We start from the raw sequence: 72,089 nt of genomic DNA, 5'->3' as shown, positions 1-72,089 counted from the left end.
AACTTGAAGAGTACCGGAGCATTTCTCCCAGAAAAAAAAACAACAACACTGAATACATATATACAGGGTGTCTCATGTAACATTGCGACCTGAAATATTTCGTGAACAACAACAAATATTGAAAAACTGCTTTCGCAGATACATAGGTATGAGAGGGGCTCATGAAATTAGTGGACGCAATACGTTCAACTACGTAAGGAAGTACGATTTTCAACACAAACTTAGGTTTTTCTAATGGAAACCCCATTTTATTTTCAGCTCATTTGAAAGTATTGCGCAATTGTTGGTAACGTAATAACTTTCCTAAGGACAACGCATAGTATGCAGAAGAGTAACGTGTTTGTTACGATACACGAATGGCGTCAAAAGGGGGATATGTATGTTACGACACACGAATCAACTTGTGAGAATGTTTGTTTCAAGCGTCAACTTCAGGTTACATTTACTTGAGAACTACTTGACGTGTTACAATGTAACAATCGCCATTCTTAATGATTTTTTCCGTACTTTCAAATGAGCTGAAAATATAATGGGGTTTCCATTAAAAAAGACTAAGTTTGTGTTAAAAATCATACTTCCTTACGTAGTTGAACGTATTGTGTCCACTAATTTCATGAGCCCCTCTCATACCTATATATCTGAGATAGCAGTTTTTCAATATTTGTTGTTGTTCACGAAATGTTTCAGGTCGCAATGTTAGATGAGACACGCTGTATAACGTACATACAATTACCAGAAACTCCCGCAAAGCAAGCAAGAAAACATTTAGATAGGTTTTTGCCAACTGAGAATAATATTAATTTATGAGGCCGCTAGTACTTTAACGGATCCTCGCGACACTTGTTCTTTTCCAAATTTATCTGTTTTTGCTCATTCGGCTCCCCCTTTGCCTTGGCGCCCTGGATAGGGCTTCAATAGAGAGAGAGAGAGAAAGACGTAACATACTGTCTGATGTAAGAAGCATAACTGCACGTTTACTTTCAACAACAAATATGATGCGCAAATTTATAACTGCTATAATAAGAGGAAGAAGAAGAAGATAATAATTTTAGATATGACTGGTGTATCAAGTTATGCCAGGTAGCTGGCTATTTGTGTCTTACATCTTTGTTCACATCAAGTATCTTATTTTCTTATTCTTCGGCACTTTCAAAACAGAAGGAGGCCCCTTTATAGATGGAAGCCCGGGACTGAAGCCCCTCCAACCAACCCCTAAATCCGGACCTGACAGAAATAAAATACAGGGTGGCGCAAAAGTCCCGTACCATAGGCTGGATCACATTTGTTCAATGTGTTGGCCACGATCGTCAAAACACAATTGTAGGAGGCCACCTATCGCTCACAGGATGTGAGTCAAGTCCAGCAAACAGAAGCAATTCGCTCACACAGATGTTTGTCCTTGATTCTCACACTGTACACCTTTGCTTTTAGGTAGCCCCACATCTCAATATCCATTGGATTCAAATTCGGGGATCGGGGAGCCCATTCCAAGTATCCGCTACGTACAATCCATAGATGGAGATTCTCGTGCCTGCGTACCATAATGGTGCATGAAACACTGTGGACGCGACCCAATTAAGTCCAAGTCGGGAAGTAATGAGTCGCTGGTGAGAATGTCTTTAAAAAAAGTAGTAGTCCACGATGCGGTCTTTCCACAGACCACGACATACCATAATGCGACATGGTTCAGGACTTTTGGGCTACCCTGTGTAACAGTATTAATAATAATTTTCAAATCAGTGCATTGAATCCCACCACATATCGTATTGTCTGTCCTTATCCAAGAATTCACTGATGTAGAAGGAGGGGGCACCTGAAAATTTTACGAACGTTGCTTAGAGCACATATTAAGCTCCAAGTTAAAGTCACTCCGTAATAAAACCCTGAGTATGCTACCGACTTGGGATGAAAGTTCATGTAATGGCCAGGTTCTGTTGGAACCAATAAGGAGGCGTACACCCACGTGCGCCCTTCGATATTTTCTTCTTGTGGCATGGTTTGTGGATATTTACATCCCACAAATTTTGAAATGAGGAAACAAAGGAAACCCCATTAAAAATGATAAGGCTATATTTTAAGATTTGAATTTCTGATTTTTAGACAAAGGTTGATATGAACCTCACGGCTCATATCCATGTGCCGTTAATTATTCTTGGATATTTTATATTAGTTGGTTCTTATTACTTGATTGTTAATATTCCGTATTTGTAATCTTTTATATTTCATAATTTTTGATAAATAGAAAGATTATTACTAGACTTATATAATCCACTAATATTTCCTTTATCGTAACAAAAGTGTAAACGCGGCCTAATGTAATAATCTATATGTTAATTTTCTGACCTAATCTTTAGTATTGCATATGTAAATCTGTGTTCTTTCACGGCAGAAAATGTTTATGATTTAGATTGACATAGATTTCGTTTAGCAACAATGGGAAGATCGAATCTGTTCTTTTAAGTTTAATGTATTCAATAAGGTTCAAGTTGCAACCGGGAATGATTCGAGTTTAGTCTTTATTAACAGAGATGAATCGTTCCCCTTATACAATTTTATTTGGTTTTGCTGCAACGTGGAAATTAGTTAAACTTTGATATTGAGATTGTGAATATAGACATTGATGAGTATTTAGTTTTTGGAAATGTCGCAAGTCGCGCTGTGCAAATTACGTAATGCTTAACAAGTGAGCATCGATTGGAAAGGTATATAAGTAAATGCGGAGCTTAGTTTGCACGCATTCCATCAGCGTCGGCTCTACGATATAAACATCTAATGACACTTGGGAATAAAGATACCTGTATTTCGCCAAGCACAATTTATACTTCTAAATTTATAATGTTATGGGACGACAGGTTACGATCGACCGAAATCCTTTGAGGTTAATGACGCCTGCCTATTGGACATGTATTTGTCACTGTTGACCCATATATTCTCATTCTTACGGATAAATGATAGAATTTCAGATCTTCGAACTTTATTTTGGCCTTCTTCAAAATTTATTCACCGTAGACTTATTTGGGCAAGGAAGCAAAACTAGACATGTAATGCAATATGTCTCGTTTTTCAATGGAAATGTCATCATTGGCGTGTATCTTGATGCAAGCTCTGCCTATTAACGTTTCTCGATCCCAAGTACTCAGTGGAGCCCGTAGATTAAATCCTGCCCGTATTAACATCGATACTCGTGACAGATTTTGGTCGCAATACTGTAGGAAGGGGCACGTACGAAAGTTTTTGTCTGCTACTGAATGGTAGGCCGTAAGCTTCGTCTACGGTTGCAAAAACGACAGGGTTCTCTTCCCTGGTACGGCTTCCTCCTAGCGACACACATACACACGTAACTATTCCCTTCACATATACATATTTGGATTTTTCCCGTGGAGACATGCAGCAAATTAGAATTCTGGATTCATCGAATCAAATATTAACGAACTGGGGATTCTGTATTTCTTTTAAATTTAAGGATAGTCATGGATTGTAAATTGTAACTTGAGTGTAATGTAAGCTTTCGTATGTATTGGAAATAAACCATCTCCTGGATAAAAATGAATGAAAAGAAAGGTCAAAGTAACCTCCCAGAAGATGCAATTGCCAATCTTAAAATTTGAGAAGAGTCGTTTATTTATTTTATGGTTCACCATCTACACCCTTAAGTTCTCGATGCTTTAATTCACCAAGCCCGTACCTGAGAGGGGTCAGAGTATCCCATTTAGCCGTCTGAGTTTTAGCCGAGGTGAAATTAGAACATAAGATATTTGGAAGATTGAGGCAGGCTAGGATTACCATAAATTGCAGCTCTCTGTGTGTGTGAAAGGCTATCTATAGTGGAGAGTGAAATAACACACAGTTATAGTTATATGAACATACATATATATATTACGCAGATGAATTGCGTCTTACATAAAGCTAAGGTCAACCCTCATGCGTGAATAAGCGCGCGTAACGGCCATAGTAAGTCTCGCAGGTAGGTAAGACGAGCAGAGCCGCGCTCGCTGTGAAAGAGGTTGAGTTGACAGTAGCGTCGAGACGTTCGTCGCGTCCAGTTAAGCAGCTGCCGTGCGACCGATCAGTGGTTGTGCGTTTTTCTTCGCCTGTGCCTCATTTGTCTACAGTATATTTGGGTATAAAAACTTACGTCCGACCGGAAGTCACGTCGTCCTTGGCAATTGACACTGCCATTGCGTTCGTGACAATTTGCGATCATCGTCATTTTTTTCCGTTCGTGACAATTGGCGCCCAACGTGGGGCGCCAATTGTCACGGACGCAATGGCGAAACGATCGCAATGACAGGACCGCAAATTGTCAAAGATATACTAAAGATTCGGTCAGAAAATTAACATATAGATTATTACATTAGGCCGCGTTTACACTTTTGTTACAATAAAGGAAATATTAGTGGATTATATAAGTCTAGTAATAATCTTTCTATTTATCAAAAATTATGAAATATAAAAGATTACAAATACGGAATATTAACAATTAAGTAATAAGAACCAACTAATATAAAATATCCAAGAATAATTAACGGCACATGGATATGAGCCGTGAGGTTCATATCAAGGTTTAGCATATTTAGGAATAGTTCAGTTAAGTCTTGTGTCTACAAAACAAGTACTGTTACTACTACCTCGGGAAACAGAAAATTCCAGCAGTGTGTAACCAGAATATAAACCTACAAGTAAAAGAAGAAAGAGAGCTTCAGAATAATATTTCAAGTAATAAAATAACTTTGAATGGCATCAGACCATGAGCGTATATATAGTTCACGTAAGGGGGGGGGGGTTCAACTTTTGGTATGGTTAGGGTTGCTTTATTTTATATGTGGAGGGGGGGGTGTTGGACCCGACAAAGTTGTGTGTATATAGTTACAAAGTCACGCTACTTACTATTAATACTTATCAGGTCATCTTGTGTCAAACAACTTGAGAATGTTACGATGTTTCCCTGGTTTTCTTGCACTGCGTTTTAAAAACCAAATTCCTTTAAGAAGACTCGAAAGAAAAAAATATATAACTGATTTGACAGTCCCAATGCAGTTTCTTATCGCAGAAATTCCGAAACTATCAGGACATTTGGTCTGCAGTCCCATCTGGTGTCAGTTGTGTCGAATTACGTAATTTCCTTCCCATCCGTATCCCGTCCTATACGTTTCGAATTTAGGAGAATAAAATAAGTCCGAAGAAATGTTTATAAACAAGCGGATATAACAGGTAATTTGGTAATATTACTGAACTAAAAGGAGGGGTTTGGACCCATTGAATCCCCCCCTAAATACGCCCATTCTTCAGACCCTCTGGCCTCCTCCCGCTACGGGCCTGGCAGTCTGTTTTCCACAATATGAATATGTGATGATAAGGAATTGAAATAAAAACGTCAAAGAACAGAGGACAACATCCGCTTCGCATCATCAGAATTACATTGCTTTGAACATAGGATGGTAGCGATGGACTGTTGTTATCTGTGTCGTTGGCAGTACAAGCCTCTGGAGACGTATACTGTACTGAAATGTTATTATTATGATTCTTTTTGGTTCCTTCTCCTCTACATTCAGTAGTTTTCAATTACTGCAGAGCACTGCTATGACGTGAAGGATAAAAGCACCTTGAATTAACACGAAACCTAGATGACTGTCCTGTCTGTTCCGAAAATTTAGCATTTCAAACGAATATTTCGGCTACATTCAAATCGTTTTAGTGTACGACTGATTATGGTAGATCGACTTTTTTTCTTCGAATATCCACAACATGTAAGCCCTAAAAGTTACATTATGCTATAAAACATTGACATAAAAAAATCGAGTCTTAATTTTTTTTCGCCGGGTAGCACTGGCCTCCAAAATTTAAAAAAGGCTGATACTTTAGCTTTTTTTACTTCTCCTTGCAAGCACAATAAAACTGGTTTTGGTTTATTTTCATGTCTACGTGAAATTAAATATGTATAGAAAAGTGCAAAGATAGCAAAATTTGTCTGTTAGTCATGGAAGGTAAAAAGAGGGAGAACCTCCTTTTTGTGATGAGAATCGAAATTACCAAATGTTGTATCAAGTGTCTTCTACACTCTAAAAGATATACAAATATGACGAAAATATTATATTTTTTTCACATGATACAACTTCCTTTTTTACTTGTTGTGGCGAATATAGTTGATTTGGTGCTCCAAAAATGGCGTTATGGAGCTTCATGCAGATATGACGTCATCTGGAGTATCATGACGTGTTAATTTTAAATTCAAAATTTCAGTTCTTTGCTAACTCTTTAAAATAAGATTGTACACTCAAATAATGTTTTGAAAAACAGTATAATATCAAATGAAAGGTACTTATAATATATTCTCGTAATTCACAATTTACAGATACATTTTAGTGAGTTACTACACGTTTTGCTTTGAAAGTACTTGGCATAATTCCAAAGTTTCCCCCATAGAGTTTAAATGTTTGGGTTTTGTAGTGGTGTAAAAGAATGTAAGTGATTTATTTTCATTATAATGTAAGGAAAACATAATATAATCATCTGTTCGTTTCATAAAAAAAGAAATGTATTTACACATACAGGAGATGGGGTAAAAAAAACGTTCCGGGAGAATAGAAAGCAATTTGTGGGCATGAAACGAATTTTGTCTTCCGAGGAAACCGACTTATAAGTAGACATCGGATTTTAGGTTTTTAACCTAAGTTTTGTCAGCGTTTTGTTAAAAGATCGCAACAACTGACGAAGTTTTATAGTACCTAAAAAAACTATTTTGTTTGTTAGAACCTATTTTAGGTTTATGCGCCTAAATCAAGCCTTTTTTTTAGGTTTTTATATATTTTTAAAGGTTTTACAGGATTTTTATGTCGCACAGAGGAATTTGCTTTGTTTCGTCACGAAAAAATTCAATGGCGAACGTGTTTGAAACAAACTCTCTGGCGATTTCCCTTCCTCCAAGTCCTTGGTGATTTTTCAAAGCTCTAAACAAAGCAAAATGTCTGGTGCCACTGTTACCTGTACAATTCAAAGTGGTCTGATCTGTGTGGTCTTGCTCACTTTCCCGTCACTTCGGTGCTTTGTGGCATTCACGCCTTGCAAACTAACATTTCAGCATTGAAGTTTCACAACTGACTATGTTTTTATTGAAATATTATTTTCAGCATATAAGATGATCCTCACAGACAAAATTGCGGAGTTTGACCGTGGATACCATGAAAAAAGATTGTTGCGTCACTATACGGCGAAGAGTGGATTTTATTAGCAAGTTTTCAGTGGTAAGTTCTGCCATCGCCGCAGGGTTAGGCAACACACATAACGTTATGCAAAAGAGTGCGTATTTCAGGATATAGGTGTCCCATTTTCATTGCCGGTGACTATACCTAATCAGCATTTTTCAGGAATTTTTAACTATTTTAAGTTTTTTTTAACTTACTTCAGGATTTTTGGAGCCTAACTTAAGATTTTTAGGACCTATTTTAGGATTTTTAGAACCTGTTTTAAATTTTTTAGAACCTGTTTTAAATTTTTTCGAACCTATTTTAGGATTTTTAGAGCCTATTTTGGAAACCTAAAAGCATGCTTTTTAGAACCTAAAAATCCAAGGTCTAGTAATAACTATATTTTGCAGTGTTAAAGTGATGTATAAAATTAGTTGGATTCTGTAATGTTCAGTGTTCACAATCCAGGAAAGATGACTTGTTCAAGTGATATGATGCTTGTTCCAGTATTTCTCTTGTATGTTGATCGGCCATGAGGTAAGGCAAAAAAAAAGATTAGTTACTTTGAACCAGGGATGAAGTAACGGGATATTATATCTTGTCTACTGTAAGTGATACTATAGTGTTAAAATCATGCCAGTGGCATACTATTTTATTAAAAGAAGGTATTAATAAATTTAACTCCCTTATAGTAAAAATCCAACCGAATCTTATTCATGAAGACAGAGAAAGTAGATGGATGACGTGATGTATACTTTACATGAAAGTTATGATTATTTGTAAATTCTCAGATATTTCTAACACGAATAGTGAATATACAGAAATCTTGTGACTTATCAAGCTTGCGTCCTAATAATTGAAGACTCGACTATCAATTTTTTTGATCGAAAAAATGGAGCAGACATTAAAGATCTCGAATAAACAAATTTTGTGATTAATACTGTAAGACTTAATATTGATGTAAATTTGTTAGACTGAAATCCCGTAAAGTAGCTTATTTTAATATCATAAACATTTATTCGGATTGTAGCATTCGTGTTTAAATTGAATATTATAAATAAGCCTTGTTTGTTTAATTTTAAAATCTTAGGAATTATTTAAGATTTAAGTAGATCTGAAGTAGATTAGAGAGGGCTTATTTGCGCTGCGTGAGGGGGACGGTTAGTTAAATTGTAGTTCAAAGTTACATAGAGGTACAATAGAATTGAAATGTCCAAAAATATATTGTAATTAAACGTGTTGATAATCTTACTACCGTTTAGGCATCGAGGATGACTCCGTCTAGCCAGTGACGGCGATTAGGGCGGGGGCGAGGGGGCAGTTGCCCTCCCCCACTGTTTTGCAACTTTTGCTCCCACACTATGCTAAACCTTATCTACCAAGGGAAAATAAACTTTCCAGTTTTGGCACCTCACCCCCCCCCCCTCCCTCTAGTTTTGGGACCCAAACTACGTCTAGCAATCCCTTGTACAAATAAGTTGACGTGTGAAGTGATGGCAACAGAACACTCCTTTAGGAATTAATGTTAAAATGGTGTTGTTCAGCATCTTCTTTGGTGTGTTGTTACACCATTTTCCGTCAAACCATACCAAGTAAGGAGGCCTTACTTGGTATGGTTTTACAGAAGTTGTGTCTTACGAATTAGGATGTTACATCACTTTTGGTGGTACTCAGGTGTATTTTTTTAAGACTGTAGTTAAACATCATTCCGTACCTAAATAGGTTATACAGGGTTTGGGAAGTTTGTTCATGTAAAGAATGTCGGATACCTGAAAAGATGGTAATGCGTTGCAAAGAAACCAGAAACAAGATTTCGTATTTCACCTTTTACGGTCATATTTTCCCTTACTAAGAATCTTTGGCCACACAACTGGATCTCGATTTCGCGAATGTACAGTCACCCGCCATAAAAATGGGACACCTATATCGTGATATACTCACTTCCTTCATGGCGTTAGTAGGTTGACCAACTCAATTTTCATTGGCCGTGATTCATTCGTTTACAGATGGAATAAAACCTGAACAAAAAGTGAATTCTATGGCGGCTGCATCTCCACAATAACCTCCGAGTGATTTAACCTGAAGATTCATTCACTTCGTACTCTCCTGAGCTATTTTTTATCATATTTACATAAGGTGAATACTTGTAAGGATACTACTTCGTAACGATCTGTAGAATCTTTCAAATACGACGTACAACGAACTCTAAAATCCCAGACATTTAGCCATCACCTTTCCAATCAGGAAATTGCTAGAACCATCTAAGGAATGAATGTCTTGTCAGACATTGCCGAGCTTCCTTGATCGCCATCGCTGCAAACAGGTGTAAACGATCCCAATTAAGGAAGAAACTACAGGTCTGACTCTGCATTTGTTTAGTAAAACCAATCTGAATAAATATCTGGGGATAGAGAGGTCAGTGGTCAGTCCTAAGTCAGCGGTCAGTTCGAAATTATCGGTCAGAGAAGGAGAGAGGAGTCTGGAATTTCAGGCTCCCACGATAAACGGACACCTCGTTCAATTAAGCGGTCCGTGGTTCAACACTCGAAGGAGCACTTCCACCGCAAGAGACATGCTGATCCGGTCTGTAGGGGTTTGAACTCAAGTGTTGTGTATTGCCATTAAGTGTGTAGTTAGTACCTCTCGCACCTTACAATCAAGCTGACCATGAGTACCGAGTTGCTCTATAATCGAGGATGAATGATCAGTGAGCTACATCAACCCAGTTCAATCCCACATACCGAAGGGTATGTTACGACTTTGTGATGAGCTCCTTTACAGCGGAATATTTTGGAAACATTCATTATAAGTTAAAAGTATTTAAGGTTAATTTGATTTGGCTAAAACTAATTTAAAGAAAATTTTATATTTTTGTGAACGCACCTTCGCACAGTTGCTCTTCCGTGTGATAGTACGTGTAATAATTGAATAGATCGGGCAAGAATCACTTCAAGGAGGTTAAAATTACGCGTTTAACTGTGTCAGATAATGCACCAAAAATGACCCATTTTCGACCCCCCCCCCCCAAGAACTATCTTGTTCATCGAGACGATAGTGAGGCCTGAGTCTATTCATCATAACCAGACCGAGAACGAGACAGGCGTTGGTAACTTGAGACTACAAGTTTCGTCTAGGTTCATCTTCAATGAGGCTCAATATTCTAAACTCCCTTATATCTAACGCCTTGAGCTTCTAATCAGGGCATTACTGTTGCGATTCCTAGTGAAATTTCTCAGCCCATGTTCGTACAGATCAAGGTTATTCTTTTGGAGTCAACCTCCAGGAGTTTGTTCCTGATGATGTCACAGTTTCGTCGTTTGGATTACATGCTACTTTCTATTAGTGTTTGAGAAATTACTATTTAAAAGTAGAGGAAAAGGTCTAAATATGGGGCCCCCTTTTTATGTTGTCATTTTCGGAGGACAGAAAATATTATATCAAGCACTTGCCTTTAAAATGCATATCTATGAAATATATACTTAAATGCTAAAGTATAGAAGGTCTCATTTTTTTTTTAAAGAAAAGCAATTTCCAAAAAATGGTAAAATGATGTATTTCAAAATTGTGGTCCAAATATGGGCTACTAGTGGCAATATCACAAAAAGCCGTTAAAATTTAAAAAACAGTCATTTATCGCTAAAACATTATAAAATTCATATTTATGAATAATCTGTTGTTTTGTAAATAACGCGAAATGGCAAAAATCGAAATTAAGAAAAATATCCAAATTTTGTTGAAAATGATCTCAGCATTAGACCTAATGTCATAGCCCATATTTAGAGCATCACGTTATTTTTCTTCTTCAATTTATTTTCGCTCTCTATGGTACATATTTCACAAACATTTTATGGCATTATTAAAGCCCACATTTGTTTTATGTACCGCTAATACCATAACCTATACAAAGCAGATGAGAATTCAGAAAACACTGAGTTAAAACACACCTGCAAGAAGTTTTCGGAGGTCGCAATTCTATAACAGCGTCCAAGGCCGAAACTAACCACCACTTTCTCTTGCGAATTGACGCCGCAACCTTTGTCCTTGACAGATAACCATTTCCCTTAGCCTCTGCCAGGCTGCAGCACCCGGGATCGCAGATAACTCCAAAACCCATATTTAAACCTTCGCCCATATTTAGACCTTCTCATCTATCGTAGTTACAGTTAAAGTTCTTCCCTTTGGACGAATGAATGAGTTAAAATTTTTGGGTGCATCAGTACATACGCCCATTTTGCTCCCTTCAAAGTATACGAGGAAGAATCCTGTTATCTAAGACTCTTACCTCAAAGTCAGTGGCGGCGATTGGGATCCCAAACTGCGGGGGCAAGGTGCCAAAACTCGGAGGGCAAGGACAGTTTACTCTCCCTTGGTATATAAGGTTTGGCTAGTGCGCGGGGAAAAGTCGAAAAAGGGGGGCACGCCCCCCCCCTAATCGCCGCCACTGCTTAAGGTTAATCCTAGAGTACTAACCTTATTTTACCTATAGTGGTTACTAAACATGGGTAAAACTGCCTCATCTTCTATTAGTGACTTTTTTTTATCAAAGCATTTAATATAATTTTATTTTTTTGGTATGTTTATTTTTTATTTTTTTTTCAGGGTGTGCAAAGGAGGCATATTTTTCACCATAATAAAAAACACTGCTTCAGTATGAAATTATCATGTTTCATGGTATTTTCCCTTCATGTGTTAAATACCGAATTCTATTCAGCTATATTCTATTCGTTTTACATTCTCTGTTTATTTTAAATCTTGACAAAGGGAATTCATCTGTTATTCTAACATTATTTGCAAGAGTAGAGAATGCAGTGCTCTAGGTATCACTGTGAAATCCATTGCATATTTTAAAAAGGTCTATACTCCCATTACTTCATTGAACACAGTTTCAGCCAATATAAATCTGCCTTTAGGGACAACAGGAGGAGAGCCACCTTTCAGGACTTTAGAAGAAAGTTTGATAATGCATTGTCTTGGTAACCAAACATACAGCACATTTCGTATTTGATTTGGTTGGTTGATTTGGTATTTTAAGTCCACTCTGTGTACAGTAAAGCTAATCGGGACTTTACCTACAGTTTTAAGTGGGATCCGAACCACTATGTGTCTCCGCCGGCTATCGAACCCGGGACCCCTTGACTACAAGGCGACGACGCCACCACTGCGTCATCGGGGAGGCCTATTTCGTATTTGAATTTTGCATCACTTTCATAGCTTGTAAGAGCCGGTAGCTTAATGAAAATTGCAATTTTTCACAATTGTAAGTCCACATTTTGTTCCATATGTTGCTTTAATACTCCTCCTCCGTGACGGTGCGGTCTAAGGAGCTATGCTTTTGACTCCGACTGCATGAGTTCTAGTCCGCCTGGGTTCAGTCTCTGGGTTCTCGGTCTGTGTATAGGACCGGTGGCAACCCACCATCGCGAGGCAATTTGGGAGCTACGAGTGAGTATCGTAACCCGGTTACGGAAATCAGCTATAACGGCTGGGGGTTCGACGTGCTGACCCCACGTCACCCCATTACTGGTTGAAGATCTCCACACCTCTAGGTAGGATTGTGGGAGGGAGACTGACAGTCGGGAGATCGGCCTAGGTCCTTCAAGGGCTGTCGAGGCACGGATTATTATTATGTTGCTTTAATAACTTTCATATCTAACACTTTTTTAATACATACAAATCCGTTCCCTGCTCATGGGCAAAATAAAACCAGAAATAACACGTAGGAAAGAAACTATTTCTCGGAAGTCACGCGGTTTCCTTTACGTTAACTTCGATCTTAGATGGATGGAGAATAAATGAAATGAGGTTCATTTTGCGAATTCACAATTCCTGAGTAAATCATAACCTTAGTTTGTCTATCTCAAACCACTATATAATCATCAAATTGAAGCACGTTATCGATTCATTTGGCTTTCCCATTCTTTAGTTTCCAAATAAGCTGAAAACATATTTCTTGAAAATACGACTCTCTCTCTCTCTCTCTCTTTCTCTCTTATTCTAAATATGAATTGCGTGCTTAGAGAGCTAATGTGGATAAAAATAAAGTCTTATGTTACTAAAATATCTACTTCTAATATTACTAATACTTCAACCAACTGAAATATTTGCACTCCTCACATTTTCAGGGGGTATATTGTGCATCGACGACTTTAATGAGGGTACCCATTGGTGGATAGAGGTGTCGAATTTTTGTTGATTCTTAAATTATAATTTACTAATCTGAAAAGAAACAAAACTCTCTCGGATATGAAGACGACTTTCGTATCAATTTTACAGACCTCTGTCTCGTTCTCGGTCTGTTCTCGAGAAAAGAGATAAACTTCTCTCTTCTGGCGACCATCACTAATTTAGGAAATTCGTCAGTACAAATGGTGGCCGCCATCTTACAGAAAGAAGTCAACCGACTCGCAGTGACCGCGCGGAAGAAGGTTAATGAAATTACACCTCCCCTTCGCTTCCGACATAACTCTTCTTGTGTTTTGGCAAGCTTCGTAACCAGAGAACGCCCCTCGCAACCCACTAACCTTTCCCACTTATTACACCACCTGGCAAGAGTCGAAAGGGAAGCGTGCAGCGGGGCTTCACCCACCCCACGTTCCCGTAACACCAAAAGTTCAGTGTTCCGGCCGGGAATTTTCGGGAAATACATAGGATTTACCGATAAACATTTAAGAAAGTAGGTAAAATAAAATAAGGTGATAAGATGAAACGAGAGATACACAGGAATTCTTTATTTGTACTTGAATCCAAATTTAATGTGTTTCCTTGCATTTGTACGCTTCATGCTTTTCTGTTATTCTTAATATTATTCTTGTCAATTTGTTTATAAGAATGTTAAATAAAAGTTATCTCAAATAGAAATTTGAAAACGTTTAACATTTAATACGCTGTGCAAATATGTATAATTATTATTCTCCATTCCAAAAAATAAAGTGATTCAGTTTAGCCAATAGCAATCGAGACGAAAGCTCTTGAATAGTCCAATAAGACTAGAAGTTTAACTTTATTTTCATCTATCCCTTTATTTCTATTGTCTGCGATATCTACCAGCGCGGTACAAGTATTATGCATTTTTCTAAAACCAGATTGGAAGTATGGTAGGAAGTCTTGAATATTCGGAAGTATTTTTGCATACATTACTTTTTATATTATTTAATATTTAATACATTTTAGCCAGAACACATTTTTTTTCAATTGACAATATATAGCTACATATTGACCCCAGTAACACATTAAAGTTCATAAACTGACAATGATGCACTTTTGGTGCATCAAAATGAGCAGAAAAATCCATCAAAATGTTGTTCGGCGTGATGCATTAAAAACTCGTCACCTGAGAGAATCAGACGCGGTCATTTAAAAAAACAAAAACAAGATTACCCGTTTAACTATGTCAATTGATTCATCGAAAGTGAATCAACCTTGTTTTGGTGCATTTCTAGTTTTATGTGAAGATACATTTTAGTTCATATTCTCTATATAATTAATATATATTAATATCTAAGAAACTAAAAGTTAAAATATACAAAACAGTAATTTTGCCTGTAATATTATATGGATGCCAAACTTGATCCCTTACATTGAGAGAGGAACATACATTGAGAGTATTTGAAAATAAGATCCTTAGGAAAATATTTGGACCTAAAAGTGATGAGGAGACAGGTGAGTGGAGAAGGTTACATAATTTAGAACTACATAATTTGTATTCATGTCCAGATATTATTAGAATGATTAAATCAAGAAGACTTAGTTGGGCAGGACATGTGGCACGAATGGGAGAGGAAAGAAGAGTTTATAGGATTCTTGCTGGGAAACCTGATGGTAAGAGACCAGTAGGAAGACCAAGACGAGAATGGAGGGATAATGTTGAGATGGACCTAAAGGAAATTGTTATGCATGGAAAAGAATATATAGATTTTGCTCAGGATAAGGACAGATGGAAGTCTGTGTTGCTGCAGCCATGAACCTTCGGGTTCAAGAAGGCTAGAGAGTAATTTAGTTAGTTATTCTCTCTATATATGATACATTTATATGTTTGCTTGAAGCTGCAACGTTTATGCACTTTTTTGCATTAATTAATGAGTTTACTTTTTGTGCGTACTTATTTCCTATTTATTCCACTGTCACTTCCTCCAAACTCTTTCAATTTTTGTTTAAATTTTAATTCTAATTGCGACACTCTAATTATAACTTTTGAGATGCCCCATGATACGGGGCGCCAAATTATACCACTGGCTTTTCTCAGCAAATTATATTTGGAATGGATTGTTTTAAATTGAAACAAAGTCAGTAATTTTTATAGTTAATTTTTTGAAGTATCTAATTTCGAAAGTTCCTCAAACTACAATAATTACTGTGTTTTACATCAAGAACTCTATGATGTATAAAAGGTTCTCTTTCGATCTCGCCACGAAAGTTCCAGGGCATGGTCTTCTCGTCATCAATTCATTTAATCATAACTAATCCCCATCGTCACGATTTGCGAAGTGGAAGAAAAAAACATAAATAAATTGAAAATACAAATAAAAATAAAACAAGACGCTAAAAGTAGAAATACAAATGTTCAAAATTTAAGACTGTTGTTTTCCGCTTCTTTCCATGTGACAATCTTATTACAATCTAAGCAGTGTCCTTTGTAAAGAAAAGAAAAACATTTCGTAGTAATAAGCCTATTACTTTAAAGTTGTAGCCCGGATTTTAAGGGGCAAAATTTTACTCTAAAAAGGACAAGAAAAAAAGGGAAAATTATTGCCAAGAAAGGAAATGAAAAGGGACTATAGTTTATTTTTGCACTCCACTAAAAATACCATTCATGTGTAAAAAGGTAGCTATACATTAAATTTCATATGAAGTAATATGAAAACTCCAAGAAATTTAACGTATCTCTTTTTACACATGCATGGTATGTATTGTGCTTCCATTTAAAATAATATTTTTAGTGGAGTGCAAAAATAAGCTATAGTACTTTTTCATTTCCCTTTTTGAAAAGGTAAAGTACAGCGAATAATCTTACCGTCCGTTTCGATTAAATCTTCCTTGAAACAACTTACCGCTTACTGCCACTTGTACCTGGCTTCGCCATTTCACTGACGCTCAATACTGTCGTCACTGTCACGCAGTAAAGTGGAAACAATTCTAAAAACTTCACAATAAAAGTGTACATCTAGCAGATAAGTGCACTTGAACTCAACTGGCGTGTCGCTTAGTATGCGTTGGTTACTGCTTAAGCCAGTGGTTCCCAAAGTCTTTCTTTCTCGCGCCCTTAGTGTTTCTAGATTTTGCCGCGGCGCTCAAGTCGAAGTATGTAGACCTATCTTAACATTTGCAACACTCAGTTAGTGTGGTTAGGTTGCTTGCCTTATGTTTAAAAAATAAACACGTATTTCAAATTCACAAACAATTTACACGTGAAAAGTACTAAATAAGCACATATTTGGATTGATGCTATGGCCCGGTTCTAAAACCATGTGTAAACTAACAGTGAAAATATTGGAGCATTTCATGGCGCCCCATGGTGCCGAGGTGCACACAAGCCCATATCGCATTGTTGCATCATCGCTTCAACGTACTCCAAACAAGGTAAGGTATAGGTAGAAGGCGCTTGTTCTTTGTTTCCTCTAAGCTGCACAAAATAGACAATTGTAGAATGTTTTGTTTAGGAAAAATACAGTGGTACAAAATATTTGATATCTTGTCAATAAAGGGACCAACGAAGATGTGTTTTTTAAAAGGGAGAAAAAGGTAATGTAGGATGAAAAACTAGTCAATAATGGGACCAAAGGAAAATGTTCTTAAAAAAAGGGGAAAAAAGGGAAGTCAAAACCATGTAATTTTGTTTGTGGAAGATAAGTATGAACACTGTCGTTATTTATTCCATGATCCGTGTTGAAAAATAAAAAGATTAATTCCCTTTAAAATCAGGTCTCTAGTTATAGCTTTTTAGAATCCTGCACGACTTTTAAAACACACTGTAGTAGCGTTTTACGTAACAAACATGGTTATTTTGAGTTTGAAGTCCACTTTATGCACAGATAGACGAATCGGAATTGGACCTACAGCTTAAAGTGGGATCGGAGCTTCCACCGGGCATCGAATCCGGGACACCTTAATAACAATGCGATGGCGTAGCCACTTCGAATCGGAGATACCCTGGCTATTTTTTTTTTAAATTTAAACAGTGTCTTTACACACAATCAACTACGTATTTGCCCATTCACCTTTTACATTACCACAATAGGGATGGTACCGAAACGGCTTTATAAAAATAGAATAGAATTTATTTTCAAGTATGAGCCTTTACAGCTGTGCATACCATACAAGGATGAAAAAAAAATAGTGCATTTTTCCTACACCTTTCCTCCTCTCAGTTTACTTCCACATTCACACTGTTTGGGAGTTCACAAACACCGTCTTTCATTTCCATTACTTTCACTACACTTGCACTGTTTCACTACAGTTTTTCACTAAACTCTTACCTCAGTGATTCCTAAATGTTTCTCAGATTTATTTACTTATTTATTTATTTACTAGCCCCCTTTCACACATTTTCGCCATCCCCACTGAGCTTTGCAACAATCCAGTTAATTCAGCGTACAACAACAAAACCCAACCCACCGATATGGTCGCCATAATAACTGGTAACCAACAAACAGTTATGTTAGCACACGTTATGGATATTCACCGGCTGCGCAGAGCCGTTTACATCACTCTAACACTTTCACAAAGTGGGCGGCATTGCAAAGTTTACCCATGATTACTAGTTTAATCAGCCGGAGAACACAAGATTCTAAAATACCTCAGGGCTTGCGGGGTGTGTGTATAGGACCAACCAGGTGACCAGGATGCAGGTGACCCGTTACAAAGTGAGAAAAGGAAATTACAAGAGATGTTTATTACTTATTTAACACAAATTCTCGAAATTTAACAAAATAAATACAAAAGGGCTTTTCTTCCTTTCAGTGATATCCGGGTTCTTCACTAACCCGGTGACAACAATATGCATCTTTGTATAACAATTTTTAATGGGTTAGATCCTAAATAAACCTTTTTATCTCAGTTAGCCACCTAGATGAGCCAATCTCATATTAAATTAAAACATGTTTATTTCAGTTAGGTTTCCAGACTTACTTGAAACGTTTGCCGGTTAATAGAATGTCAAAACTTCATGTGCATATGCTTAAAAGCTAAAAAGGGAAAGGAAAGAAACCGACCGGGGACTTCCCGGGGTTTGAACCTGGGAGTCGGTTCCTGAACTAAATAAAACTAGGTTAAATTAAAAGTAAACCTTTTCCCCCCTCTTCTACCTTCCGAACATATGCTTATTTAAGGAAAGGAAAAAAAGGAGGGTTAAGGAAACCGACCAGGGGACTTCCCGGGGATTGAACCTGGAGTCGGTTCCATCACAAAATACAAAGCAACAAGAGGGGAGGAAAGAACCGGCCGGGGACTACCCTGGTGTTGAACCTGGGAACCGGAACTTTACTGGGCCACATCTATTACAGGTCTCTGGTCGGGGACCACCCGGGGTTTGAACCTGGGAACCAGAAACCTTGGGGGACCCAGCCGGGGGCTTCCCGAGGATTGCTCCTGGGAACCGGGTCATTAAGGGCTTCATCTTTTGAGGAGGGACCTGGCCGGGGGCTTCCCGGGTTTTGAACCTGGGAACCAAGTCCTCCATTGCTGCTATTGGGTTTCTCTGGCAAGTAGGCCGTTTCCTGGATGTCTGCCAGTTGACATCAGGGAGCCATAAAGAGACTGATTTTTCGGGCCGTGTGAGCTACTTATATAGGTAAAGCAGGTGGCGCTGATGTACCTAACTACGTCACACATTTACACGTAGCAAACCTCATATATTTACATATTGCAAACTGTGATAAACTAGATTACCCAAATCCTTACTGTTAAAAACCCTAAACGCCAGAAAATATACATGTTAATGAAACACAGCTGATATAAAGCATTTACCAAACTTTTTAGACAACAATGAGCATCGGCGGAGCGCAGAGCAGATAAGATAACACGACAATGAACGATTATGCAGCATTTCAACAATCAGAAAAAAGGAGTTATCAAATCTTCGCTGACAAAACCAAAACAGTGCGTTTAATGAAAAAGATCTTGTAACTGCGGGCACGTTACATACTCCCCCCTGCTCAGAGAAAAATCTTTTGGATGAATAATGTTTAATGGAAGACAAAAGATTTTTATATATATTTATATATATCACCCTAAAATACTCCTTACTTTACCTTATAGTTTATTACTAATTAACAGGTCAAACCAATGTATGTAATTAACAGGTCAAAGCAATCTATCACCCGGTACAGATTCTACTATCTTACATTCCTTTTATTACTTGGACAAACCGTTTACTTAATAACCGTCATACTCCTATATGTCCCAAGTGGGAGCTTCCATAGCTCCGAGAGCGCCACTGCTCTCAAGCACGCCCTATTCTCGGCCATTGTGCTTTTATAATAGAGGACACCTTTAAGTACACCAGTTCCTAGTTCTGGCTCATCTTAAGCTTTTAATTAGAACATAAACATCAGATTATACCTCAAATGACTAATGATCACCTGTTAAGAACAACTTCACAATCTCCAATTTCAAGGTTTCAGCAACAACTTGTGCTGGTTCAAAAATTTAAACAAAGGAAAAGTACGCGGTATTTTAATGTGATTGTCCTTCAAAACCCTTCTCACTTCTCGTAGGTTTCTTGGGTTATCTTTAAACAATCTTATCAGTTCTTGCTCAACTTCTTCACTATTCTTATCACGGGATAAAAACATTCTCTTACCTTCTGTAGAACTTCTCTGAGTAAGAGACAACTCCGTTTTTCCCTCGGGAGATGTGGGAGGTCGGCCGCATTCCTCTTCCTTCTCGGCATCGGGCACTATTTCTTCACTCACATCCTCTTTAAGGGTTTCCATTTCTTCTGGTTGACACTGCTCGGTTACTTCCCTAGGCACTCCCATTGCGTTTGGTTGGGACTCAATAGTTTCTTCCCTAGGCACTTCCATTCCTACAGGTCGTGGGACATCGTCAAGTTCATCAAAAACTGTATCAGGATTGATCTGCCAAGCCTTCCTGGTATCGGCCTCTTCACTTAGTTGTCTTAGTAATGATCGTTTTTCTGCCTCCAGTTGTCTGATCTTTTGTATTAGCTCTTGCCGTTCTTCTTGGTATACATCTGAATTTTTGTCACACTTTCGAAGTTTTTCTTTATCAGCACACACACATTGTTGCTTATTGTCCGTTAGCTGAGGTACCACCGCACAGAGAGGTTTGGGGGTTGGGTCACTAATAGCTGGGATAGGTCTGTTATGGAGTTGCTGGTTTTCCATTTTCCAAGTCCTTGGAGATTTTTACTCTTAGCAATGTTTTCCTGAAGACAGCTGTCTTGCTTTTATCAGGGATCCACTTCTTTCGCGCGTCAGGATCTCTAATTCCTCTAGCCTTTGGATCCTTCCGTAATGCCGGAATCAATTTTCTTTTGGGTACTCGACACATTAAAATAGCCATTTTAGGATTACTTGCTTTAGCCTTGCTTCTCAGCAGTTGCACGTCTGGATGCTTTTCCATCTTTACAAACTAGCGTTACCCTCTAGCCGAACTTCAAGTCAAACAGACTGTCTTGCACTAGAGCTCTTCGCAGACTGAAGCACACGGTCTTATCAACAAACTATAAAACAACACTCAATACTAGCTCCTCACAGCGGGCTATACTGTAATTATTGTCTCTTTTAACATATACTGTACAATTTAATGACAATGTAAATTTACCAAAAAAAAAATTATTAAACTCTTTGTTAGATAACCTGATTTTCCCCTTCACACTGTGCAACTACTCCCTTATCATCCTGTGGTCACCTCATTGGTTTACAGAATTTACAACACTTGTCTCACTTAGGCCTCACTCGGGCTTTACTATATAAACAATCTGGCCTCACTATATAAACAAATATATAAAAATAAACAGTCGGGCCCCGCGTTGGGCGCCAATAACTTTGCAACAATCCAGTTAATTCAGCGTACAACAACAAAACCCAACCCACCGATATGGTCGCCATAATAACTGGTAACCAACAAACAGTTATGTTAGCACACGTTATAGATATTCACCGGCTGCGCAGAGCCGTTTACATCACTCTAACACTTTCACAAAGTGGGCGGCATTGCAAAGTTTACCCATGATTACTAGCTTAATCAGCCGGAGAACACAAGATTCTAAAATACCTCAGGGCTTGCGGGGTGTGTGTATAGGACCAACCAGGTGACCAGGATGCAGGTGACCCGTTACAAAGTGAGAAAAGGAAATTACAAGAGATGTTTATTACTTATTTAACACAAATTCTCGAAATTTAACAAAATAAATACAAAAGGGCTTTTCTTCCTTTCAGTGATATCGGGTTCTTCACTAACCCGGTGACAACAATATGCATCTTTGTATAACAATTTTTAATGGGTTAGATCCTAAATAAACCTTTTTATCTCAGTTAGCCACCTAGATGAGCCAATCTCATATTAAATTAAAACATGTTTATTTCAGTTAGGTTTCCAGACTTACTTGAAACGTTTGCCGGTTAATAGAATGTCAAAACTTCATGTGCATATGCTTAAAAGCTAAAAAGGGAAAGGAAAGAAACCGACCGGGGACTTCCCGGGGTTTGAACCTGGGAGTCGGTTCCTGAACTAAATAAAACTAGGTTAAATTAAAAGTAAACCTTTTCCCCCCTCTTCTACCTTCCGAACATATGCTTATTTAAGGAAAGGAAAAAAAGGAGGGTTAAGGAAACCGACCAGGGGACTTCCCGGGGATTGAACCTGGAGTCGGTTCCATCACAAAATACAAAGCAACAAGAGGGGAGGAAAGAACCGGCCGGGGACTACCCTGGTGTTGAACCTGGGAACCGGAACTTTACTGGGCCACATCTATTACAGGTCTCTGGTCGGGGACCACCCGGGGTTTGAACCTGGGAACCAGAAACCTTGGGGGACCCAGCCGGGGGCTTCCCGAGGATTGCTCCTGGGAACCGGGTCATTAAGGGCTTCATCTTTTGAGGAGGGACCTGGCCGGGGGCTTCCCGGGTTTTGAACCTGGGAACCAAGTCCTCCATTGCTGCTATTGGGTTTCTCTGGCAAGTAGGCCGTTTCCTGGATGTCTGCCAGTTGACATCAGGGAGCCATAAAGAGACTGATTTTTCGGGCCGTGTGAGCTACTTATATAGGTAAAGCAGGTGGCGCTGATGTACCTAACTACGTCACAAATTTACACGTTGCAAACCTCATATATTTACATATTGCAAACTGTGATAAACTAGATTACCCAAATCCTTACTGTTAAAAACCCTAAACGCCAGAAAATATACATGTTAATGAAACACAACTGATATAAAGCATTTACTAAGCTTTTTAGACAACAATGAGCCTCGGCGAAGCGCAGAGCAGATAAGATAACACGACAATGAACGATTATGCAGCATTTCAACAATCAGAAAAAAGGAGTTATCAAATCTTCGCTGACAAAACCAAAACAGTGCGTTTAATGAAAAAGATCTTGTAACTGCGGGCACGTTACAGCTTCTTTGCTCCCTTTGCCAAGATATAGTGCAGGAAACTTCCCAGATTCCTTATTTGAGCCTCTCACCCCCTCTCGTCGCTCCCTCCTAATAACGGTTGTCATTAGAATCTCAATGTTAGCTTCATTTATTTTCCCTGATATATTTTTGTCTTGCCTCCCCTGTTTCTTTGCACTGGAGGAGAATGTGAAATTTCGTCTCGTCTTCACCGAATAGCTTGCATTCTACCAGGAGCGTATATTCTAGGCTAGCTAGGCTATCTGCGAAGCCTAAAGTCTGCATAAAAAAATGCAGGAGAAAAATCGATGTTGTGTAATAATATTATTCATATCAGTGAGATGATGGTGTTGATTCTGGAGTTGGCAACCTGATTTCCTATGAGTTGGCAACCTGATTTCCTATGAGTTGGCAATCTGATTTCCTATGAGTTGGCAACCTGATTTCCTATGAGTTGGCAACCTGATTTCCTATGATTTGTCAACCTGATTTCCTACGAGTTGGTAACCTGATTTCTTATGAGTTGGCAACCTCATTTCTTAGGAGTTGGTAAATGTATTTCTATTCATAGCCTAGGACCACGTGACATAGTGAGATATCCCAGATCTTGGACTCAGTACACGCCACTGCATTCTACGCTCCCGTCCTCCCGTTTGTCCATCCCCCCAATTGAACCAGGCTAATTCTTGCCTTTCTTTTTATACAAATCGATACGAGACTGACTTAGTTCCCTGACTTGTATCATACTGAAACACTTACGGGTACTACCGACTTATTCAGACATACCAAGTGTAGTCTTTATTTATATATAAGCCATATATTTATAGATGACTCATATATGTTATTTACATAAATCACAGGGTCTATCCGTCAGAATCAACTTTGAGCCTGCTGTGCGTTGTTGCATATATATTCGGGATAAAATTCCGTTTTTTTTTGTAGGGTCTAGCTTCGAAACCAGGAAACACAAAAAACTTGCCAGTGAAGTCTGTTTTGGAATTTCCTCCTCTCTCGTAAAACCGCAATGACGTTCCAAATTCTTAAAAGTTACATCTGTTAGAATTCTTTCTAGATCATTCTGTGGTTTGCTTTCGCTTTTGTCTAGATATTTGCTAAGATGCCTTACATAGTCTCTCATCCTTATTGTCGCCATAGATAGAAGTGACAGAAAGCGACGTTAAGTAACAAAAATAAAATACAATGCAACGTACATTCGAAAGAACTGATATTAAGGGAAAGGACCCGAATATCGTCCCTTTTTTTAAAACACAATAATGTCAGTTCAAAAAGCTAAGTGCGAAAATGGAAAACAACACGATTCAGTAGAATATTATATACATTTCTTATATATGTATGTGGGCTGTATATAAATAATATACAAAATACCTTCGAAAAAAGTTTCTTAAAAGTGCTCAAATCCACGAAAGTAAGGAATGGGTTGCCTAATATCGTCCGAAGCAACCGTAATGAGAAAAACTTAAGTTCATGGACGTTGGACTGTAAAAAACGCAAACATTTATCTAGGCACTTAAACAAACTGAACAGGTGAAGTGAATAGGTGGCTTCTGTCCTCCAGCACAATCCTCGTGGCACCACTTTTTACAAGTTGAGCATTGCACCCATTATTCACCATTCCTGTCGGCAGAAAATAAACCATCAAAATACAAGCACACGGCATCTTCTTCGCTGTCTTCATAATCCTCGTCTCCGTCTGGATAATCGTCATCGCTGTCGTCATCATCTGTGCTTACAAGTTCAGGTTCTTCCTCATCTTCCGATGACGAACTTGGATATTTGATGTTCTTCTTTCTGTTCTTTCTTCAGGCCCATTTCTTTCTTGCGAACTGCTTCCACGGCTCGAACCATAGCTTCTTTAACCCACTGTTTTCTTCGTTTTGTAGGACCAGGAGGTATCTGAAACGATGAAAGCGCAATGTAACTGGGAGCCTAATATCGTCCCGGGGACGGTATTTAGCTCACATAGGGGGACGATATTCGGATCTATCCTACGATATAAGCACTATGGCGTCGTGATTGAGCATGACGTGGTACGAGAAACGACCAATCAAATACATTTAACTATACTTTACAACCTCTATTTTGATGTACTAGATTAAGGTAAAGTGAAACACCTACCTTTCTGTGATGCGGTGGTAATGAAGACAGCACTCCTAAACTTTTGGAAACAGTAAAACACTTATTTTCCACAACAGAATCGTTAGCGTGCACTCAGCAACCTTTGTTCTCTCACTGCATACTAAACAGGCCACGTTCAAATAGTTCTGCCTCTTTTCCCTAGTTGGCAGCACGTTACAAAGCCAATACCATGGGGGATGACGGTATTGGGAGAGGGGACTATAATCCGGTCCTTTCCCTTAGACCTCCGATTTTTAGGTTCTGAAAAGTGTGCTTTTAGGTTCCTAAAATAGGTTCTAAAAATCATAAAATAGGTCCTAAAATATTAAGTTAGGCCCGAAAAATCCTGAAATAGGTTAAAAAACTTGAAATAGTTCAAAATTCCTCAGAAATGCTGATTAGGTATAGTGACCTATATCCTGAAATACACACTATCTTGCATACCGTTATGTGAGTTGCCTAACCCTACGGCAATGGCAGAACTTACCATTGGAATTTTGCTATTAAAATCCACTCTTCGCCGTATACTTAGGCAACAATCTTTTTTCATGTTATCCACGGTCAAACTCCGCAATTTTGTCTGTGAAAATCATCTTATACAGAAAATAATACCTGAAAATAACCTTTCAACCAAAACGTAGTCAGTGGTGGAAACTTCAATCCTAGTTTGCCACAAAGCACCGAAGTGACGCAAAAGTGAGCAAGACCACACAGATCAGACCACTTTGGATTGTACAGGTAACAGTGGCACCAGACATTTTGCTTTGTTCAGAGCTTTGAAAAATCACCAAGAACTTGGAGGAAGGAAAATCGACAGAGAGTACGTTTCAAACACGTTCGTCATTGAATTTTTTCTTGACCAAACAAAAAAAATGTCTCTGTGTGACAAAAATTCTAAAAAACTTTAACAAAATTATAAAACTCTTAAAAACCTAAAATAGGTTCAAACAAGCGAAATAGGTTTTTTTAGGCACTATAAAACTACATCAGTTGTTGAGTTTTTAAATCAAACGTTGACATAACTTACTATTTCTTACATACCTGTAAAGGAAAAGTTAGGTTAAAACCTAATATCCGAGGTTTAGTGATAGTCTACATTCTCTTCCAATTACGTTGTTTACAGAACTATAGATCTGAATGTTGTTAGAAGGATCGCAACCTACAGGCTATATGCTACGCTCGAATGGAACTGATTCCCTTTTTTCATTAGACTTATATTTTAATCTCTCTCATAATATCTCCCTAAATCCCTTCCCCTTCTCTGCTTGATTCTTTTTAGATGACTTTGACTTTATTTTTGAATGAAATTTTAGTAATGTATTTTATTGAAGCACAGACATGACGTTTAATACATTAAATATCCGTATACCTAACATCATGTCACTTCCTTCTATTATATTTATTTATAACTATGTATTCCTTGTTTTTGCTCTGAAAACACCATGACGAATATAGAAGTGACCTTACTAAGAACTCGATGGGTTAGTCAAGCTCTCCAACAAACGAAATTCAATCAGGGTCACAATGGCTTCAAGGACCAATCACAGCCGTATTCCGTTAACGTGCATTCAGAGAGCTTTGTTGATATCGAGAACTTTTTTTTTTCTCGGTCAGTTTCTCATAACGAAATCATTTCTTCTCCCCCACTTTTTGTCATTAAAAATGGGGAGGAAAAATCCAAGGCTCCCCATTACAAATGCTTCCGTCATACCCAGGTCCCGCCTTTTCCAGTTTCCGTGCGCCCCGACCGGGGAGTCCCCCATTACTTACACCCGGATCGTTTCCTTAATTAACCTTCATACGTCATCGAGCCCCGACCCTTGTAAGGCCCATTGTAGGACATGATGGGGAGGTGTGGTAAACATTGTTCACCCCCGACCATATTTCACCCCGAAAGTTTCCCCGACTCTATTAAGAGAACGGTTCTGAACTAAGATCGGGTTCAGCGGCATCACCCATTGAACTGTATTTCATTTTCAAGTTTCGCACTTTCTGTCCTATCGCATGCACACACATTAAAATAATCATACAACTTCTGTAATAAAAATTCCGCAACTTTACGGTGACAATCTACTGATGGTTCACCGTAATTCATTCTGCAGTATTTTCACCGTAAATAAGATAAACTTAAAAACACTGACTCCATTTCAAACACCATAAATATATTTATGTATTGAACTTAACAGGTACATACCTAATTACAGAGTCCATATACGTAAATAGTGAATACAGTTGCATACATTTTTCTATAATATATTTGTGTTTGCTACGTTTTCATACCATTTTATTATGAAATTATGTGTTTAAGGCCAGTGTGTTAGTAGTGGCTTTACTGAGTTCCCTTAGGTTCATAGAAAAGATGCCAATGGTCTTATTCTTGATTAGCAATTTATTATAACTGGTGCGCATTCTCCATAATGGATATTTCTTTTCAATAATTTAGAATGTAATGCAGAACTGTTGTAAAACGTTTCTATTTATCGTCAGGGGTGCAGTTACATCATCGCTCGAAATGGACCGGAACGGTGTTCCGGTTCGTGAACATCTGGAACCTTCCCGTTACGGCTCGTCAGAAATGGTTCATTTTATTTTATTTCTTACATATTTCACTACATTTTCCTTTCCAGTATTATTTTCAGTAAATTCTTAATACTGTTTTTGCTATAGGTCTTTTCCACTCTTACGGCGGCCGGTCCTAGTTCTCACAAGGGAAGTGGGGAGCAGACCAACCAGACAACAGCAGTGGCGCCGAGAGAGACGATGCGGCGGGAAGAAGTACTACGTGAAACTCGTTCTACTGGCTGCTGCGTTTCTTATCGTGCTGGATTAGTCGCTTCCCCGCTCCCCACTTCCCTTGTCAGCATTTTGATCGGCCGCCATAACAGTAGAAAAGATCTTTAGTACATAATTATAGGCAGCATTCATATAAGTTTCCCCATTACATGGAGATTGCAGCGAGGGGGTTTAGCAGAATATGGCGGTGTCTATGTTACCTAAGTTGGAGACAAGTACGGAGTGTTGGAACTGTGAACACCATTTACAGTGTTTTCTTTTTATGTAATTTCCTTTTTTCAGCGCTTTTCTGTTGTTGAATTGATTTAGGTCCACTTTATGCACAGATAGACTAATCTGGACTGATCCTTCAGTTTGAAGTAGGATCCGACTGTGCCTTCACCGGGTATCGAACCCAGAACGCCTTGCTTACAAGGCGATGGCGCGATTTTCTATCGTCCTTTCTTCTTTACCCCGATTAACCCAACAGTAAAATTTCAAGTCAGCCAAACAATAAATCCAATCCTTGATCACACGCAAAATAACAACATTGAAATATTTTTTACTTGCACAAATTGATTTTGTAATAAGTATTACGAGGGCTGCTGGAAAAGTTTCTGCAATCCAATCAATATGAAAAAAAGACATGTGAAATTCTGGGAATGTCTTTATTGTTTTTCAAAGTATTCACCCTTAAGATCAATACACTTTTGTATAATCTCAAACCAATTTTGAAAGCATTTTTTCCATTCTGAAGCTGATACCTCAGAAACTGCTGTACGGAATGCATCAACAGCTGCTTCAGGCGACACAAATCGCTCACCACGCATCTTATTTTTCATGTGTGAGAACACAAAGAAGTCATTAGGTGATAAATCAGGTGAGTACGGGCAACGAGTCATTAATTCGACATTTTTACTGGACAAAAATATCAACAGTTTGGTGTGCTGAGTGGGGACTGGCGTTGTTGTGGTGAAGAATAATGCGACGATTTGGGTTTGTTTTACGCAATTCATTGATGACCTCTGGCAAACGAATTGTTGTATACCACTCAGCATTTACAGTCCTTCGATCTTCTAAAGCTATTTTTGCCACATGTCCGGTATAACCGAAGAAACAAGCAATCATTTGCTTAGCAGCACTCCTCGAACGAAAAACTTTTGTTGGTTTCGGCTCACTTTGAAACACCCAAACAGTGGATTGCTGTTTAGTTTCGGATTCGTATGAATAGATCCAAGTTTCGTCCCCTGTGATGATAGTACACCAAATTTGACTTGTCTCGGTTGAATTTCTTGAGCATTTCTTAACACCAATTTACACGAGCCTGTTTTTGAACTTCGGTCAAGTTGTGTGGGATCCAACGGCTTGAAAGTTTCGGTACGTTCAGATGACCATGCAAAATCGTATGTATTGCTTTCATGTCAATGTTCAAGGATGCATGAATCTCACGGTATGTCACATGCCGATCTCTCTCAATCGTTTCAAGCACAGCATCAACATTACTGGCAACAACAGACTGGATGGACGACCTTCACGAAATTCATCACTGAGAAATGTGCGACCACGCTAGAATTCGGGAAACCAATTGTACATAGTCCAATTGGATGGTGCTTCAACCCCAAAAGCCAAATGAAGTTGCTCGATGCATTGTTTTGGTGTTAAGCTACATTTGAAATCATACAAAATCATTGCCCGAAAGTGTTCACGAGAAATTTCCATTTCTCACACGAAACTACTTCTTCAAAGTGCTGTGAAAAATAAACGAATAGGCTTAAGCAAACAATCAAAATAATTTAAACATAAAAATGTCTATTTTCTCGATTTTTATAATAGCGCTGTTGGTGGTAGTTTGCAGAAACTTTTCTAGCAGCCCTCGTATTAACACAAAACATTGACGATATGTAAACTTAATTAAATTTTCTTCCCCTTTTGGACGAGCTGACTACCATTCACGCTTTCCGTCTGTTTAAATTTCAAAGAGAAGAGAATTCCAGAAGCATCTTACCAAATGTATTTTGCCATGTAAATATTTTAATATTTTAAAATTTTAATACAGCACGTCATTTCACCAGTCGCTAATCTAGTCGCTGTAGTAATCAGAGACAGAAAAAACAACACCTTGGTAACGAAAGTAAAGCGTTCCGTTTCGTGAGAATTTCCAAACCCAAACCCTGAGTTTGATATTAGAAATAAATAAAAGTTGTTATCCAAATAACAAAGGGTTTACGAAACTGCCGCACCACGTGCAAACAAATGACGGCCGAAGAACACTGAGGCGTTGCTTTCACTGTGTGTACTTATTGTGTTGTTTTTTTTGTTGTTGTTACTGCAGTTTCTATTCATTTTTATGGTGTAAGAACTATAATTTTACGGTCACACCAGTGTTGGGGGTGTTTCACAGTAAAATTACTGTCAGTTTTTTTAACAGTGTACGTTAAAATATTTGATTCAATTTTATATTGTTATTTTTTTTAATATTTTGATTAAATTAAACTGATTAAGGGCACCCTCCCAATTTTTTGCCGAACTATTTACAAATATTGATCAGTGCATTGAGGATGTTTGCAAAACACGTTGTGGCACATTCAGTACTGGTCTTGAAACTTCTATCTTCATTGCGCTACGACGCCGGGGGTCCTTGGTTCGAATCCTGGCCTGGGCATGGATGTTTGTGAGTCTCCATTCATCAATTTCATCATATCATCACTCATCCCCATCTTCGAAAATTAGCCAAAAGTGCAACAATAAGCGAAGTAGAATAAAGCAAATCAATCAATCAATTCTATCTTCATTATTTACCGGAAATACCAGTTATGAAGCAACCATCAATTGAGAACTAATGGCCAACTAGTGTGATACAAAAACTTGTTCAGTGCAAAAAACAAATGTTACTAAATATCCAGACGGACTTGAGTAACTCTTCCTATTTCAGCAGGTGTCGGGCCCCGCCAGAAAACAATATCTTGTCTATGCTCCTGATGAAGGGACTGTCACAAAGGAACATCCGGGCCAAGACTCGAAACCAATCAAAGGCGGTCATAACCTTCCAAGATGGTGAACAGAAAACAAGCTACGTTCAAATTCTATATGTATTGTGCTAATTTTTTGATAGCTCTTAAAATGATCCAGATTTAGATTTGAGGAAAATCTAAATTGATTGATTGATTTCAATTATTTTACTTCGCATTTCTGCCACTTTGGCTAATCGTGAAGATCAGGATTAATGGTGATAAGATGGAAGGACAATCACAAACAGATATGAACAACAGACAGCATAAGTCCTTCAGGGAATTATACTGGTTGTGAGTCCAGACGCCGGAACCTCCTTAGTCTGCAAAATGCAGTCCAGGGTGTACCACGAGAAAGAGAAGTTGGCATTTGGGTGTATTCGGAAAGGGTCATCCATTGCACACTGCTACGGTTGAAGTGACGAAAATATTTTTTTTAAATTTTCAATACAAACGTGATTCTTGAATACCAGAGTCATTGCCTTAGAAGTTGGTTGTGTTGGATACGGCACACACTCCCAACACCCATCTGACATCCCGCTAAAATGTTTCACAAAGGCCCAATAAATGGTAATCTTGGCCTTCCCTAAATACACCCTCACCCCCAGATAAAATAATTCTGGATAAACCCCTGAGCTTTGGCGGTAGAGTGGTTCGGAATCCACTTTCAACTGTAGATCCAGAACAGATTAGCTTTTCTGTGCATAAAGTGAACTTAACACCAATTTCAAGCATACCTCTGGGATTAGGAATTTGCCAATCACAGCAAGTAACCAATATTTCAAGATATATTTACATTCGAAATAAACACCGACGGACGCTAACCAGAATAGTGATAATTCTGAACAGACCGAGCACCATCAACTCTCGTATTGATCTTCGAATAAACTGAAGCTTTTGCATTCTACCGCATACTCAAGTGCACGCATATTCTTGCCGTTCTTCTCTGAGACGAAGAAGACCCACCGCTAGATGTAGCTGGAGACCGGGAGGTGAGGTCCCTTTGTTCTGTTCTTTCGGTGCAGATATCTATCACCGTCATCTTTTCAACGTCTCCAGAAGCGAAGAAACCATTTCTGTCGCGGCGTCCGAACAATGTCAGCCACGACATTGCCTTTTCATGGCATAAAGGCGCAGGAGCTATATTGGAAATCATTAAACCCATACACGCCCAGATGATGGTATGTAAAGACACTCATAACTGCAGCTAAATGAGATGTGAAGACCCAAGATAGCAAGCGCTCAAGAGGCTCCCGAGGAACTTTGTTCCGCCTGTGTTCCCCACAATAAAACAGCATGCGGGGGGCTGAGGAGGGGGAGGGGAGGGTGAAAGAAAGATTCGCTTCTTTCTCTTTTCAAAGAGATTTCGGTATCCAGCAGGAATTCGTGAATCTATCCTGGCATGTTTCAGGCAGCAAAGGTGAATTCGGAATGCGCGGGAAAATCATCAAATGAGGTGCAGCTGGATAAAATTATGACTACGTACAGACACCGGCAAAATAAATGGGACACCCAGATCCTGAAATACTGTCTGCCTTGCAATGCGATATGTGTGTTGCCTAACTCGGCGGCGATAGCCGAACTTTCTATTCAAAAGTTGCTATTGAAGTTGGTTCATCGCCGTATAGTTAGGCAACACACATAACGCATTGCAAGAAAGCCAGTATTTCACGATCTGGGTGTCCCATTTTTATTACCGCTGGTCTTGCCGGCCTGCGTGGCGGAGTGGCGTGTACGGCGTGCTAAGACGCCAGGAGTCCCTGGTTCGAATCCCGTTCTGGGCCTGAGTGATCTTTGTGAGTGTCCCTTCATGAATTTCGTCACATTGTCACTAATCCTCATCGTCCCGATTAGCAAAAAATGGAAGAAAAGCGACGATAAATAAAAATCAAATCGAATAGTCGGCTTAGGAGAGGAAGGCACCCCAAACAAGTTCTTCAATAATATTTTTCTCTCCCGCCCCCCTTTGCCAGTGTTCATTCTCAGTTAAGAATTTTTATTTTCAATCAGTTTGTTTGAATTGTTGTTTTTAATAATCTTTACGCACAGATATGATAATTAGGACTGGACCTACAGTTTAAAGTCGGATCCAAATCGAAACCGGGACCCCTTCATTACAAGGCGATGACGTTACCACTATGTCATCAGGGAGGTGCTTTTTTCAGCGGATATACGTGCATACCAAGAACATTGGTAAGCTTTATTCCTCTAAGCTATCTGTTGGTAGATAATCCTATTGAGTTTACTCATTCAATGGATGATTATCATAGAATATCATCCCGGGTTCGATTCCCGGTGGAGGCACATAGTGGTTCGGATCCCACTCTAAACTGTAGGTCCAGTCCAAATTAGCCTTACTGTGCATAAAGTGGACTTAAAACACCAAATCAATCAATAATTCAATAGAATATCAGAGAAGGCAGGCGCAGCCAACTATAATAATGAGTAAAATGATCAGGCATTTTCAGAAAACTTTCTTAAAAGCAGCTTTTTTGTTACATCTGCATTTATACGCAGTATCGACGCCAACCCTAGCGTATTTGAAATGTCGTTGGTTCCCAGCATCCTTTGTGTGACTTAATGGTAAAATCTAGCATAATCTGCAAACGCACGTCCTTGGGAGAGAGAAACTGAATTCAAGGAAAAATATTTTGAGGAAAGAAAAATAAAACTATGCCAAGACTAATTCTGTTTCATCAGCGGACAAGTTTCAAGCAAATAGGAACCTTTTTACTGTTACATCCTCTTCTATTCATCCTCTCTTTATCCTCCCAAATTTAGTTCGTAAGTACATTTTATGACGGGAAATCGGTAGAAATTTAGGGATCACAAAACAAGTGGTCAGCTGTTCATGATTGGCGAATGCACGATGTTGATTTTCTTTCGTTGAACCATTGCAATTTATTTTATGAGAGAAAATTCTTAATATTACCTAACTGTAGTAACGTAATGTAACAACACAAGTTGAAAACTATATGTATAAATAGAACTCAAGACAACAGTTATCTGAAAATATTAATAAATTTAACACCATTTAGCATAATTTCAGACTTGAAACATCATTCCTTTCGTGAGGTTGGCAAAGCTGTTAGGCAACTGCAAATCTCGCAATCAGTCTGCCATGTAACGTTGGGCTGTTCACAGCGTACGCAAAATTCAGTCCTCAAAACACATGGGATGCAGAATCTGAATACATGGAGAACGCCGAAGTGATAGGAAGAAGAGTAATGTAACTCCTACATCCTACTGAGCCACATCAAAATCGATCTGTTCCTTGTACGCTCGAAAACGGTCTTCCCTACGACTAGGTTCGCTGATTTCCATAACGGGAGATATTGTGGTAATAACGTGCCTCCTAACAAGGTCGGAAGACAACTACACGGTACAGCAATATTCGCTCAGACCTTAATTAAAACAGAAATCAAGATAACGTCCCAATGGGCCATATTGTGACCATATTTCTTCATTGAGAGCCGCCATGGTGTGATACCCAATAGGCCTAGCTTGGACCCTTAAGTTTTTTATGTGCCCATTTTTCTCTTTCCAGCAATACTTAAATCATTTCTACTGCTTCGTCCTCTTGCTAACGATACACTTAATTTTCTCAGTTTTCGTGGTTTCTTCTCGTTCAATTTTACTGTTGTTATGAAACCTTCAAAATTATCTCCGTCTCTCTTCAGGAAATGGAACATGGCAAGAACTGAAGGATGGGTTAAAAATTAGGCAGAGACAGCTGAGCATAAATTTTACGCAGCACGACCAAATGTTACATCCATATTTGTATGTACACCACCAGATTGTCTGACTAATTTTGGCTTAAGTAGAGTCGTGTGGTTTAAGTGTTCGGGTATTTTCGTGTGAAATTAGAGGCCCTCTTAAACTTACACTAAACGACAGTCCTGAGGTACGTATCTTCTAGTTGACTTTTCCCATAATTCAACTTAATTGGAAAGTACGCCAGAAAACCGTTACAATTAAGTTAGGTGCAGGTACATACGCCACGTTAATTAGTTCGGATTTTTCTTGACCTTGTTAGAGAAAAGCTACTACGTACATGCAAGGAAATGCAATAAATACGACAAAGTGTAAGTAAAAACATGCATTTCTTTATTTATATTTATTTATTTTGTTCGTCCATAAAATATATATGAACAATCCTAGTAAGAAGTAAAAAGATTACATAAAGAAGCAGAGAATTTTAAATCTCGTGAATACATCTTGACGAAAGCTTGCGTCATATATTTCTTCAGAGTTATAAAAAAAACTTCTTACGATGAGGCTTAAAATTATATTTTAATTCAGGTTTTGGTAGAATACGTTCTGTTGGATCTCTACTGACTTTGCAAATATTTTTTTTTGGTGCGAATGGAATGGTCAAATCGATTTATCGAAATCGGAGTTACTTCCGATATTTCGGGAACTACAATATCTAGTATATGACGTATGTCTATGACGTATAGGCCTATACCCTTTTTCTGTTGCTGAGTCAACTGCCTGTATCCATGTTTCGTGAGATTGCATGCACTATATAATGAATACAAAAACAATCCAGTCTTTTACCGACCTATTAATTGGCTCAAAATTACAGGTTGTTTTCTTGTCGCCAGTAGACGAATTTTAGCCCACGATTCTTCGATTGTGCTTGGAAAGGAAAACTACAGGCACTGCTACACGTTTATTTCAATTCTGTTTAGCATCAACAAAATGTGTTTAGAGCCCCGTGTGTGTCCTATAACATCTACATCTTTTTCAATAATCAGAACATTGTTACGATTTTTTTGGCCTGTACTTAAGAAAGTAAATCTTCCATACGTACCCATGAAAATTCCAGCTTCCGCCCAGGCCCTCGTTCAGCTCTCTGAACTTCGTGAAGAAAATTTCCTCCTTGCCTTTACGTTCACTGTAATACGTAATGGACGGATTTCTCGTGAAAGCAAGTCTCACAAAGTAAGAGACTCATTGAAACAGTAAAATAGTTTCTGGTGACCATTCGAAAGGTGGTGACTAAAGCAAAGGTGTTTCTATACGGCCTATCAATAGAGGAGTGACTTGGCCCCGTAACTATTCGAGTAATCCTCTGGGAACCTGTCTATCGGGGCACAATATTCAGGACATTTCCTCTACGTATGTTCCACACGTTTGATGTTGATATCCTAAACTATAGGATGCGGCAATGAATCAGGAAATTTTAAGTACTCCACACTTAAGACAAAATAATACATAATGTATAACAAACCACACATAATTAAGACACAATTAACTATTTTCTTCATTAAAGAATAAATACCAAAAGAAAATACAAATACAATCCTTACATATTGATTTAATTGTTTATCTTCTGTACGATGAAACATGACACTTTAACATCGGAAACTACTGAGGACCTGTTCTGTTCATCAACAAGCCATTGCAAACACCGTCGTATGTCAGCATCTGTTACTCTGCACGTACTGAAGTGAATGCGTTGTGTGTGTGTAAACACTTATCCCATCCCCCACCCCCCACCAAAGTAGGCACCTGGAGTTGTGTAAAATCTGACAATGGTCAACTATTCCAGGCGTCTCTTTGAATGGAAACAGCATGTTTCCAATGACTTTAAATTTTTCGCCATCTGCTCCAATAACCGAGTTGGCCCATGATGTCGGACTTTTGAATCACCCTGTATACATAGAGATTGTCAAAAGACAACTAGTGTTAATTCATAGACTTAGTCTGGCACTAATTTTGGTGCCACCGTTGAATTCTCTAACCTCCAAAACACAGTGAATGATTCCATACCTGATCACATAGGTGAAATGCTATTCTTAGATTTTGGCGGCCATACTGACCACCATATTTAATGTTACATTATAAAGTCGGCCTTTTAAATTTCTTATTTTCATAATAGGGTTTTATACTGCAACTTAAATGAAAATAATATGTCACGAATGATAAATAACTGTAATGAAGTAACAGAGTTCAGGAATTGAAATATTCGTCATGGTCGCCATTTTGATGACGTCATTACATAAGAACCAGAGCTTAAAAACTAGTGGTCTAGAGCAGTGGTTTCCAACTTCAAAAGGTTTGAGGGCCAAAATTATATCCAGCAGTTGATTGCGGGCCGCATTTTCTTTTATTTTGGGGGGGGGGGATTAAAAATTACAAAAATTGTAAGTACTGAACTGAATATGTAGTACTTACTTTCACATGACCTAAATTTCTAAAATGAGGCATTAAAAACAATGGAATCACAAATCAAAATTGTATAATTAAAATTTATTTCACAAAAACCCAATACTTATGGATGAATTGAAAGAAATGAAAAACACACCATACAAATAAGAATCCTTCATAGTAAGTGTTCAATGTGAAAATTGAGGCCGATCTGCTTCTTTTATTAAAGTTGGAATGTCCACTTCAATTTCTGTATTTGAAAGTCTCAGAAGGTGAAGCAGTGAAGAATCTACCAATCGACTTCTGTAGCGGTTCTTGATGAACTTCATTGAAGAAAAAACACTTTCAGACGTGTATGTGCTGCCGAACATCGATTCTTTGCCCAAAACTACGAAGGTTTGGAAAGCGTTTCTTTGAAAGGTATTTGAAACACTCTTTTTTTTTTGGCTAGTTTGAAGGAACACATCGCCTTGCAAATCACACAATTCAAGTTGGAGAGAAGCTTCTTGTTCTTCGATGTTAACGCCAAGAGGATTGCTAAATAGCTGGATGCGGCTTTTAAGTTTTCAAAATCTTTAAATCTGGAGTCAAACACATCCATTATTTCTTTAATATTTGCACTGAATTCAGAAAAGTCCAGTGTTTCTTCATCTTCTGCCAGCCGCTGACAGCTTGGAAAATTGACCAGGTTATTACTCTCCAAAGTAACGTTGAAAATCTTCAGTTTATTACGAAACCCATTTATGTTTCCCATTAAATCTGACACCAGCTGGTTTCTTCCCTGCAGTTTCAAGTTCAGTTCGTTCAGATGACCTGTGATATCTGTTATAAACGCCAGTTGTTAAGGAAGTCCATACTCTGAAACTGTTCCTTCAGTAAAAATAGAACGTATTTTAATAAAAATACATAAAATTAATGTATTTTGCAAACTGGCTTCGCTGGCCGCCAGTTGGAAACCCCTGGTCTAGAGCATTTTACATTGAGGAATGAAAGCACTATGCCATCCCCAAAGGGCATGTTCTTCACTAGAAGTGAAATAATCTACCACTTTTCCTTACGTTTCAACCGCACTAGTAGGACTGTATATCAGTTAGCAAACAACCACGAAAAAATCGTTAAAACAGGTAATGAAAAATCTAAATTTCTACAATTTTGTTACTTTATCTAAGACACTGGGTCCAGCACGTATAATATACTTTCTTCAACAAATTACCCAATCGATTTTCTTTCATTTGGTGCAAAAACAAAGGTTTTATCTCTATCCTATGAGAAGTCATACGCGTTTAAAGATTCCACTACAAATTCTGACGGCGGCCATAATGATGACGTCATATCTGCGAAACCCGCAACGGGATTCTTTGGGACATTTTATGAGAAATACACCTGAAGTAGTACTACATGCTCCAGCAAGTTTCGTTTCATTTTTTTTTAATGTCAAGGTTTGCCTCCAAAAGTGTCTAATTTGACTGTACTAATAATGGACTAGCAATTTTCGGAAGACTGTGAATAAATTGTTGCTTTCAGTCAATATGCTTTATTGTTGGCGGAATGATAACAAATCATCATTGTGTAATAGTATAGTTCTTACAAACCTTTCGTTATACTTGTATTGATACATGAAGTATGTACAATACCGTAGTATTATTTATTATCGTGAATTTTATTTGGCCTTATGCATGGGCGTATTTAAGGGGGGGGGTTAACAGGTCCAAACTCCTCATCTTGGTTGAGTAAAATTTCCAGATCACCTGTTTTATCCGTTTTTTCATAAAAATTTCTTCGGACTTATTTTATTCTCCTAAATTAGAGACGTATAGGACGGAATACGCGACCGAACGTACCATTGACAAAACGTACCACAGACAAAACGTACCTACCACCTGACCGGCTACCTGCGAAGGATCTTCTAATAAGTCTTAAAATATTTGCGATGCAACAAAACGTACCACTTGATGGGACGGCATCAAAAATAATTTACCGAAATTACGATTTTACGATTTTCTCTAGTTTTGCTGATTTCCATCACACTTTATTCAGGCTTTGGACTGGCAGAATTACTATATAATGTATATATAGCTATTTTTCGTGTTCAAAATCAGCTGTGGTTAAGCTGTCGTTCACATTTTTTTTCATTTGTTTTATCTTTTCGTCTTTTTTTTTCAATTTTCATTTTGGTTATGTTAGCAGCAAGAATATTGTCTCTTGTCATGTCGGAGGATCGTTCTGTTTTATTCCAATTTCTGCGTGTAAGGTATTGCCTTCAAACAAGATCTTAGGGTTCCGTTTTCTTCGTAATTGCGCGTATTCTTTGAAGGCGTTCGTCATACTTTATATACCTCTTCTTCCTCTTCGAACCTTCAATGTTTAACTCTGATTTTTCGGCCTCTCGTTTCAAACAAATTACGACGTTCTTCACTTTTCTAGGGTTTGGCCTTCCGAAGAGTGTCTTCAACCGGTTGTTCCAACTCTCTATGTCATTTGTAGTTCGGTGTCGTTTGTTATTACAGTTCCACGCTGTTATTGGAATTTCCGCGTTTTGCAACCAACTATTCAAAAAGTAATCAAAGAATAGAGTTAGCTTCGCTGATTCTGTGGCTTGAGAGTGTATTTCCAGCCATCCACCATAAACATCCTCCTCCGTTTTTAAGACGGCCAGAGCGGCACACATGCGTATATGCAAACGGATTTCCACATTCTCTCGATACTCGGCCGAAAGTCCTATATCTTGAACTTTACGCCAAAGGCATTTCTTAAAATGGAAGAAGCACCCACTGATTTCTGTCGAAGGAAACACTTGGCGAATCGCAGATATGGCTGCCAATTCAAAATCCACGTTCACTCTTTCTGGTTTCCACTGCGGAACAACCTGAATGATGAATCGAAACAAGCGAATATAGGTCTGTTTATCTTTATTGGGCAATAGAGCAGAAACTACGGGGCTGATATTGGCTTCTTCAGCCGTGCTTCCAAAATCTGCATGGATGCTGTAAATCTGAGAAAATTGTTTACTACAGCACTTAAAAGTACCATCCATTAAAAAATTAGTAAAGCATTTCAAACTCTCTTTGCCCTTCTCACCGCAGAAAATGATAATTCTGTTTTCTTCTCCATTGTCAGCTAACAGGAAAGAAGTACCGTCAAGCATCTTCACTGTTTCTTAATCGAAAACCACTTCTTTGCAGTTATTAAGCTCTTTTGTATTTCCTTGCGCCTTACATCTTTGCCGCTGTAAAGTTCTTCTCATTGACTGTGGTCTCGGCATTTCGGCTACAAGTCATACCCTGAAAATAGAATATAATATTGGAATAAGGGCATGAAGGGCATCTTAGTGTGTCAATTGCCCGTCTGATGGATTTTATGCATCTAAGTGCATATTTTTCAATTTATACATTTACATGCATAATTATTACGAAGCAATTGTTTCGTGATTTTATTTATCTTATATGAAAAATAAATTTTGACATATTACGATAATATGAAAGAAAATGGAAAATCGGGACCTGACCCGTTTTGCACATTTATGGTGCACTATCGTATTTTATTTTACTCCAACGACACGTTTTGGTGCTTCAAACGAAATATTTAATGTGTCATTTGACACATTTATTTTGATGCATTTAGCTATATTCATCACATTGTGAAACTAGCCATATTAACGTAAAAAGCAGAAAAAACAGGTTTCATTGATAAATTATTAATATCAGAATTACACTAACCTTTGTCGTGTATGTTGCCTAGAGTATCGTTGTAAATCTTGGTAATTGGCGTGTCTTCCTCTCGAAGCCTTTTCTTCGCCTCTTGCGTACGCTTCTTCACATCTAACTGAGCACACTCCACTGACTGACTCCGCAAACGTGATCACTCGACGGGCCACTAACCACTTTATTCTCTTTTGATTTTATGAAACCACAGATTGCTGCCTTACGGAAATCCACGTGATAGTACCATCCTTCGCTTCTCTTTTCTTCCTGTAAGCGTGTCTCTCGTAATAAGCACACAAACCACCCTTATTAGTAACACTTAACTCTATTTCCATGTTCATGCTTCGCTCCTACTCCGCTCCCAACTCAATATTCCACCTAAGAGTTCAAAGTCGTAATGACTAATGAGGTAAAACGAATAAACTAGCTGGGTGCTGGATGTTAAGGTCAAGTTAGCTGTGTGCTGATTCGGGTGGCATATAGTGCACCGTGTTGTAATGTCTGACATGTCAAGGGCAAGTCAAGCGTTTTCCTTGAAGTAATACGTTTTGTCGCGGAGTAAATATTTTGAAGGTAGGTGTATATCTGAGTGGTACGTCTCGTCGCGAAAACCCAAGTGGTACGTTTTGTCGCTGGTACGTTCTGTCGGGACACCATAGGACGGGATACGGAAATTTCGTAATTCCACACCAGATGGGACTGCAGGCCAAATAAATGTCTGCAATTTCCTGATAGTTTCGGAATTTCTGCGATAAGAAACTGCATTGGGACTGACAAATCAGTTATAAATTTTGCCCCTTGAGTCTTCTTAAAGGAATTTGGTTTTTAAGAATGCAGTGCAGGAAAACCAGGGAAACACCGTAACATTCTCAAGTTGTTTGACACATATGGACAGAAATGTGTCAATACTAAGTAGCGTGAATTGTGGAAATGTAGAAACTTTAGAGGCTTTACAATTTACCATTACAAGAGAAACATTTAAGCAAGCTCTTGTGTAACCTGTGGGGAGTTTGAAATATCTCCACTTGTTTTGACCAAATTCCTTTATGCAGTGCAACATTATTTTGGTCACCTCAAAAGTGTAACGGTATATTTTGTGTTTTTAAGCTGATTCTCAGCAACATACACAATATACACAACCATACATTTTTGAATCCTTGTCCCGAGGTTCAAAACTTGCAGTACCTGAAGTTCTGTGGATGCTAGTTTAGGCAATAGACACGTACCTCTTCAAATTACAACTTAACGCCCATTTCCTTTTAGATATATATAGGTTTATTCATATTATATTTACAGAAGTTAATTCTTGGCCGTTATTAGCACAATTACATTTCGGTGTACCCTGTCCCCCCTTCCCGAAGAGAGTGTGTAGACTCGCGTAGCCACTGGCTCCACGAGTAAAAAAAAATATAACCCTCAGTACCAAAAAAGGTGGCTGAAGGTATGTGTGTTGTGTACCCGGTTTCCCACATGAAATGAACTATTGGAATGATATGAAAAAAGCAAGTGTGTGTATTAAAAGAAAGAAAGTTAACATCCCCGCCGTCGGTTCACATAATAAGGAAAGAAAGCTCGCCCAGACGCTCCCCTCAGAGAAAAAGATACCTCTTACATTGCTGTACTCCGCCAAACATCTGAGACCCACTGCTCCTCTGCCCTTCCTATTTATAGGCCCCGCTAATGACCTAAACCGTTACTGGAAACTTACCGCTCCCCCAACGGCCAAGAACCCAAAAGTACAGGAATACATAGCCATACACAATTTATACATAAAAAGGATCCAGTAATGATCGCATCATTACATAGTCCCCCCTTCCTGAAGAGAGAAAAATCAAAGTTCTGTAACCTAGAAAAATAATAATAATATACACAAAGCACTTGTTCGCAGTTTCTGTTCACTACAAACACACTTCCATTAGATCACACGACACTGACAGTCAATGTTCACTCTAATTTTGTCCACAAGTGTACTTCGAGATCCGCGATCTTCCCTCAGCACTGGAGCTGGTTAACCCACGTCGATTCTTACCCACTCAGCATCTCTTCCATCCTTCCTCCTGGACCAATGAGAGACAGTCTCCTGGAAATCCATCCAAGTCACCAAGGCTGCTGGTTCGAATCCCGGCAACGCCACTGCTCTGCGCTCCTGCCGAGATCGGAAGACACCGCTTCGACCGGTTTCCACATGAATGGATCGAAGTGGCTCTACATCCGAAGATGTCACTGCTATGCACGGCGCTAGAACTGCGTTCACTCGCCACCGAACTGCGACTTCTCGACGAAATTACACGGTAAAAGAGTACGCACTAACTTTGCGTTACTTTCGCGATGAAATTGACTGCGGAACGACACTTTTGTATGAGTACTGTATGAGGTATGGGTTAGAGAAAATAAGTGAAAGATAGAAAAAAGAAAGATAGATAAATCCCTATGTACAATATTTACAAAAAATCTCCCTTTGAAATTAGACTAGAATCTGTTTCTCAGCTTGTAACGCATCCGGGATATATCTTCGTCTAGCTCCTCCTGCCGAAGTTACGTGCGTTCTCTTTGCTGAATTGGGTTCGGCTACTTTCCTTGCAAAGTCAGGTGGCGAAGAATAAGGCTTCAACTGGTCACTGTTGGCTCTCAATATTCTTCCGTCCCCGCTGTGTTTCATTTTGAAAGTATTTGCCGAAGTTTGCTCCACAATTGCGTGTGATCCAGAGGACTTCCCCGAGAATTTACTGCTTACTCTGCGGGCTTTACCAGTGATAGGATGTTCCTTAAGCCAAGCTTTATCCCCCACTTCAAACGTGCATTTGCGGCGTTTCTTATCACAAGCTTTGTTCTTGGCGTCTTCCATCCTGAATTTCGTTTCCTCCTTACTTGACATGAAATCTTGCTTCTTATTCCTGTCATCTTTTAATACGCAGCATGGCTGGCACGACTTACAATACTGGATAACGTCTTTAGTTAGGCCTATCCAAGTGTATTGTTCCCTAACCTTCGCTAACGTTTTCAATCTCCCAGGATGACAAGCGAATGCATTATCATGCAACGACACGAGAATTTGCGAACGTAGTGAAGTAGGTGCCCATATTTTCCCTTTTCCCTTCTCTTTGTACTTTTCCGTAGGCAAATTTCTCCTAAGAATTCCCTCGTTGTCGAAATACGAAGATTTGGCCTGGGTCTTCACCTTTTCCTTGTACTTCTTCGTTCCTTCCACCTCCTCATTCCTTGTAACCCTCGCTACGTCAGCAAGAAACTTGTCTTTCATTTGCCCGGAAATGAGGGAGGCTGTGTCCAGAAACCTACGTGGCTCCTCAGAATTGTATTCTTCATTTCCCTCAGTGGCAGAGAATGGCAACAATGAAGAATTTTCCATATCTTTAGTTCCAGAGAGACGAACCATGGGCAGTTTTGTGCTCCGAAGCAAATTTTCCCTCTGTTGCTTCCTCATTTGCTTCGCACTTTCCTCAGTACACAAAGCGCTGAAATCTGCAACTGATTTCTGCACAGTGTCAGTCGAACATTCCACACGGTCAATCATGTCCTCAGTTTCGAGGTGTGGTTTGCAATTTCCCATCGTCGCGGTTGCTTCAGCTACAGTTTCATTTCTTTCCATCGTCGCAGTCATCGTCGCGGTTAGCCCAGCTCCAGCTTCCACAGTCGACGTCCTCCCCTGCTGCGAGAACGGAAGCTTCTTTCCCACTTCCCTCTTCTCCGCAGAAAATAAATGAATGACGTTACTGTTCTCAAAACTGTAGCCTCCCTGCTTCAAATGTAGCGATATGCCGGCCTTCCTTATGAACCCACGACCTGCGATAAATCCCGTGAAACAATTGCGCAGAACGATGAATTTATGCTTAAATTTCATCCCATTCAAATGTACAGTAAGATACATTTCCCCACATGATTGTACAGAGCCTACTGCCAAAGAAATATTAATACGTTTATTGTTAATCTTATTTCCTTGTTTTTCCAGTTCTCTTGCGATCTCAACAGACACGGTGCTCACAGACGCACCAGAATCCAAATATAGCGAGAAGTCCTTTCCCTGAACCTTACAGGTGACTAACGGTTTTTCGTCGCCAGAAGTGAAATTTCTGCAGTTACGTATTTTCCTATTCTTCCCCCTGTTTTGCTTTCCTTTTACGTGTGCAAGAACCGGAGTTATCTGTTCTGGTCTAACGGTATCTTTAGAGACGGCACAGGTGGCGCCCTTCTGCGGACCATCATACCCCCTTCTCCTCGCCGGTTCTTCTGCTCTCGACGGGGTTCCAATATTCCCGGAAAGGCTCAAGCGGTTGAAAAAACCCGGATTTATGGCACTCATTGATACTTCTGTTCCCACGCGGCCGAAAGTGTTCATTGTCCCCGCGGCTGCTAATTGCCTTGTGCCACTCGCTGAAGTCGGCATGGCAGACAGATGCGGCGAAGTGTTGTCCCTCAGTTCTGGACAATAGTACAGGGCTTCTGAATACAATCTCTTTTGAATGTCCATAGCGCGAATCTCCAGATCTTTCAAGGTTGCAAAGGTTCTATCGTACAGGTGCGTTCTGAATTTAGGGTGGGAAAACTTCAAAACGTGCTGGATGACCTCGTCTTCTGTTCCCCGTTTCTCCCTCATTGCAAAAAGCTTCCTGGTGTGTCGAATAAATGCAAGAAGAGACTGGTCTGGTGACTGGTAATTGTTCTGAATGATCCTTGCTATTTCCGAGTCGTAATCGACACTAAAGAATTCTTCCAAGAACGTCTTCTCAAATTCCCTAAAAGTGCCGAATGGTCTCGAAAATCTGAACCAATCTGCAGCGATTTCCTTCAACGAAAGCGGCAAGATTCTATCTAAGAGAAAAGTATCCCCAATTTCCATGATTTCCTGATAACTGCGTAATTCATACAAATAATCGTGTGGACTTACATCGCCGACGTTTCCCTTAAAGATCGGAATGTTAATGTTGCTTTTTTCCAAGATTTTGCTCATTTTTTCCTCGCAGGTCCTTATCGAAGTTCCTTGTGTAACATTTAGAGAAAGTCTCTGAAGTTCCCCCACAATATCTTCCTCACGCCTTCCTTCCAAGTTCGTATTACCTAGCAACTTGCTAATGAGCTCCCTGTCTATTTGAATTGCCATTTTGTCTTCTATTATTTTCTTTCCACTTCACAATAACTAATGCCTTCAGTACTTTTCACAAAAAAATATCCCGACTCTGAGCCCCCAGTATGTAACGGTATATTTTGTGTTTTTAAGCTGATTCTCAGCAACATACACAATATACACAACCATACATTTTTGAATCCTTGTCCCGAGGTTCAAAACTTGCAGTACCTGAAGTTCTGTGGATGCTAGTTTAGGCAATAGACACGTACCTCTTCAAATTACAACTTAACGCCCATTTCCTTTTAGATATATATAGGTTTATTCATATTATATTTACAGAAGTTAATTCTTGGCCGTTATTAGCACAATTACATTTCGGTGTACCCTGTCCCCCCTTCCCGAAGAGAGTGTGTAGACTCGCGTAGCCACTGGCTCCACGAGTAAAAAAAAATATAACCCTCAGTACCAAAAAAGGTGGCTGAAGGTATGTGTGTTGTGTACCCGGTTTCCCACATGAAATGAACTATTGGAATGATATGAAAAAAGCAAGTGTGTGTATTAAAAGAAAGAAAGTTAACATCCCCGCCGTCGGTTCACATAATAAGGAAAGAAAGCTCGCCCAGACGCTCCCCTCAGAGAAAAAGATACCTCTTACATTGCTGTACTCCGCCAAACATCTGAGACCCACTGCTCCTCTGCCCTTCCTATTTATAGGCCCCGCTAATGACCTAAACCGTTACTGGAAACTTACCGCTCCCCCAACGGCCAAGAACCCAAAAGTACAGGAATACATAGCCATACACAATTTATACATAAAAAGGATCCAGTAATGATCGCATCATTACAAAAGGTACACTGTTCAATATTGTGAACTTCAAGATATTCTTAAAAAGATCTAAGAGAGAGTTCTGAGAACTTTATAAAATGTATTCCAAAGCAGAGAAACTACTTAGAGACCATGATGAAGAACCGAAGAGACCTAGAACACCCAGCCGTCAAATAGGAGGAACAATGCAACAGCTGAGGGCACAAAAGAATATTACAAACTAAACCATTTTCGTCCATTTTTTAACCATTTTGTAGTAACCATTCTCTGAACACAGTAAACGCATTGCAAAATTGTAACAACTTATTTCAAAAATGTGAAATGGCTATTCCTCATTCATTGGAACAGTGTGTCAAAATGTTGGATGGCCTGGTTGATAGATTGGATTTTGATAGCCTGATCATAGCTAAGCCTGCTATACGTCCCGGATTTTCTGGGACAATCCCGGAATGATATCATTTGTCCTGTTTCTTCGGGATACACAAATCTCCTGGAATCGGGTGGAAAAGAGGAAATGATGAAGACTATACTTTTCTAAACTTTATTTATATTTAAATGCGTAATATTAAAATGCTCATTTTATTGAACAATCTAAGTGTACTGTACATAATACGAGAGTTATCGAGTTACAAGAATATGCTGCAAAGATATTTGACTTCGCGATAGCGCCGCCGTCTGCTAGCAGCACTGAATTTCAGTTGCAAATCTCTTCCATTGCATAATAAGCTGCATATTGTAAACAGTCAGTGCTTATGTGCCTATCTATTCAGTCCACAGTTTTCAAATAAAGTTTCGACATTGTGAGATAGCAGCTTAGACACCGAAAAGGAATTGCAAGATTAATGATATACTTCGAAGTGGACTTCTGTTCTTTTTAAGAAGTGTAAAGAATATGATAATGGATATGTACATATACACAACTTTGTCGGGTCCAAGTTTTTTATTACAAATTTTGTCAACCTTAACTGCGAGCAATTAATTTGAATTTTTAGTACTATTTTAATTAATTTAATATATAATTATTTTAGTTTAAACATTACTATTATAATTATTGTTATGAGACACTTGGTTCGGATCCCTCCCCGAATCATATTTCTAGATACGTGCCTGGCCAAAGGGTAAACTTGTTTTGTATATATTTTAGAAATATATATATACATTTTTATATAAGCTATCACTACGCCATCGGGGAGTCCCCTTGTCTGGTAGAGTTTTTATACAACAGTAGTCATTGGAGATTAAGTATCATACTTGTGATTGATTTTTGCGAAACGATATCGATTGATTTTAATAAACTCAATCCATATTTAGCTGCATTATCATATTTACCTTCTATACTGATATTCTTCATAGCATCATGAACCTCCGAGTGACGTCATCAAATGGTGTTCATTAATATCGCGGACGATTCAACCTGTATAAATTCCACTTTCAATTTCGACAAACAAGAAGACACGTAGGCAAGGGCGGGGACCTAGACCCGCCTGCAGGAATACCTCCGAAATGAAAATACTGACAATGAGATATGGAAAGATAGCTAGTTACAACGAATATAAAAACTAGAATTAAATAAGAAATTGGTATGAAAATGGCGACTTCTCCGTGGGTACGACGTCGTGCTGGTTGTCGGAGAAGCACGCTTCTGAGACGAGACAGATATATTGCAACTTCGCATTAGAAGCGGAGACGCACGGTCTGGGGCGCCGGGAAGGAATTGCCCCGCATTCCGGATAATGCATTTCAATGAAGTGTCTCGCAAGTTCGGACGAGCGCGGGAATTTCTTTCGCTCAACTTAGCTGAAAGGTAACTTATGTCCCCCGCTTTCTCCTTGCAGTGTTGCCACACCAGTGAACTTAATTTCCCTTTCGTACAAAGTTTCCCTTCGTCACCGAAAATTGAAATCACGATCGCAAAACTACGTCAATAATAATAATAATAATAATAATATATTAATATTATTTACATTGGTATAAATATAAATTTACAAAAATACAAGGCTCGATTGATTGAAAATGGACGGTATAACAAATGTTAATGATATCAAATTGTGAACTTTGCAAGAATATATGAAATACGAACATTCATGGCAACATTTAACATTGAGTTCATGGTAAAGTAATTTAAAAGTTAAAGGATGCGAAGTTACCCCCTGCAGGACTTGCCAAGTACTAAATATAAAAATAAATTAGTTTATCATTTGTTGTAGGTTAATCGAAGATTATTTATTTCTACCGAACTTACACGAAGGCTAGAATTACATTGGGATTATGCGGTTTGAATTAACAGTACATAAGATTTATGCAGATTTCTTGTAATGATATGCATAAAATATCAGTCAGGAAGTTTGCTTCTCATCAACTGAACGTAACACACTGTTCTTATTATTCAATAAAATTTGAATTTTTATTGTTTGACATTAATTTCCTTGCCAGTTTAGTTGCTTTCATACATATTTTAGCAACCTTAACAAGTCAGCTAGATAATGAATACGAGATGTATTATGTCTATTCTTTATCTTTTCACCTATTCATGTAATAATAATAATAATTATTATTATTATTATTATTTTACCTATTTTAGTAATTATTGTTATGGATATACCTATTATATTATTATATCAATTATTATTATTATTATTATTATTATTTATGAAACACTTGATTCAACCCCTTCCGAAATATATTTATTTCTAGATACGTGCCTAATGATTCGGGTATCAGAAAAGTTCCTTGTATTTTTGATTTTCATAAAAAGTTTTATATTTTTTTTTGACGGAAAATTTTCACCTGAATTTCCCTACGCCAAGGTAAATTTCCCTTCACGTGGCCATACTGTCTCCCCGCGATCATTTCCCAGAGTGCACCGCGCAGGGGCGCAAGCCCGTTAAGAGAGAGCGAGATGAAAAGAAAAGGAAAAATGTCTAGATGAAATTTCCGACTAGAAGAATCCATATATAGTCCCCAAAGCTTCCATTTCCCAACGCCAGGTACGAGAACTGCTGATGTCTACTTTGCCCACCCTTCCACGATCCCCCTCCCCACTCTTCCCCCGAAAAGCCCCCGGATTCCCAAAGTTCGAGCAAAGAACCTCCATTTTGAATGCAATCTCCTGGCGGGCGAACCGTGCATTATCTTGGAGCGAGAGAGCATATACTCATTTTCATAACCATTGAGCAACTCCTGCAAAAGTCCTAATGGACAACTCCTTTTTCTGCCTTTTATATTCCCGGTTCCTTGACTGTTAAGACACTGCGAGATTTATAGAAGACATAACTCTTCCCTCGGGAGTGGATCCTGACGGAATATACATTGTCTCTAGGATGGAAAAATACAAAAGGAGGAAGGGGGAGGGGGAGTTGAAGGACTTCGGGAATGGATGATCGGAGTTAGAAAAGTATAAGCGAGAGGTGGCGGGGAGGAGTTTGAATGGAAGGGACTGAGATAGAGAGAGAGAGAGAGAGAAGGAAAAAAGGAACCTACTCAAAATTTTCCCGAAGGATTTCTCTGATCTCCATCGGGGACATCCTAAATCTTTCTTTCGGGTCTGGAAGCGTTTCTTGGTCTCCGTGTAGATTTCCATATTCAAATCCAATATGGCAGCGTAACTCGACTCAGAAGCTGAATGTCAAGTGGAGGGGTGTGGTGTTTCCGAGTCGTAATAAACACTCTCAAAATGAATATGGTCGGAATTTTTCTTTCCCCCCTCCATTTTTTTCCAAACGGCTCATTCTGGATTTGACTAGGAGATCTGAGAGACATTAAATAACGTATACCTAACCTAGATTGTTCACTTTGAACTAATAGGCTATTTATTCAATATCATACAAAAGTGTTTTCTCGTGTTATTATTGGTCATTTCCTTTTAGACAAATTGTTAATTCTTGTTCTTCTTGCAATCTTAGGAACTTAGCATATTATTCATATTTTCTCCAAACATTCTAGTCTAGTTCTGATGACGTCAGAGAATGTTGACGTGGCTGAGGATTTATGAACAAGCAGGTGATCACTTGGTGACTACGAGAGATTCTTGCATGTTGAAACTATAAAGTATGGAGTATGATTTAATGTTGTTAAGAACTTGAGAAGTTGAATGTGGAAACTGGTCTTTTAGCTAAAAGATTCCGTATCATACCAATAAGTATAGCGACCGTTAAAAATTTGAAATATATTTATTTATATTCTTTAAAACTTCTACTGATTTCATTTAGGAATGGATGATCAAGTTTTACCGATACCCTGAGTGACATCTATCATGCCCTATGAAGGCTCAGGTTCGTATTTTCTTGTGCTTTATAAATAAATAGTGTTCTCTTTGTGTAAGAAAAGAACGTGGCACTCATTCTCCTTCTATCTATAGGGCCGTCCTGATGGCATATTGCGACCCCTGTTCGATACCCGATGGAGGCACATAGTGGTTCGGATCCCACTTTAAACTGTATGTCCAGTCCCGATTAGCCTTTCTGTGCATAAAGTGGACTTAAAACAACAAATCAAACCAAACGTGGCAGAATCACTTCTCGTTTTCTGAATGAAGAAGCTCGTTTTGTTCTCGGTCTCATTTCGAAACGTAAAGTCTTGTTATCGTTTCGTCCCGAAGCGAAAGTAAACAAAACTGATTTTTCTTTTCTGGTTTCTGATTAGTAAACGAAACACCAACAAAAACTGAGTGATGAATAATGTATTGTTCGGTTTTTGCCACTTTTATAAATTAAGTCCATTAAGTGCTGAACTACAGGATGAGGTAGATATGGATCGACGTTTTTTCTTACTCACCCAAGGCTTCCAATAGATACTGATGTGAGCGAGCCTGAGGGTGTCCCAGAGCCGCTTATGCAGGAACAACGATAGAAAATCCCCGGCCCACGCGTGGTAGTCTAAAGTCCTAACAATTGGATCACTGCGGCCAATTCCTCCTTAATTAATGTATGGGAAATTCATAACAAGAGGAAAGAGTTCTCCAGGAAGATAGCTCTTGCTTTTAAAACAATATGTAGTAAAAGCAGAATGCAGGGTGCGAAATCCCTGCAGATTGGTGGCGCGGAGGTGCAGGTGCAGACAGACACACGCGCATGCACGCATGCACACACTATATATATATATATATATATATATATAGACACACACACAGGGTGACTGGTAATTAGATGTATTCCCTGAAAGGGGATAAAGTAGAGACAATTTGCAATAAATTTGACCATATGATACCCCGTCCGAAAATTAGTAGTTTTCGAGATAATCGTATTTCATTGGTTTTTTTTTAAAAAATGACAATTTTCCACATAAAAAGATGAATTGACAAAAAACTGCTCATTGTATGGAACTTATTTCAGCGTTTTCTGATAGCTAACAAATAAGTGGTTCGTTGAGAAAAAAGTTTTTCCCAAATAACAATCACATGTAAATAACGGGTGGGTCTAAACTTACTTGGCAACGTATTAATAACAAAAATGGCATGACACGAAGCGCACAAATTACTTAAATTACTTCCTTGTGACATCTGCTATCCAACAAGGTACAAATGTTGCTGACATTCACATTTGTGTACAAGAAATAATACTTCATTCATCTTCATGTGAATGGAATCAATGAACAATCCAATTAAAGAACATTATATGTCTTGCTCAAAGTGGGCACCTCCGTTAAGAATGAAGGCACCCAGGTTTTTACGGACGTTTGGTCTCTTAACTCGTGATGTGATGGTGTCCTTGATGTGTTGACCAGCTGATAAGATCCTCTCCCTGAGTTCTTCTTGCGAGTTTACCGGTGTCTTGTCATGTGGCTCCAAATGTAAAAGTCGCAAGGCGTCAAATCGATGGGGGATTTCCCTTCATCCAAGTCTATGGAGTTTTATCAAAGCTCTTAACATAGCAAAATGTATCTCGCCATCATTGTCTGCAAAGTCCAAAATGCAAACTTCTGATCCATGCGATCTTGCTCACTTTCGCTTCAGTTCGGTGCTTTTTGGCATTCATGCCTTGCGAAGTAATGTTTCAGCATTCAAATTTGCATCACTGACCATGTTAACGTTGAAATATTTAGCATTTAAATAATCCTCACAGACAAAAGGCGGAGTTTGACCGTGGATAACATGAAAAAAGATTGTTGCCTCAGTATACGGCGAAGAGTGGATTATAATAGCAAATTTCCAATGGTAAGTTCTGCCATCGCCGTAGGGTTAGGCAACACGCATAACGTTATGCAAGATAGTGCGTATTTCAGGATATAGGTGTCCCATTTTCATTGCCGGTGACTATACCTAATCAGCATTTTTCAGGAATTTTGAACTATTTTAAGTTTATTTGAACCTACTTCAGGATTTTTCAAGCCTAACTTAAGATTTTTAGGACCTATTTTAGTATTTTTCGAGCCTATTTTAGAGTTTTTCGAACCTATTTTAGGATTTTTAGAGCCTATTTTAGAGTTTTTCGAACCTATTTTAGAATTTTTAGAGCCTATTTTAGAGTTTTTCGAACCTATTTTAGAATTTTTCGAGCCTATTTTAGAGTTTTTCGAACCTATTTTAGGATTTTTAGAGTCTATTTTAAAGTTTTTCGAACCTATTTTAGGATTTTTAGAGCCTATTTTAGAGTTTTTCGAACCTATTTTAGGATTTTTAGAGCGTATTTTAGTTTTTCGAACCTATTTTAGGATTTTTAGAGCGTATTTTAGAGTTTTTCGAACCTATTTTAGGATTTTTAGAGCGTATTTTAGAGTTTTTCGAACCTATTTTAGGATTTTTAGAGCCTATTTTAGGATTTTTAGAGCCTATTTTAGAGTTTTCGAACCTATTTTAGGATTTTTAGAGCCTATTTTAGAGTTTTTCGAACCTATTTTAGGATTTGTAGAGCCTATTTTAGAGGTTTTCGAACCTATTTTAGGATTTTTAGAGCGTATTTTAGAGTTTTTCGAACCTATTTTAGGATTTTTAGAGCGTATTTTAGAGTTTTTCGAACCTATTTTAGGATTTTTAGAGCCTATTTTAGAGTTTTTCGAACCTATTTTAGGATTTTAGAGCCTATTTTAGAGTTTTTCGAACCTATCTTAGGATTTTTAGAGCCTATTTTAGAGTTTTTCGAACCTATCTTAGGATTTTTAGAGCCTATTTTAGAGTTTTTCGAACCTATCTTAGGATTTTTAGAGCCTATTTTAGAGTTTTTCGAACCTATTTTAGGATTTTTAGAGCCTATTTTAGAGTTTTTCGAACCTATTTTAGGATTTTTAGAGCCTATTTTAGTTTTTCGAACCTATTTTAGGATTTTTAGAGCCTATTTTAGAGTTTTTCGAACCTATTTTAGGATTTTTAGAGCCTATTTTAGAGTTTTTCGAACCTATTTTAGGATTTTTAGAGCCTATTTTAGAGTTTTTCGAACCTATTTTAGGATTTTTAGAGCCTATTTTAGGAACCTAAAAGCACACTTGTTAGAACCTAAAAATCCGAGGTCTAGTTATAACTGAGTGAAATACTCTCTCCACACGTATCATATCTGCTCGCTGTTCTTGACGAGTTCTGTCTTAGACGAATATGCAAGTCGTGTCCACAACTTGTCACAGTCCGTACTTCACTCTGACATGCGCTCCTCCCGTTATCCCGTACTAAGTGTAGCGATCGGATTTATAAGTGGACTGAGAGACGTGTCCTTCCGCACTGCATATTTTATGCTCCTGCCGGACTAGAGGTTGTTACTCCTCCAGTCCTCTATCGGCGAGGTGTACTTTCGTTACCTCCCGTATAACCTCAGCTCGGAGGCATTAGGAAATGCAGCACATTCCTGCGATAACTTACAGGCAGTCGACGGAGACGACAAGTTAATGAACAGTGTAAAGAGAGCATTAAACGAGCTTCTTCTCCAACTTCACTCATTATACCTCATCAATATACAGGGTGTTTCTAAAGGTCGTTTACAACGCTTGGGAGGTGATTCCTCACACGAAAACAAGCAAAAAGTCTAAGTTCCATTTTTACGACTGAGGCTTCGTTTCCGAGATAGGAGCCTCGCAAAAGGTGACAAAGTGAACGTCACACCTGACTATGACGAATACTATCACATATAGAGAGGCGGTTCCAAGGGAATCATAAAGGAATCGTATGTGCTCAGTGCGGAAGTCACTATGAAAAGTTCACTGCACGCATGCGCAATGGAGTCCTCAAAGGAATTGAGGATTTCCAGCAAGAACAATGCATGGAAAAGGTATGTAACGCAGCAAGAAGGACCGTGACAATGAGAAATGCGTTCAAGACAACACATCCCGACATCAAACATCAAAACATGAGCACCGAACACAAAATCCGAAAAGTTGAGCACGGTTGCATACCCCAGTTACACGCGAGGAATGAACGAATCATGTCATGTGGCATACGAGAGACACATTACTCCACCAGGAGGAGGGAAAGATTGATTGATTGATTGATTTAGTTTATTTTACTTCGCGTTTTGTGCCTCTTGGCTAATTTGCGAAGATGGGGATGAGTGATGAAATTTATGAAAATGGACATTCACAAACAACCATACCCGACCGGGATTCGAACCCGGGACCCTTGGCGTCGCAGCGCGATGTGCTAACCACTCGGCCACAGGGTCGGGCAGGAGGAGGGAAAGAAAAACACAATATCAGATGATTGCGACAACGTGTATTTTTACACGCGACAACTACGTAATATCCCCCCCCACACACACACAACAAACAACAAATACTACAATGTCTTATGCACAGACAGTCCGTGTCACTGTACACCAACTGAAGATGTCACTTTCACCACACAAAGGGGGTTGGGAGCAATACCAAAAGTGTTCGCACGCGATCATTGTGACGTAAAAGAGACCAGTTTTGGAAGCGCTGTGCAGGCAAGTCTGGCTCTCGTAGTCTACGTTTGGCCTTCATGACTGCTGTACTCGCGAGAGGAGCTCGAAGGGTTGGTTCTCTCCGGCAGTCGTTCCAGTCGTGTTGCAGGTGCTGGGATATGATCAGCAGTTCGCTCTAGGTTGTCATACGCATTGAAGAGTACTAGTATGTTGTATTGAAAGAAGTTGACGTGGTGGAGTGGGCAAGTCAAGTATCGCAACAATTGGTCTGTGGTGTTCGTACGGTGATACGGCCAATTTGTGCAGTGTGTCAGTGTTAAACAAAAACGATACTTTGCAGTTCCAGCTCCCTATTACACAGATGGCTGCGTATACGACCCAGCAGCTAGCAGACATGCATCTCATGTATGGGGAGGCACGTGGTAATAGCCGTGAGGCAAGGCGTCTTTATGGAGAACGCTTTCCACATAGACGTTTACCGTCTCACACCTTCTTTCAGGTAGTGGACAGTCGACTGCGTGAAACAGGGTCAGTTTTACCACCGTGGCAAGAAGTTGGAAGACCCCGAAGTGTACGCACACATCAGTTTGCAGAAGATGTGTTAACAGCGGTCGCAGAACATCCTGGCACCAGTACGCGAGTGCTCGCTCGGGCACGAAACACGTCTCATGTGAATGTTTGGCGTGTGTTGTCAGAGGAAGGAATGCACCCTTTTAAACTGCAGAAAGTACAAGAACTGTTACCTCGTGACTTTCTCCCTCGTATGGAGTTTTGCCAATGGTTGTTGCATCAGCTGGACACAAACCCTCACTTCGGGGCAAACGTATTGTGGACAGATGAAGCCATTTTCACCAGGATGGATGTCTTCAATAGTAGAAACAGTCATGTATGGGACTTTGACAACCCACATGCATTTTTTGTGGCCCATCACCAGCACAGGTTTTCAGTGAATGTGTGGTGCGGGATAGTACATGATCATTTAATTGGACCATACATTCTCCCTGTTCGCCTGAATGGTCGCACGTATCATGCATTTCTTAGTGAGGTTCTGCCTGAACTGTTGGAGACCGTACCTTTGGCAATGCGGCAAGAAATGTGGTACCAACACGATGGTGCACCAGCTCATTTCGATTGTAATGTACGACATTTCCTGCATGACGTGTTTCGCAATAGGTTCATTGGTAGGGATGAGCCTGTGCCTTGGCCACCGAGGTTGCCAGATCTCAACCCTCTCAATTTTTCTTCTGGGGAGAAATGAAAACCCTCGTATACGACACACCTGTCACATCAGCTGAAGACCTCGTTGCTCGCATCAACGTCGCCGCCGCGACGGTAGCAGATACACCTGGCTTGTTTGCTCGTACTCGACATCCTTAATTCGTTGCTGTCATCTCTGCGTAGAAGTAAACGGCAGACATTTTGAAAACCGTCTGTGATTATTGCCCTCGGCAAATCTCAGTGAGAACACTCTTGGTATTGCTCCCCACCCCCTTTGTGTGGTGAAAGTGACATCTTCAGTTGGTGCACAGTGACACGCACTGTCTGTGCGTAAGATATTGTAGCATTTGTTGTTTGTTGTGTGTGTGTGTGTGGGGGGGATATTACGTAGTTGTCGCGTGTAAAAATACACGTTGTCGCAATCATCTGATATTGTGTTTTTCTTTCCCTCCTCCTGGTGGAGTAATGTGTAACTCGTATGCCACATGACATGATTCGTTCATTCCTTGCGTGTAACTGGGAGTATGCAACCTTGCTCAACTTTTCGGATTTTGTGTTCGGTGCTCATGTTTTGATGTTTGAGGTCGGGATGTGTTGTCTTGAACGCATTTCTCATTGTCACGGTCCTTCTTGCTGCGTTACATACCCTTTCCATGTATTGTTCTTGCTGGAAATCTCCAATTCCTTTGAGGACTCCATTGCGCATGCGTGCAGTGAACTTTTCATAGTGACTTCCGGACTGAGCACATACGATTCCTTTATGATTCCCTTGGAACCGCCTCTCTATCTGTTATAGTATTCGTCCCAGTCAGGTGTGACGTTCACTTTGTCACCTTTTGCGAGGCTCCTATCTCGGAAACGAAGCCTCAGTCGTAAAAATGGAACTTAGACTTTTTGCTTGTTTTCGTGTGAGGAATCACCTCCCAAGCGTTGTAAACGACCTTTAGAAACACCCTGTATAAGGGTCCGGCGGAATGAATAGCCTGATTTGAGTCACGTAGTACGGCGTCGCTGTTGCGCCTGCGCAACGACGTGTGTGCGCGCTGCATTGAGGTAGGACTGCCATTTGTAAGTATGGCCTTGTGGAGTTCGGAACATCGAGCATTCGCCGTTGAGGCGTATTTAAAAAATAACGAGTCTCCAATCACCGTGCAGCGACTCTTTCGTCGCCATTTCCAGGTGGGCCGACATCAGAACGTCCCGGATCACAGGACGATTGTACGGTGGGTGCAACAATTCAGGGCTACCGCATCGTGTGCAAAAAAGAAAAGCCCGGGGCGACCAAAGACACAACGGACCCAGGGGCGAGTGGAGGAGGCCCGTCAAGCACTGATCCGAAGTCCTCGGCGTTCTGCTGCCAGACATGCCTTGGCGCTAGGAATGTCAGATCGTTCCCTGCGGCGCATCATCCATGAAGACCTCCACTTCCACCCCTACAAAATGCAGGTCGCACAGAAACTAACCGAACAAGATAAACATGCCCGACGAACCTTTGCGTTGCGTTGCTTGGAACTTTTAGCAGCCGAGCCGCAGATGCGAAACAACATACTGATGTCGGATGAGGCTCATTTTGATCTGCACGGTGGTGTCAATAAACAGAATTACAGATACTGGGCGCCATTTAATCCTCGTTGGCTGCATGAGCAACCCCTGCACAGTGAACGTGTGACGGTGTGGTGCGGTGTGGCATCGTTTGGCATCATCGGTCCATATTTTTTTTAGGATCTTCATGGACGTGCGGTAACGGTTAATAGCGATCGCTATGTCCAAATGTTACGTGACTTTCTCCTTCCAAGGATGAACAGAGACATATGGTTCCAACAGGACGGGGCAACAGCCCACATGGCCCGCCGGTCCATGACTGTCTTGCGGCGTCATTTTCCTCGTCGATTGATTTCCCGATTTGGGGGTCACGGTCGCCCGATTTGACTGCCCCTGACTTCTTCTTGTGGGGCTACCTGAAAAGTCAAGTGTACGCTACAAGTCCTCGTACCGTGGCTGAACTGAAGGCAAGGATACATACAGCTGTGGAGGCGATCCCATTGGACATGCTGGAGCGGGTGATGCGAGCTTTTGTTCGCCGCCTGGAAGAATGCGCTGAACGTGATGGCGACCATCTGTCGGGCGTTATCTTCAAAACCAGTAAAATGGCATATATGGTATGTAATGGAATCTATTATTCTTTGTTTTCAATATGTGTTTCAATAAATTATTCGATTTGTTTCGACGTTCTATCCTTTTTATATCCTACTATTCATTCTGCCGAACCCTGTATATATATATATGGGGGGTGTCCTCCTCCGTGGCCGTGCGGTCTGAGGAGCTATGCTTTGGACTCCAACAGTGCGACGGCATGGGTTCGAATCCGCCTGGGTTCAGTCTCTGGGTTTTCGGCCTGTGTATAGGACCGGTGGCAATCCACCATCGTGAGGCAATTAGGGAGCTACGAGTGAGTAGCGTAACCCGGTCTGGGAAATCTCCTATACCGGCTGGGGGTTCGACGTGCTGACCCCACGTCACCCCACTACCGGTTGAAGAACTCCACACCTCTAGGTAGGATTGTGGGAGAGAGACTGGCAGTCGGGAGATAGGCCAAGGCCCTTCTAGGGCTCTAGAGCCACGGGGTCATTAAATATGTGTTAATTATTAAAAAATCAGATTATATTATAAAATATACAACATATTATATTGACTGTCTTCATTCAAAAATGGATTGCAAATTGAAGATTTTTATATACTAATGCTTTGAACAATGATTTGCGTGACTAAGGGCGGAGGGGTAAAAATTAAGAGACATTAAGAAGATAATAATTTCCTTCCTATATAAAATTCACATCTAAATGCTATTGTTATATGTACATACTTTGCGGTATGTGACGAATGGCGATGTGAAATGGAGAAGAAACAACAAGTCGGAATAACTTCTGTGTTCTTGGGATTGCTGCGTTCAATGTCCTTAGAGATGAGGCTCTCTGTTGTCATTTCTTTCTGTGTGTTTTCGATACTATTCCAGTAAATTATATTCGACTCCCAAACTAATTGTTTATTTTTGTTGTTAAAACAAGAACTCACCCCCTGAAAAGTTTGGTGGACGGGTAATTCCCCCTGTCTCCCCTAGGATTTCGCACCCTGTCAGAATGTGAGCGGCAAAAACATTTACAAGGTGTTATGTTGCACCCACAAGCATATTCACACGTCGTCAAAATTATGAGTAATATAATGTCCGAGTTTCTTTAAATTTGTCTGAAACTTTACTTATGGATATAGACAGAGGTGCTGAAGGATAGGCTTGTGGGTTCGAGGAGGAGACTACAGAAAAGATCACGGAGATAGTCAATTATGGGTAGGGATATTGATTGTTCGTAAACGCGACAACACCAGAAAATGTTAATTGTTGCAAAAAAGTGTTTATGTATGTACAGTGACTTATTCTAAACACTTTTCATGCATTCGAAATCGCGGAATAACGCGAATTGTGACTCTTTCGCGAATTTAAAGACGTTTCATCCTCAAATACGAAAAATACCTCGAAACTTTGACATTTGTTTGTATTTAAGACTTAAAGAAGTCAAATATCCCATATTAGCCTCTGTATAATCTATACGTTTCCTAAAATTTTACCCGCTCCAAAAAAATATGCTGCATTTTATGCGTTGGATAAATCGGACAACTACATGAAGCCACGTGTAGGTAGAGGTTTCCCGCGATTTTCATCTATGAGAACTTTTCGCATCACCGAGCAAGGAGCTTGATTTCTGGTGTGATATTGAGTGCTCACTCACCGTCAGGCGCGAGCCGTAACGTCGGCGAGAAACCTTTTTGTGATACCGAGCGAAGTGGGCGGTTTTGTGGCGGTGATCGAGTGCGCATATAATGTCATACGGAAGCCGTAACATCGGTATTTGTCGCGCGAGGAAGCCGGCCCCCGTGGCGGAGTGGTTAGCACTGCTCACTATGACGCTAAAGGTTCTGGGTTCGAATCCCGGTCTGGGCATATATGTTCTTTGTGTGGGTCTCTTCATCAATTTTATCATATCATCATTTATTCTCATGTTAGCGATTAGCCACAAGTGCAGAAATGCGAAGTAAAATTAACCAAATCATAAATCTGAAAATGTCCTTTTATAAGGACTTCACTTGCAATCTGTATTTTCTGTCAGATATTCAAGATTTGTCGCTGCTTCTTTGTCTCTCTCTTAGCGCCAACAGGAAGGAAGAGTCACCTGACCCAACTATAATGTAGAAATTATTTTTTTTTCCTGTACTTAAATTCTCTCTTCCTCCCCATGCATTAGAATTTATTTAGATCACTTTTTCTAAGTTTTCTCTTTTACTCCCTTTCTTTTAATTTATTCAATGAATTGGGCACAACATAATACCTTATAAAACTTTTTCCCGGATTAATTATGAAACGTTCCATGTCCCACACTCTCGGATTCGGCAGATTGAAGGCATAGATCTCTCTCACTACCATCGTTTCAAGATTTCCCATAATGCTAACCTTTTCCTCCAGCGGTGTCATGAGACTCTAAATTGCCCTCAGGGTTCGGGTGTACGTTGCCAGTTAAACAAAGTAGCCAAAGGCTTGACCAGAGCGATACACAGGATTGACTTTAACATATAAAATTTTATTCAACAACAAAGTTCAGAAAGAAAACTTAGACAAATACAGAGAGGTTATGAGTTTAAATTAAGGTAACAGGACACAGAAATACAATGGATAAACTTAGTCCGTTCTCAATTTACCTTGATACATAGGGACTCAACGTTTACATTATAAGCCTGTTACTAATCTATCTCCTAAAATAATATTCCTATTAGAGCATAAATTTTTACCTCACGGTTGGAGGAGGGGGTTAAAGGAAAGCTGATTAGTCACTTCTCTCACCCGAGGGTGGAGTGTGTTCTTGGCAGTGCCAAGTTCACTTATCTCGTCCTAAGACGGAGCGTAACTTCTCTCATCCGAAGATGGAGCCCTTACTACTCTTGGTCTTTCGCTGGATATGGCGGAGTGAGTCTCCTTTGAGTTGCATGGTCAGTCGCCGTAGCGGAGCACACCTTCTCTCGCCCGCAGGCGGAGTCTAACTAACTTGCCAGCCAAGCTGTTGCCTTTATATAGGGTCTGCGATGCTAGCGAAAACGGGTGGAGAAGAAATAAACTAATAAAAGTATATTCCTAAAGTAAGTTTTCCAAAATAGAGGTGGAACTCATTTTTAAATTTATACAATTCTCAATTTCTCAGATTCTTTTAAAAGTCATAAAAATAGAGGGGCGACTCGTACAATTTGTGAAGAGACGGGTTCGTTACAATTAAATTTGGGAAAATAAACCAATTTTTACACTTGTGGTGAAATTCAAATGCGTAGGAAAATTGGAAAGATAAGTAAGAAGAGGAAGTGCATGCTGAAGTTACGGCGAAGAAATTCCTCTTGATTTTTTTTGTACGAGAGATCCCGGGTTCGATCCCTCGCAAGAGCTCTAATATTTCAGAGCTGACCCAGTATCGTGAGAGCAGCTGGGGAACTACTTGCAAAGAGTGTCCGGTCTCGCAAGCCAGAAAGGTTGCGGCGACGTGATTAAATGAATCTCTTGGCTCTCAAAGGGCTGTTGAGCCAAGGGGAAAGGGAGCAGGGGAAAGAGAGAGATAGATCTGTTCTTTTATAGACGTCTCATTTCTTGTGATCTGTATTTTACCTTTAGATGTTCAGGATACGTCACTGGTTAATCCACAGCTCACCCTCTTTATCTAGATTTTCATGAGCAGAGACTATGACAGGAAGAGATACATGACAGACACAATGGAATAACTAAGAGATGAGATAAAGCAGAGAAATTGGCAAGTGATGATAGGGAATGAGAAATAGATAAAGATGAGCGAACACACACACACACACACACACATACAGCTCTAACTTGAAGTGGTTGTTGTGCTAGAGTGCGCGTCAAATCTCCTGCAAATGACGATGGACAATAGCACCGCAGTGCAGCGGTGCCATGTCGAAATCTCACACGAAAAAGAGACAGCGTGGTTGAGCAAAACGCCTTGTCACGGAAATAGGCAACGCCGCACGTCTGTGATTCCTGGTGCTGTTCAGCCGTTCAAGGCCATATGCAAGAGATTTGACGCGCACTCTAGTGTCAAATTTAACCCTCTCCGTGTCGACCTCCGTAGCGTAGTGGTTGGCACAGCTCGCTACGACGCTAGGCATGAGTGTCCCTACATCAATTTCATCATATTGGCACTCATCCTCATGTTCGCGATTCGCCAAAAGTGTCAGAAAATCGAAGTAAAATATGTCCTCTGTGGTGAGGAAAACTTTATGGTTTTAGGACAGAGGTACTGCTGGTATTATTATCCCCTGCGTTTTCAAGTACGAAAGGATATGCAAGTTAAGAATCCTTTCCGCAACATTCAATATGGTTACTGGTTGAAAATTAAGACTATACGAGTACGATAGTGATGACTATCCGAGCATAATAGTAAAGACTATCCGAATAGGATAATATTTTCGGTGGTTCAAATATCACAGTAGTTTCTGGCATTACATGGAAATAAAATAGTAAAACGAGCAACCCTGTGTGAACAAGGTAATTTGCTTCAGCGTAAACATTGAACGGGAAGATATTTTATTTTTTCGTCCATTTTTTTGGATCTTGGAGGCATAGTACCTATATTTGCATCTGCTCACCCTAATTTACGTCCTACCCACCCTATCAAAATGTTCTGGCACCGTCCCCTACTTAACAAATGAACAGGTTCAGTTCGAGTGAAGATTTTTGGTTATTTAACGACAAATTCCGCGTACTGGCAACCCTGAAATGGCATATAAGATCCGAAAGGACATGGAAGAAATGGTGTTTCTTTCATTCTTCCTCTTCCTCTCTCTCTCTCTCTCTCCCTCTCGCTCGCTCTCAACATCCTTTTTCATCTGTCTGTCCTTGGACCCTTCTTTTCTGAATCTCCACGCTTCATCTAAGTCCTTCGGCAGTCTTTTGAGACGATAGTGACTTCAAAATATTTCGAGTCCTCTCGGAGAAACTGCTCTTGGAAGTCGAGTGAATAAGGCTAAATTGTAGCCACAATACTGTCTTTCAAAATCGAGATGAATAGCGTTAATTTTCACTAGAATAGGGAAATGTCAGAAAAATTCCCTCCCTCCCCTCTACGTTTTGAGTCCGCTGCAAATGCTCTTCGGAACGGAAAGCAAGCGTGGAATTCCGTAAGAGACCATGCCCCCCTTCTCCCCTCCCTTACAACCCCCCTTCTTCTTGTCCCGTTCTATTCCGATGCAAAAAAGGGGGAGTTAAGGGAGGGGGTTTATTCGGCTGTATTGATGTAAACAAACTTTCTGAAAAGATATGCAAACAGAAGGAGGGAGGATGGGTCCTCCCTCCCCTCTGTCTCCCCACCCTTGCTCTATTTCTCGCCATTTCTACCCGCTCTTTTTTTCTGTTTTAAAGCGAGGTTGGATTCAGCGCTCTTTCCTAATTTGAGCTCTGACAAACAGTGGAGAAGGGTTTGCGGTAAGTCTGCAATGGTCCTGTTCTTTACGTTCTGTCCATCACGTTCCATTAGCAGAAATTATTGTACGTAGGTGGCAGCAATGTGGACAAAAATAAAAATTTCTGTTACGCCAAAATATAATTTCGTAGAGTGGGGTCATTTCCGCAATTATGAATTTGCAGCTTTGGAGCAGCTTAACTCCCGAAACCCACCAATGAACAAGTACGTATAACTTTACTAAATGATGAAAGTCGAGAAGGACACGACGAATTGTCGAAAATGTAAGTATTCACACTAAGATGCAAGTCGAGGAACATTTTGTTGAATTTCCGTGACGGACAGTGCTCAAAATATACATTTTAACTCTTACCATACACGAAAAATTCTCGAATCGATGACTTCACTCCTTCAGGATTCATTTTTAGTTAAAAATTTTCAGGATTCATCATTAGGAAACCCGCATAACAGAATGAAGAGTGAGGGAGGGAGAGGAAATAAGAAAGCGAAGAGAGACACACCCGCACACAGATAATGAGAGAGAGAGAGAGAGATGAAGAGAAACACGTTTAGATGGAGAAAGAAAAAGAGGAAGTAAGATATAAAAATAATGGAAGGAAGGAAAAAAAGGAAGAGGTGGAGAAATATTAAAAATGCGAGATAGAAAAGAAGGAAGGAAAAATATGTGAAGAAAGAAAGCGAGAGAAACCGAGAGAGAGATACAGAGAGGGAAAAAAAGACCGAAAGAGATGGGGAAAGAGGGGAATAAGTAAGCTAGAGAAAGGAACAAAGAAAGTTGGAGGCACTCCATCAATACACATATCGTTATTAAAAAATATAGAAATTAGTGATATTTATGCACACACACACGCGCATACCTATGTGAATTTATTTTTCAAAAGCCATGGATTATTTAAGTATTTTACTTTCACATTTTCTTGTTTTTAGTATTTTTTGCATCGCATCTTTACGCTAATTGTGACCGATTTGATGATTGACGATCAGATGAATTTCATGAAAAGAGACTCCTCTTACCAGACTGGAACTCGAACCCGGAATCTTCAGTCGCGAGAGCGAGAATCTGCCACTCAACATGAACGCCCACCGAAGCGACAGTGTCTTACCTTGAAATGGATTCTACTAGAGCTCTCGTCGCGAAAACAGTCCAGTCAAGGTCACGCCAGCCACCTACAGTGTTGCCAATAAGCAACAATTTGAACCGACGAAATGAACCGCATACGTACAACGCGCGAAGTGTCGACTGAGCAGATTAGAAGAAGTGTGCCAACCTTGGAGGGCCAGGGGTGTGGAGCAGGCAAGGGGAATCTCCGGCCTTGACTTGGTTGTTTTCGTGGCTAGAGCTATAACTCCTTGTTCTATACCAGTGAAGAGAGCTGGGTTCTGATTAAGAAATGAGCAAATACTCTCAGGAAGAAGATTGGAACGTCAGAGGAGGCTCGGGCCCCTCCACACTCCTCCCTACTTGTGGCGTCACCAGATAATTTCGTTCTGATGAAATATTTTTATGTTGGCTGTGCATCGATGGTCAGGGTAGTAGTTCTCTCTTTCTCATTTTCCTACTTTTCTCCAAGTCTTTCTGTCTTTTTATTTCTTTCCCTTGCTATTTTACTATCTCTCTCCATCTCTTTCGATCTCTTTCTTCCTTTCATTCTGTCTGTTTCTTTCTTTCTCTCTTTTGTGTCCGTGTCTCTTTTTCTGTGTGTTGTGCTTTCCTGTTTCGCACTTCCTCTCTTTGTCTATCTCGCTTTCCTTCCATTCTTTGTTTCTATTTCCCCACCTCTTTCTTGGTTCCTTTCTCTTTCTATCTCGTTTTCTTATTCTTTTCTTCATCCTTTTCTTTCTTTCTCATTCTGTTGTGTGTTTCTCTCTTTTTCTCGCATTTTCTTATTTTCCCAGTCTCTCCCCATCTTCTTTAATTCTTCGTTTCTTACCTCCTCCTCCACCTCTTTCTGTGTTCCTTCCTCTCTCTCGCTAACATTCTTATTTCCTCTGTTTCAATCTCTCTTTATCTGTTCCTCCATCTCTTTGTATCGACTTATCTCAATTTTTCACTCTCTGTGCGTGTGTAATTATTGTTCTGCTATGATGATTCTGAAATTTCTATATTTTTGAGTGGACAGGAGGGGTCGCCCACGACCACACGCCTGATCTAGAGGGGCGCGTTTTAAGCCACCGCACTCCCCTCCTTGACAAAAGCGATTTTAACTCCGCCACGATGTAGGGCTAACCTACCCAAAACGAACACACATTAAGCCCAAGAACAACACGGCTTTTGCATACGAATTGTCCACCAGCGCACGCATGAAAAAAAATTGAATATAAGGTCGACGCATGAGTAACCCCATTAAATTAATTTTCCCAGATATTAAGTTTAGTCACCGATGAATACCTAATGACCATATTCTCTCTGTCTGATTGACATGTGAGCCTTTGTGATCGCCCGTCTGACTCGCTCCTCCCCCTCAGGGAACGGGGATGAACACACAAAAAAGCAACTTCCCTCGACTGCGTTGTTTGTTGAACGGATGAGCTGGCTGGCGAGCCTCCCGGATTAGCCCTTACAACACTGGCCCAGAATGACCACTCACAATATGAGGCTGGTTTTGTTATGTAGATCACGTGGTTTTCCCCGAGCCTCGATTCTGACAACGATCCGGGCCGGCTTTACATAAAGAAGATAAATCGACTTCTCGAAGTCGCGTTAAGGGTCGATCTCTGCAACCGCCGAAATGTTAGTCGAGGCGTGAAGACATATTTACATTAGGAAAGAGAGTAATCAGATTGTACGACAGTAAATATACTTTTTATTGCATACACAGTGTGCACTGGCTGAAACCAGAAAAGAATTAGAAATAGAGGGAGAAAGTTGTTGATAGGCAAGATATGGACAAAACAGAAAGAGGGAAAGGGAGAGAACGAAAAAATGTAAGAAAGAAGGGAGAAAGACAAGTTAAGAAACAGAAGGAAAGAAATAAAGACGAGAAAGAGAATGAGAAGAGAGATAGTGAGAAAGAAAGAAATAAAGAAAAATAATGTTCCATAGTTGGAATTGGGTCAACCTTCGTTTTAAAAGTTGTTGAAGGACAAAAATGGTAATCGGGGATCAGGGGTAGAAAAATCAAAAGTAATTCAGGCGCCCCCATTTTTTGTCAAATATGGTCTAAGAAAGCCATGAATCCAACTAAGATAAAGCTACACAGTTTAAAATATGATCTTATAACATTGAAATCATTAATAAACACAATATTGAATTAAAAGTAAATAATTCTTGCTCCAGAGCAGCCTTCCTAAAGAAGGCTGAACTGGTAAAAGCATGAATGTGCAATACATTCTGTTGTATGGCCGACTCTACCATATCGCCGCATATTTTAAAAATTAGCTAGCAACAGTGCAAAATTGAAAATGATATCTTTATTATTCTGATTTAATTATACACGTGATACAGAAAATACACAATTAAAAACACAAACTGTGCTTGTTATTTTTTTAAAAAAAAGGTAATGGAAATTTGTATAAGCAAACTGGAAATAATAATAATGAAAACATTCTAATAGCACTGAATTTGAAAATTCAGATGTCACGTGAAAATCTTCAGGCGACCTGTATTTTTCTACTTTTCTGGGATTATTTTAAGGGGAGTTTGCATTTACCACTTAGGTTTTTACCTAGTTCTTCACTGCCTTCGTTTGAAAATTTAGATTTTTCTCAAAATTCAGGGAGGAGCCGTCTGTCGATGTTCATTCTTGGTTAGTGACTCTTGAACTAACTGTCCAATGAGTAAGATACTGAAGAGAGTGAGCCACGATCCCCAAATAAGCGGCTCTGTACCTTGACCCTCCCCAGATTTTAGAAAAACAGCTTGACTGTGAATATGTGATGAGATGAAGAGAGAGAACAGAGGAAGAAACAAATGCAGAAGAAAAAAGAAAGGGAGAATCTTAACATCCACAACCACAGAAGGTTGCACACCCGATCGTCCACCCTTGAAAACAAACCAGAGCTGGTCCTATAGGGAAGGAAGGGCAACGACGCACTCGCACGAGCCGAGATCTCGCGCTGGATAAAAATAATTGTTTTGCACGGTTTATTACGAGTTTAGAGGATACATGTCCTTCCAATTAAGCAACTGATCTGATTTTACCTCACTTCATGGATTCTTTTGGTATACTTAAAAGTATCTGAAATTAATGAAATTACATTCTAAGCAAAGTACTCCATGAAAGTCGTATTCAAATATTTAAATAAAAAATAGTTTATATACACTATTCGTTTATTTATAGAATGAGATCGTGAAGTATTATTTTATACGAAACAATGTGAATTCACTACAGCGTCAAAACTCAATGAAAAGTAACTATAACAGAATTGCGATAATGTTATTGGATATGATTTAATATTTCCAATTTGATAGGTAATATAATAGTTTGATATTGAACACACTCTCCTTTTTAATTAAATATAGTGAACGTCACACTAGTGATACATCGGAATTAAAAACAAACAATAATTTTGTAACATTTATTTGCCCCCTCATAATTCTTAGTTTTAACCTTCAAGGTATTCTGCTTATTGCTCTCAATCATTCGTGCAAAATATATTAATTGTTTATTAATTGTAAAAATGTTTATATTTTGATTATACAGGTCACCTATACTTCAGACTGAGGAATAAGAATCTATATTTTTTCCTCTGAAAATTTTTTGTTCGCATCCGGGCCTAAGCGCAACTGAAATACATTTCCAAGCGCCACCACTTTTTCAAAAGAAGGAGTAGGCCACGAAATTGTTTTAGTAATCAGCTCAATATTTTATCATAGTTTTATTTACCTAACGTCTACGTTTTTCACCTGCATTAGGAAGTTGAACAAAGGACTATTTGTGACAGACCCTGCCTCATTCAATTCGAGCCGTACCGTTTAATCTTCAACTGATCCTCAACAATGCCCCGCCAATAAAAGATAGTCCCGGAAAACGCGCATTGATACACTCCAAAACCATACATTGATACTTTGACACTCGTCCAACCACCATTATTCCACGAATCGCATAACGCTGACGTCACCCTATAATAGAGTTTTGCTTTCGTCCTTTCGTATTCTGCCCAGCACTCGATTTCTGCCCATGCTATATTGATTGCGTCCAGGTACCCGTGCGGGTAAACACAATAGTCTCGTAGTCCACCATTCAAAATTTAAACAATGCGAACGAATTAAAGCTAATTTAGTACTCCGTAATGGCCGATTCTATTCAGAGAACAGCACAAGATGTCTTTGATGGAAGCGGGCTAGTGCTGTAAAATTTAATCACTATTTGAGAAGCTGGACAAAACTAGGATTAAAACAAACGCTTTTTCTGGCGATAGGGGAAGTTCTGGAGAGAGGGAGGGGATGTTTCAAAAAGCGTTCCCGATTCTTTTTTTAAACATATTAACGGATGGGTAAAAAACAGTAGGAAGCAATTAGTGAGGGTTGTATTTCGTAATGTGTGTCATATTCAACCAAACCCTCAAAAGAGTTATGAACACATTACTCAACGTCGTGTGTTTTATGAGCTCATATACGCGGATCTATTGTACGAGTTTGCATTCAGGATATGGCAGATGCTCCATTTTTTTTGCGCCCGAACTTTTATTGGATTCCATGACAGTCCAGAAGGATTGTCCAAAGGTTGGTGACCAAGATGGTGGAACTCGATGTGCGAATTAAACTTTAACTTTGTTGCGGAGCGTGAGGGGAAGGGAGTAGTCGTAACCAAACATGAGTTTCCCCGATATTTTCCAAATTAAATTGCTCCACAATAAAACGTTTGCAGAAAAAAGTAGCCATTTTAAATATATTTCGCGATGCTGAATCCGATTGTTTTTAATGTTGTGCCTCCCGGATGGCGTAATGGTAACGTTGTCGTCTTGTAATCAAGGGGTCTCGAGTTCGGTGCAGGCACATAGTGGTTCGGATCCCACTTTAAACTGTGTGTGTATGTCCCATGGTGTACCATGTGCAGGGTGGTATTTGAGAAGGGATGAGTGAAAATTTTGGTTACTACAATCCTCTGTCTGCTAATTGTTTGGCATTTGGAAGGGAGTTTTACATATGTATATATGTCGTTGTATTATGTTCTGGTCTGTAGGTGTGTAGTTTTGACTTGCTAAATTAGTGGACGTAATTATTTCACTGGTAGATTTGTTTCAACACGATATAACAATCAACACATAAAACTTACTGCGTTTAATTTACGCTCAGGGTGATTCAGAATTCCTATTACACACTTCTAGGGGTTGTAGAGGGGAATTAGTAGATCAAGTTTTGATAAGGAACCCATGTCCGTTTGGTACTACACAGATGTCAAGATCACATAATTTCACATCTCCATCATCATCCAATCGGGCAAAAATGGTATGTGATGGAGTGACACGATGCGGAAAACGCTCTGCATACAGACATTGCGCAGCTCTACTATTACGTCCAGCTTCGCCGTAAATTAACAACATGTCGGTGTTCTCGGCAAACGTGTATTCAACCATACTGTACTGTCTTCAGCAACGACTGAATAGCAACTGACGTGAAGATCGAAGCACATCGGATTGTAAACAGAGAACGTTGGAAGCAGCACACATGACATCAGGTGACTGAAGACGTCGCTCTCCGTCAATGTGGGTTGCGTACCGTGAAGCGGGAGATGTGAAATTATGTGATATTGTCATCTGTGTATACCGCGTTTGTTACAACCTGTCCCGGTTCCCGCGCTAGTTGCTCCCTGTCTTTTCTCGGTGCTGGGGAAAGTCAAAGCCAGGCAGCCAATTAAAATACGCAACGTCGCAACAGCGTCTACGTAAGCGCCTCTCTTCTGGCTTTCATTCGCTCCTCGCTGCCCAGCAGACGATTTTTTCCTCGTTTCTCATTGGCACCGAAACTGTTGAGCGCTCCCTAGCGCGGGAAGCGGGACAGGTTCTACCAAACGCGGTATAGTACCCAAACGGTACGTTTCCGGACATGGGTTCCTTATCAAAACTTCATCTACCAAGTCCCCTCTACAATTCCTAGAAGTGTGTAATAGTAATTCTGAATCACCCTGTATATTGTATATTATTATGAGTCATAAACTCATAATAATATACAATATATGCACATTTGAATATTAGATGTTTGCACTGAAATGTTCAGTTATGGTAATACAGATTACGGTATCATGTTGCACACACTTCGCGCACATCTTCCCCGAATTCTGTGTTCTCACGAAGTAACGCTTCCAGAGGTAGTGTAGTAGTGTAAAATATACTAATACTGGGACGATAAATGAGGAGGTGTTTTGACTGAATAGAAATACTTAAAACTAAGGCAAAATATCTATACAATTTTATTGTTACTGTGTAAAACCTACGATTTTTTTTTAAAAAAAAAGCTTCCGAGAAAAGAGGACCCCCTCAAATTGATGTGACAAAACCTGAATTTGCTAAAATTGCTGTTTATAAATTTGTTAAAAATATAGCTTTTTTCGATATTGTTTTGGCATCACTTAAAACTAATCCAAGATGCTCACACACTGCCACACCCACACACACACCCACACCTACACCCACCCACACATACCTACCCACACATATTTACTTCCGGTCCACTTCCGGTCTACTTCCGGTCCACTTCCGGTCTACTTCCGGTCCACTTCCGGTCCACTTCCGGTTTAAGTTCAGAGAATTAATATGTTGACTTGTAACATTCTAACATTTTAACGTTTAACATTTAACGTTTCGGTAAACGTTCTTATACGTTCTTAAACGTTTCAACGTTTATATAAGAACGATAAAACGTACTGTGATACTCATCTTCACGATTAGTCAAACATGTCAAATGTAACTGCTATTAGTAAACATACGAGGATAATAAGTTTTGTAGAAATTCTCTTCTCAATAAGAATACTATATTACTACCTTTATTACATTAAATATTAATTAATTAATTAATTCTCTAGCCCTCTTGATTCTGAAAATTCGTGGTTACAATTCAATTTGTACTTATCCTGAGCAAAATTTATATATATTCTATTCCAATTTTTACAGATTTCTTTTAGGTCCATCTCCATCTTCGTTTTGGTCCTTTACCATCAGGTTTCC

General features: G+C 39.5%; 1 protein-coding gene across 1 annotated transcript; it reads left to right on the top strand.

The window, feature by feature from the left end:
• The first annotated feature begins 57,534 nt into the window (after nt 1–57,534).
• Nucleotides 57,535–58,182, top strand: LOC145988062 (uncharacterized). The gene has a single exon (XM_083122899.1). The coding sequence runs from the start codon at nt 57,535–57,537 to the stop codon at nt 58,180–58,182; it is 648 nt and encodes a 215-aa protein (XP_082979025.1).
• The last annotated feature ends 13,907 nt before the right edge of the window (nt 58,183–72,089 follow it).

This window comes from Lepisma saccharinum, chromosome 5, assembly GCF_977018435.1.
Source record: "Lepisma saccharinum chromosome 5, izLepSacc3.1, whole genome shotgun sequence".
Classification (NCBI taxonomy): domain Eukaryota; kingdom Metazoa; phylum Arthropoda; class Insecta; order Zygentoma; family Lepismatidae; genus Lepisma; species Lepisma saccharinum.
The sequence above is the reverse complement of the archived record's forward strand: the minus strand, read 5'-3'. Positions and strand labels throughout refer to the sequence as shown.

Excerpts from the sequence above, each read along its gene's own strand:
- LOC145988062 (XM_083122899.1), top strand. The coding sequence starts at position 57,535 with ATGGCCTTGTGGAGTTCGGAACATCGAGCATTCGCCGTTGAGGCGTAT.